The sequence below is a fragment of the Lycium barbarum genome, chromosome 4, assembly GCF_019175385.1.
Source record: "Lycium barbarum isolate Lr01 chromosome 4, ASM1917538v2, whole genome shotgun sequence".
In the NCBI taxonomy this organism is placed as follows: domain Eukaryota; kingdom Viridiplantae; phylum Streptophyta; class Magnoliopsida; order Solanales; family Solanaceae; genus Lycium; species Lycium barbarum.
In genome coordinates, this window is record NC_083340.1 from 14,264,056 (window position 1) to 14,325,003 (window position 60,948).

Below are 60,948 nucleotides of genomic sequence, written 5' to 3' on the forward strand. Positions count from 1 at the left end.
TGGAGAGATGCAATGCAGAAGGAAATTCAGGCCTTAGAAGAGAATGGAACATGGGTGGTGACTGAATTTCCTGTTGGGAAAAAGGCCATAGGTTCAAAATGGGTCTATAAAATCAAGTACAAAGCATCAGGTGAGGTGGAGAGATATAAGGCAAGGTTGGTAGTAAAGGGATACAATCAGAAGGAGGGGTTGGACTACCATGAAACTTTCTCACCAGTGGCCAAAATGGTGACTGTGAGAACAGTTATCAGTGTAGCAGCCTCTCAAGGTTGGAATTTAGTACAAATGGATGTAAATAATGCTGCTTGCAGGGTAATTGTTTTTTAGGATGTGTTCATGGAACTGCCTCTGGGATTTCATAGGCAGGGGAAAAATAAAGTGTTTAAATTATTAAAGTCACTGTATGGGCTTAAACAAGCATCAAGGAAGTGGAATATTAAACTCACTGATGCCTTAATTGTTGCTGGATACAAACAAAGTGTATATGACTCTTCTTTGTTCACTAAAAGACAGAATGGAAGTCTGGTGGTCATTTTTGTATATGTTGATGATTTACTAATAATAGGAGACAACTTGCAAATGATTGAAGCAGCCAAAGGGACATTGAATCAACACTTTAAAATGAAGGACCTGGGAAACCTTAAATACTTCCTTGGAATTGAGGTGCTGAAGTCTAGACATGGCATGTTTCTTAACCAGAGGAAATATGCCTTGCAATTAATCTCAGATGTAGGACTGAGTGGTGCCAAAACTGTCAGCATACCAATGGATCCTAATCTCAGACTTACAAGCCTTGAATATGATCAACATTTAGCTGCAGAAACTGCCAGGAATGATGGAAAAGAAGGAAATACAAGTCACACAAAGGAGAATGTAGAAGATCCTAAACTGACAGACATCACTTGTTATCAAAAGTTAGTTGGTAAGTTGCTTTATTTAACCATCACTAGACCTGATATTTGTTTTGGTGTTCAAGTCCTGAGCCAATTCATGCAACACCCCAAGTTGTCACATTGGGAAGCAACACTGAGAATTGTTAGATACATTAAGAGGGCACTAGGAATGGGACTCTCATTTCCAAGAGGCACACTAATCAGTTAACAACCTTTTGTGATTCAGACTGGGCTGCTTGCCCCAACACAAGAAGGTCTGTTACTGGCAATGTGATCAAGCTAGGGGATGTTCTCATCTCTTGGAAATTAAAGAAACAGGCCACTATTGGCAGAAGTTCAGCTGAGGCTGAATATAGAAGCATGGCCTCAGCTGTGTCAGAGGTCATTTGGCTTACAGGATTGTTGGGAGAACTTGGAATTGAACTACAGAAGCCTATTGCGTTGTTTTGTGATAGCAAGTCAGCAATTCAGATTGCAGGGAATCCCATGTTCCATGAAAGAGCTAAACATATTGAAATAGACTGTCACTTCATAAGGGAGAAGGTCAAATCTGGGCTGATCAAACCTCAGTATTTGAACACCAGATTGCAGCTGGCAGACATATTGACAAAGGGACTTGGAGTTGGGCAACATCAGCAGTTATTGAGCAAGCTTGGAGTGTTAGATATTTTTATCCCTCCAGCTTGAGGGGGAGTGATGAATTACAGTATATGGATCATTAATAATAATGAGAGAGTATAAATATCACATTGTAAGCCATCTGTGGCATTCAACAAAAGTCAATGAAATTAGTAAGTCTACTATTTCTCTCTCTACTCACAAAATATCTTCTGATCTTAATTCCTTGATTACATTCAATGTTTCACTAAATTTCCGCTGCAAATCACTACAAATTCATCAGTTAACAAAATAAAATTTTAAGGAGTGATAAATAATAGCTTGAAGAAAATTAAATTCTTTATATTTTTAAGATTATTAGGTATTCCCAAGCACTTTCTACCAAAATTTCTTCACTTCAAGACTCAAACCTCAGACCTCAAATCTCTAAGTAATATTATTATTTTCACTCAAAAGAACTATGTTTAATATTTTTCAGAAATCCCCCACACTGTCCCAAGCCATTCCCAATTGAACACGAGATGATTTTTGTCACAAGGCAGGTGGGACGCACATCAATATCATTCTGGCATCTCTCACTCAGGCTGGGCATGATATGGTAGATATCGATTATCATATCAAAATTGAAAATTTTTATATCATGGTTTCGATACTATGATATTTAGTATGCATTTAAAAAAAAATCGTATTCGATCGGTATGGTATTTGGTATTCATAAAGAAAATACCGACGTATACAATTCATATATCTTAGGATTATAATACTAACAAATATATAAACTAATATTATTACAAAAACTACTATTGTTTAAATGTTGGAACTGTGACTACTTTACCTTGATTTAAATGTCTTTTTTGTGTAATTTATTTACAAAGGGGATTGAATTTACTTTCTTTTGAATAATTTTACATGTGTAAGGTGTTAGTACAATATAATTGAGACATTTCTTGAATAGCTGAAGCTACAATTCTCTATGATATGAGTATATATAGGTCGAAGTAGAACAAACTATGGTATCGATTTATCCTACCGCAAAATACCTAACCATACCGAATTAGTTGGGTATGGTAATGGTATAGTATTTTTAGAAACTAAAAATCGAAATTAATGTACCGCAGTTTCAAATACCGTACCATGCTCACCCCTACCTCTCATAAGTAATTGCGCTTAACCGAACGTGAAGAAAAAAATCTTAACGGCCCGCAGCAGTCAATGAACTCCTTAAATATTAGTAAACTTTATTTAAACACTTTACCACTAACATATGATAAAATATTCCTTCTAGACACTTTTAGCTCAAGATTTTGAAAAACACTTTTACGCATGTTTTGAAGGGCTCGTTGCGTAGATAAGTTAGTCATTTAAAATATGTCACCTTCTTTAATTATAGACATTAACATCGAATCAAATGATGAAGTTGGAAATGAAATGTCAGATTGAATCGCCAAAGCAAGGCTAAGACGAATAGATATGAATGACAAAGCCGTTAAACCTATTGCATGTTCCAATTGATGTTGATGTGTATAGTTAAAGGAGGAGAATGGGTGCTTTGTGAACACGAGTAGAAACTTTTTTCAAAATATGAGTCGAAAGTGTTTAATAGAAACACTTATCTCAATTAGAACAGGTCAAAATTTAAGTGTCTAAATGCAATTTAGTAACAAGTTTAAGGGATTGATGTTGTATTCGACTTTTTAATTTCGTATCCCATCAAGCTAATGAAACGGAGGGAGTACTACTACAATTTATCTTGTTGCCTCCTCTTGTCACCTTTCAATGTAGTGTATTGACTAGCACATAACATTAATTATCAATTAGTGGGAAAAATCTATTTCCTAACACAATAGAGTAGAAAGAAAGGTGGACGGGGTTCTTCTAGTGACTAAAACCACTCGTACAAAGATGAAAAGTAAAGGATGAACAAAAGAAGAAGAAAATTAAGATGAGTACTCTTTGTGACGTTTTTTTTTTTCTCCTTTCACTTTCACTACTAATAAAAATGAGGCTGACTTTAGCACGTGAATGTAGGGACATTTATCGGAATTGTATTCACTCCAAGTCTTACATACAAAAACGTGCAATTTTTTATTTTTTTTTAATTTTGTCATGCACATGTCCTTATTGTAAGTGATCTTTGCATATATTTTGAGGAGCCTTTTTGGACGGTGCTTTTCACTACAACCTTACATCCCCTATCCAAACCAACATATTTCCTTTCAAATTAATTTCTTTTTATTGTTAGATTTTAATTTTCGAGATTTTTTGATACATGTAAGTGCGCACACAAAAATTTTGAAGGTGAAAACTCTTACAACATTAACTTAATTTGATCATGAAAAATCGAAAATTAACTATCAAAAAACTTTATTTTAAATGTAAGCACATTCCCGTGCACTAAGTTCCCGCTACGCGCGAGGTCTGCAAAAGGGCTGGACCACAAGATAAATGTAAACAGATTTATATGATATATGAACAAGATATTTTTATATTGACCCTAAAAACCCACCATGTCTAGCTGATATCATAGGGTATTTTTTGTGGCTTAAATTGTCATGTGAGCTCTATTGCTGGAATATTCTTCTTTTTTTTTTTTTTTTTTTTTTTTGGTGTTAATTTTGCAAAATTGTGAAACAGAACAATTAAACTACAGCTGCTAGAGAACATCTTTCAAAAATTCCAAGAATAGTGAAAACTGTCTCAACAATTGGGAGTATACGTACTAGGGGTGTACAAAGCAAACCGACAAACCGCACCAAACCGATAATCCGAATCAAACCGAGAAAAAAATCCGACTAGTGGTTTGGTTTAACTTGGTTTGGTTTTAAAAAGAAAAACCCGAACACTATTGGTTTGGTTTGGTTTTAGCTAAAAAAAGTCAAATCGAATCAAACCAACCCGACATTACATTTATAAAATCATAGAAATATTTATTTATAATGTAATTTATAAATGTTTCTTTAACTTTTTCATAGTTTTTTGTCTTTTAACATATTATTTCAAGCTTAGAATTAGTTTTTGAATGGTTTAATAAGTTTTATCGCTCAATGATATTAGTAACTCAAATTAAACTCAACAAAAATCAAATCAATACTAATGCTAACAGAAGAAATTCATATCTAACACTGAAATGACAATAATTTTGATATCTATTCTTTAGTTTTATATTAGTTTAGAAAGTGAAAATACATAACTTAATTTTATTTTTTCTTTAATATCAAGTCATGTAATAATACTTATTAGCCGTACTTATTTTAGCATGACTTAGTACTTTAAGGGGTCGTTTGTATGAAGGATAAACATAAATAGTCCTGGGATAAGAATTTAGCAATTTCTTATCCCTCGTTTGGTTAGTAATCATGGGATAAGTTATCCCAGAAGTAAAAATACTGCTGGGATAACTATACCTGTCACAGGGTGGAATAAGTTATCCCAGGATAAGTTATCCCGGGATACGGAAGAAACCTCTTCTTTTTAGAAATTATCCAATGTATAATACTTTTAGTCCAACATACCAAACAGTCAATAAAAAATAACACCAAAATAACTAATTAATCCCAGCATAACTTATCCCAACGTAATTAATCCCAGCATAACTTATCCCAGCGTAATTTGTTTTTGAACCAAACGACCCCTAAGATTATGATCATTTTCTACATGCCTTATAAATTAGTTGTATTTATTGTAGCATGACTTAGTACTTTTAGATTATGAAAATTTTATTTTATGCAATTTCATTAATTTTTTTCGTTGAATATTTTAGTACAATGTCATCTCTCATCACGTTTTGTGTTATTTTCTTAATAAATATCTTAATTAGATAGTCGTATCTTACTAGGACTAAAGAAATATTTGAAATACAAGTTATATGTTTTGTATGAAGACTTTACCGGAAAAAACACGAAAAACCCGAGCAACCCGAAAATACAGAGAAAACCCGAGGTTGAAAAACCCGACTTTTGTTGGTTTGGTTTGGTGTATAGATTTAAAAACCCGATGCAATTGGTTTGGTTTGGTCTTTAAAAAATCCGAACCAACCCGGTCCATGTACACCCCTAATACGTACGATGATAAGTGACAAAAAACTCTAAGATGCAATGTGTGGCCAAAAAAGCAACCACCTGCATGATTCTTTTTTTTTTGTTTTTGGAATAAAAGGCGTACTAGGGTATTGGTTGTCTCATTGGCCCCTCCTTCCCAATCCCCCATAGCCACTGACCCAACAAGGTTAGGCCTCTCAGCTAATTTTTATACTTATACTAGATGACGTATGCTCGTACGCCCAATACTTTGGATTATTAGTGTATCTATGTGTATATATATAGTTGTGTATGTAACACCCCGGATCTTGCAACTGAGTTTAAGCTCATATCATTATAGTTTTAGTGGAAACACTGAAGGTTTGAACATTTTGCGAAAATGGTTGATAGGCCTATTTCGGGCAGCGATAACTCCTTGATCAGTTTGGAATTTCGGAAAGTACCCTCAATGAAGTTGTAGTATGTAGAAATACCTTTCTAACGATATAAGGACCAAGCCAATCAGAGATCGGAGCAAGGAGATATGATCGTCTCAATATGGCTAATAGTAAGGCACTTGAAGTCCTATAGAATCGGTTAAGTTTTTGATACGTCTGCTTTCCAGTCAAATTTCGTGAAAATCCGTTGGGAATTTGAGAAAACTTCCTTGATGAAAGTTGTATCCCTTTGAAATAGCTTTCCAACGGTATATTATGGAGGTCAAACGGACATCTGTGCAAAGAGTTATGCCTATTTTACTGAATCCTGTTCGCTGGAACAGTGAGCCGTAACACACCAAAAATTTCCAGAACCTCACTGGAATTTTTTACCAAGGTACGGTCCCAAGTTACGGTCCGTACTTTGTGTTACGGGACCGTAACATGGGGCATATTTTGGTCTGTAAGTACGTTTCGGGTCACCTGACTTCGAGAGGCCATAACCCTATCATAAATTGGGAATTTGGGAAAACTCAAAGAACGAACGTTGTAGATAATTGAAATACCTTTCCAACCATAGGTGGTGGTCCCATAGGTGACATCGGGATAGGGAGATATGGACGTTTTAAGACAGAAAGGTCGCAACCCGATTTCAAGTTGGGTCAAACCCATTTCCCCTTGGTATTTAAGGGAAATGTTAACCCTAGCAGCCACATTTCATCACATTTTCAGATTTTAGAGAGAGAGAGAGAGAGAGAGAGAGAGAGAGAGGGGAGAGTTAGAGAGAGAAAGTAGAGAATCAACCAAGTTGAAGGCCCCGAACCCCGAGGCTCGTGAAGGATAAAGTGTAGTACAAGTTGTTGCCGTCATTCTAAGCTAAAAATCGAACTTTGGGATGTTTATTTGTGGTGACTACTTATAAAAGGTAATGTTTCTACTCCCTAATCATTTATAGTTGTGAATTGATGAATTCTTGGGAGAATAATAATTGGGTTTGATGAAGAGAATTATATGAACTATGCTAGAGTTGTTGGATTGTTGACTTGGGATTGTTGTATTCATATGGGTGATGAAGAATGATGTTAATTACATATAATTGAGATTGTAGAATTAGCTAGAAGTAATAGCATGGGGATTTGGTGAAGAAAACACCATTACTGAGGGTTGTGGAGCTTCATGCCCACCAAGTGTTTGATAAAATGCTTAGATGAACAAAGCATGGATATTGTTGCTAATATAGAATCTCTATGACCTGTATTGCTATAGATTAAAGTTGAAGGGGTTTGAGTACATTGTGATACGCTCAAAAGCAGGAAGTTAAGGTATGTAGAACTTCCATCCACATGTGGGAATCTCTACGTTCTTCCCCATGATCCGTTTCGTAAAATCTATGAAGTTCAAATCCTAGGGCATTAAACCCAACATATTGGTAGCCCGTAATTATGTATGTATGTACATGAATTTTGTATCTATGTTCGTTATTGTACTCCTAATCTTCCATTACGGATATTAGGAATCCTAGCTTAATCCATGAATCGTGAATTCTTCCTCATGTGTTCTCATTATGTTCATATGAAACTGTATGATTTTATTTTGCAAGTTACAAGCATGGTTTCAATTCAATTACAAATATATGATTATGAACTATTGTATTACTCATAAATCAAGAACATGTTTACAAGTTATTTCGTGAAATCATGCTTACAAGACAAGTACAAGTTAATTCACGAAAGTCATGGGCTTCTTAGCCAACTATATTATGTTCATGTTTTGGGAGTTGCACGAATTACCGAGAAGGCTCAGATAGCCTGAAACTATGTAGCCACCATAGGACAAGGATCGCTCCGCCCAGTTAGGACGATACCTTAATTTTACACTGAATGGATCCATCAGGCACGTTACCACCTTATACCCTGACAAGGTATAGGGGCTCTGCTGGTCCGGCGAGGTACCAGACTCCACGTATCCACGTGATGATATCATGTGTCGGTTTATGAAATGCTCTCCTTACTTATCATGTTTTTACTTATGTTATATATATATGTATGTACACATGCTCATGTTCATGTCCAGGTTTTCAGTTTCAGTTCTTATCATGTTATTTCATGTCCCGTGTTGTTTCTTTCGGTTACTTTACATACCAGTACATTCAATGTGCTGACGTCCCCTTTTATTGCCCGGGGGCCTGCATTTCACGATGCAGGTACGGATTTACAGGACGACGCTTCTGCTCTTTAGGATTTGCACATACCAGCTTATTGGTGAGCCCCATCTCATTCGGGGTTTAGACATTGTATTTCTTTATTTAGTTTTGCATCTAAAGGTATGCTGGGGGCCTTGTCCCAGTAAGTATGTTTTCCAGTCAGACTCATGATAGAGGTTTCATAGACTAGACAAGTCAGTTATGTCATGTCAGACATTTGGAGTCGTATAGCCATTTTGGCTCACTCATGTTTAAACAAGTACTTTATTAAGTATTATGACTTACTACGTTTTATAAAGGCTCATCATGCATTCACGTTATATTCCGCTTATGTTATGTATCATGATGATTCAGCAGGCCATGTGGTTCGCTCGGTCACATGCAGTCAGGCACCGAGTGCCGTGTTACGTCCAGGCCATGGTTCTGGCGTGACAGTGTACAATTGTAAAAATGTATGCATTGGGTAGTGATAGTATATATATTTTATATTGCTAATAAACATACATAAGTTTACACTGTTTTTATGCATATATATATATATATATATATATATATATATACATATTTGTCTATTACATTGATGATTGCACTGTCTATGCATATATATATATGCATATCATTTTAATTTAGTACAGTAAGCAAAGAGAGAGTCCAAAGAGATTTGCATTCACGATGAGACAATGTGCTACCTCAAAAGAGAACCAAAAGACGCTAACAACAGTCAATGTAATATAAATTGTAGTAATTAAATGAGTTATTAAAATTATACAACCATTTAAAGTGGCATTAATAATAAATATTTGAGTATTATTCTACATAAATTATATGTATAATAAAGCTTTTTTCAATAAAAATGCATAATCTTATTTGCCAAATATAGTGTATAGGTAAAAGTAAATAAAATAATGTATTTTAAGGAGATAAGATAATTATTTTTATTTATATAGATGTACCATATGTTAATTTTCATAATAAAATTATAGAAATGACAAAGAAATTTTTTAAGACATTTTATTAATAGGTGAAAATTATTCATGGAAGAATGGAACAAACAATATATGCATTGTTAGTGTAAAGAAGTTTTTCACTATCAAATTTCTTTTATTTATTATGTGTAATCTGCCTTATTTTAATATATAAATATTATTTTATATTTTTTTAATACCTTTTAAAAAATTATTAGTATCTTTTTTATTATTCTATTACAATAACTCTTTTGTATGGTAATTACATGTTCAAATAACAGTTAATTCTAACTTTTCTATGTACATTTCGTTTCAATAAGACAAAATTGAAAATATCACCTCATTAAAAAATGGAACAGAAATGAGTATAATCAACAATGACACAAAACATTTAAGAGGAGCACATGTAGTGGGGTAACGTGGGGCCACGTGAGATGTCACATCAATTGAGACACACTTGGCATTTAGAAAAAGAGGCTTGGGTTTTTTGTCATAAGGAATTTAATTATTAACTTATATGCCAAGAAATACTCTTCTTCCACTTTAGTTTACTATGAAAAAACCTTCGATTCACTTGATATTGTAAGGATTTGCTATTGTAGTTAAAACTATATGAGAAGATAGAGATGCATCTTATATGTACATATGGACAAACATATGCAGCAACGATGGTTTAAAGGGGAAAAAAAAGAAATATGAGAAGTACACTTTGTTGTTCCCATACGGACTAAACCTCTATCACTTAACTTATAATATCAACTCCTTAATTATGAAGGAATATTAAGAATTTATGTAGACTTTTCCATAGCAACGTATTAACAGCATGTAATACATATCCAAGTATTGCCACCTAATCAATTTTCAAGAAAAGATATCAAAACCAAATTGGAAAACAAAGAAAGTAAAATAGGCACCCTTCCATTAGCTTACACGTAACTAATTGTACATGTGGACTTGGCCCACTTCATTTATCACCTTTATATATAGCTAAGTCTATTCACTTAAAAACAAATCACAAAGAGGCTTGGGTTTTTTGTCGTAAGGAATTTATGTCCAAGCTTTGAGGCTTATAAGCACAAGTGTACAATGCATGAATTTTTGTGAAATGACTGTGATGCCCCTCAAAATTGCCAACACGGGCCCAAGTCCAACTGTAGGTTTATGTGATTTTTATTTACTTGTCGATTTTATATAGCTTGGAGTTGTGTTTGAGCAATTTATATGGGGAAGAATTTGTTAAGTTTGTGATTAAGAAGAGAATTGTAAATCAGTTGAAACCTAGATAGGTGACACATTTACCTTACTTTAAGTTCATTGAGAATCAAGGATTAAGCTTAGTTTCCGGTTAGTTATTTTAGAGGTATAATTTTTTTGTTTGGTCAGAACCTTAATGTTGACATCTTTGATACTTCTTATTCTACCTTAAAGTTATTTCTTCTTCGGTCCACAATATATTACTTCATGTGAAAAGGCTTTGGGAAATTATTTCAAGGAGTAAACTTAACAAATGACCATATTTCTTTATTTTAGTGGTTCTACTTTTACATATCTTTTTATCTTAATGAGTGTGTATAGAAGAGTTTTTATCCGATGAATGTCATTTTGTTGTTGAAGCAAGAATATTGCTTGTAAATGCGATTATATTAAATATGAGGAATATTCATTTACAATTGTGAAAATCTCCCTTTTCCAAGTTCAAACTAAATCTAATTTCAACAAATTTCATGAAGGCAATCCGTTTTTTACATTTCAATTATGGTATGAATTGTATATAAATAACCAAAAAAAAAAAAAACTGACAACTCCTTAACCAAAAAGGTGTTGTATCTACCAGATTTCTCAAAAGTTTGTTAAAGGCTTCAAATAGTTTTATTTTTCTTAAAATTAATATATATAATTTCATGAAATAACAATATGCAACTAAGTTATAACATTACTTCAGTTAAATAATAATTCCAAATAATTCTCTACAATGAGAAAGCAATTACTCGTAGTTCATCACTCAAATTACATTTTATTGTCATATTGTTTTGCTTATTTTAAGCAATTGTACACGAAAGTTTTTTCAATAGTACATGCCTTTCTAAAGTTGGAAATTCCAATATTTAATTTTGAATATCATGAACAATTCATATTAAAATACATGAACAGTTCATCCCATGTCAATAAACAAACCTAAGAATTAAATGGGACCCATGTTTCACAAAGTCTGTGGGAGAAAGTCAAGTGGCCTCCACAAACTCAGGCAAACTATATGTTTCTTTAAGGGGACGCATGGGGAATTAAGGAAATGTTAGTTGTGTGTTGTGTCTAACAAATGAAATATACGTGAACAACACCATTTGGTACAACAACCTTAAAGCTGATAATTAACTGAAATTCCGAAAGAGCCCCTGAAGCAGGCATGGCGACTATCCACCTCCAAAACCCATGCTTCTATATAGTTATAATAATATATGAATAGATACAGAGTAAATACTTAATTACTCGTATCGGACATTTACAGTCAACTAATCATTTTATTTAACTAAAGTGTATTCTATCTATATGGAATAGGAGAGGCAAAACACTCTCATGATGCCAATTGTAAGCACCCGAAATTTTCAATTTAAAAATACAAAATATAAAAAAAAAAAAAAAAAAAAAAAAGCAAAACCAGGAGTAGTTGAATTTAAATTTAAAACCATGTGAAAACAAACAAAGTAACCAACAAAATCAGAATTATTTAATTTAAATAAATAAATATTGAGAGCAGCCTATATTTTCTTAGAAACCAACAAATTTAAGTTTTTGCGAAAACTTGAAAATTATTTCATAAAGAAATTCAAAAAAAAAAAAAATGCCACTAATAACAAAACTGCCAAGTTTGGTTCACGGATAACAATTTTATCTTCAAAATAATGTTTTTGAATTTAGATTGTTACATGTACTCATCTTTTTAATTATGTTAGTTATTTTTTATTTTATATATTACTTTTTTAACACTACAAATCGTTAATTTGATATTAGTTTTCAAAATTTCTGTTCAATAATATATATAAATTATAAAGTATATACATAACGAATACTCCTATATATGGAACAGGGATAACGTGGAAAACTCAATTGATAATAATTTATATTAATTCTGATTAAAAAATAAGGATTTTCACAAAATAAGGAATCAGTTTCCCACTTCAACAGAATCTTAGCTTATGCAAATGTATAGGAGCAGTTTCTAATGCAATTTTTACGTTGAGGGAAAAGAATCTTTCATGGGTGGACATCTTTGAAGAGATACCAATATGCTTCCTTACCTGTGCAACTGTTGTCTTTGTATGAGTAAATTTTTTAACAGCGCCACATTATTTGATCCTTAATTGCCAATTTGCAGATTAGTTCGAAGGTCAATTGCTTGAGATGTATTTTTTATTATTTGCCCAGCGAAGGCATTCTTTACCTTTTTTAGTGGAGTACTTATTTAAGGTTAAACTCAACATCTGACGTGTACTTCTTCTCACACTATCTGACAAGTTAAGTTCAAGATTATTTGATTAATACCATGAACTGGTATGAAAATTATGAAGGGAAACGTCATGAACTGACATGTCACCATTGGTTAGTTTCAGTAAGATTCTGATTGCATTCATGATTCGGCTATATTTATGCAAGAAGAAGGGAGAAAAACAAAGATGATGAGGCTGGCAATATAGGTACATGGGCAACCATTTTCAAGTCTACTATTAATGCATACGGTGTAAGCCCCTTACCATTTTTTCCTCCATTTTACACTCTTATTCCACTCTTAATTTAATCCTTGTGATATTTGACTAAGCATATTTAACCTTCAAAATAAAATTTGTGTTTTAATTTGGTCTCTTCGTATAGAAAATATGTTATGCATGTGTAGATGAGTTTGTTATTGTGCAAGTAAAACTCAAGCACTGTATGTTGGAAACTATGAAAGTGAAACTCAAGGACCGTGAACTAAAAATTCGAAACTATGCAAGTGAAGCTCAGAACAGCGTCACATAAAAAAGAAGCGTAATAAGAACGCAAGTTGCGAAGCATTTAAAACATGTCGTAGGCCGAACCACATCTTAACTTTATGGGTTCAAGATTCCTACCAAAACTTATTTAATTTATTGAGGTTGAAATCAATTACTTTTACTTATTTGATAATTTTAAAATAATTATACAGAATTCCAAAGTTTTAGTAACTTCTTCAATTTTAATTTTTTCATTTCCAATAAGCAGATGGGTGATGGTCGTCTTACAAAAAGGAAGTTACAAAATTATTTCATTTATCTATTATATCCAGGTCGTTTGAACTCAAGCAAATAATATTCTTCAATGTAATTATTTTGATTTTGTTCATTTGTTTGTTTATTCGATTAAGTAAGTAAGACAAATATTCACTTTCTTTTTAAAAAATTTATTAGTCGAGTTAGCGACTTTTAACTACTAACTTTTGTTATGATGTTTTGATATTATTAATTAAACTAATGCTCATGTTATTTTGATCTATTGGTTTATCAACATTGATGTCGTGTTGCCAATTGCAATCAAATTGATGAAAGGTTCCATTATATGCTTCTTTGTTTATCATATTTTTAGTTTCCTTTCACAAACACAGATTCTGCATTTGGGGAACACAAGAGACTAGTTATTTTTATATTCAAGCATGTTATATTTTAGGAACATTAGTTTCATAAAAGAATGGAAGACGATATTTTATTTCATCCAAAAACTATACAGTAACAACAACAATAATAACAACATTAATAGTCTAATCATAAAAGTGGAATCTAACAACATTAATAGTCTAATCATAAAAGTGGAATCTAAGGAAGGTTGTGTGTACGCAAATCTTACCCCCTGCTTGTGAAAACAGAGACGTTGTTTCCAAGTGATCACATAATTAGTTTTTTTTTATTCATATCATGAACTTTTTATTGAGTTTTATTTAATCTGCTCGAGAAAATAATATTACAATTCGCTAAAATTAATTTTTGTTTAATAATGACCGCGCATCGCGCGAGTACGAATGCTAGTAGGTAAGAATACCGTAGACAGGGGCGGATCACGCTCTTTAGATACGGGTTCTGGGGAATCAATAGCTTTTGCTCATACACTGTATATGTATTAAAAATTCCATTGCCCCCTCCCCCTTCCGGACAATAATTCTCTTTAGATTTAAAACCCCTTACTTGTGATAACTTGTTGAGAGACGCGTGAGAGATGAAATAGTCCACGTGTATGCCACTTCAAACTCCTTGTTTTTTGAGCTTGATGTTTATGTAACACGTTATGTTCTTTCAGGGGATATTTTAATATGATTAGTTCATGGTAATTAAGGGGGTTCCGTGAACAACACTTAATATTTAGTTTAGATATAAATTCGCAAAGCGATGATAGTTTAGAGGGTTTTAACCTAAACACACTATTATAATAGGTTAAAATACATTAATAGCATAGGAAAAATCACATTGTGGTTATATCAAGTCAAATCCAAAGATAATATAGATGTGTATATTCTTTTCCTTTGGTATTTAAATAGGAAAGAATGGTGGGTAAAATCTTTATACGGAGACTTAGGAGTCGTTTGGTTCAAAGATAAGTTATGCATGAATTAGTAATGCAAAGATTGGTAATGTAAAGATTAGTAATGCAGGGATTATTTTTTATTGGGTGTTTGGTTTATTGCACTGAAATTGAACACAAAAGATATCATTTGATATTTATTTATTTATTTTTAAAGTCAAAAACATTTGTGACAGCTATATCCTTGAATGCTTGACCATTATAGGTTTCTTGGAACAAAACAAGGCTAGTTTTGTCATTTTAACTTTTTATCCTTGTATTATCCATGGGTTAGTTATCCCATGGTGTTGGTGGTATAAGATAATACACCCTTTGGTGTATTAAATAATTCATGTATTAGTTATACACGCCCCAAAATGTCAACCAACTATGGTACAAAATAATATCACATATAATATCATGATTATTCTATTTAAGACCTGCTACCAAACGAGCTCTAGTAGAAATTATATGACCCCATCCATGGATGGGTTATTTAACCATTGCAATTATTAGATGCATGCACTTTGTTTGAAAAAAAAATGATTAGATGATTATTAGTTGAATGATTATAATGGTTGGTTAAGATCCAATTGTTTGCAAAACTAACAACAACTACTACTACAAGGCAAGGCAGGGATGAAGAATCTTTGTTGAAATCTTCGAGATGGGCCACTTTACAAAGGAATAATGGAAAATGGTGATGAAGTCAAATGAGAACCAGAGTGTTGTAGTAAGAAGGAACAAGAAATATAATAAAATTTAAATAATCAAGCTTTTTGCCCCTGGAAATATTCCAGCTTTAGTAGTTCAAAATACTGGGTCTTGCGGTAGCTTCCGAATCATTTTTTTGTGCGGATTGCCGTCAAAGGGACTGGTCTTTAATTTTTGTCCCTCGATTGGGAGTCTTAATTTTTGCCTTTCGCTAAAAATTTCTTAATTCCGGATTTGAATCTCTGCTTAGTTAAAAAAATCTAAAAAAAATTGCAAGATAGAGTTTGGATTTTCAAGACAGAGTTTTGCCTCACTCTATCTGATCAGGCAGAGTTTTGCAACCTTCAGGCAGAGTTTGAGGCAAACTCTGCCTTAAGACATGGCAAAACTCTACCTTGAGGTTGAGGTTTGCATTAAGACAATTTGTTTTTTAATTCAGCTGAAATTTTGATAAACTCTACCTTAAGGCCTAACTTTTGCCCGATTTTTTTTTTTGATTGACCCATGGTTTGAACCCAAGACCTCGAGGTATTAGGTGAAGGATAAAAATTAAAGACCACCAAGTTGAGGGATAAAAATTAAAGACTAGTGCAAGGATAATCATGCAAATGACCTTAGAGTTTAGACAAACAATCTGGGCCATCCCTTTAGAAATGCGACTTTAGATTATGTTTGAAGCCCGTAAACCTTCAACCGTGAGGGGGTGTTTATGGTTTGGTTGAAAATCGATCCAAATCGAACCAAATCAAACTGCTTTTATTTGCTAAACCAAATTCTTGGCTACAAATATCTCAATAGTTTATGGGGAATGTATATAACTGTCAATTGGCCTTAAATAAATTGATATTTATTTGGGTTGAGTTTGGTTTGATTTAGTTTTAAATTTTTGAAACTCGATAGTATTTGGTTTGATTATGGTTTTACTAAAATCACACCAAAGAAAAAACTCAACCGAACCGACAAAATTTATAAATACTTTTTATAATTATACATATGCAAGATATTAATTTTTATAAATACTTTTAAATAATTTATATATGTTTTAGCAAATTATTTAAGGAATTTTTACTCATTGTAGCTTCTTTTAAGACTTAATTATTAATATTAACTATCCTTTTATTTAATTATATTTAGTAGCTAATTAATTTTTCTAAATTACAAATGTTAGCTATATCAAAAAATACATACCCAAACACACATATCTTTCTTTTTTCTCAATCACTACCCATTTCAGATTTTTCATTTCTCAAAACCCTAAAAAATATCTCTCCCCTTCTCTCAACCACCACCACCATGGCCGCACCACCCCCTCTCTCTCTCTGTGCTCACCCCTCTCTCTCTCCGCCGCCCCTCTCTCTCTTCTCCGTCTCCCTCTGTGCTCACCCCTCTCTCTCTCTTTTCACTCTGCAGATCTGGCCGTGTGCATTGTTGGTGGCGGCGGTGATGGACTGATTTTGAAATGGCGGCAGAGAAGATGACGTAGACGTGGAGAGATTAGGGTTTTGTTGGTGATGGAAAGATTAGGGTTTTTTGGTGGTGGTGGTGTCTCAAATTTGGGTTTTTGGTGGTGGTGGTATGTCAAATTAGGATTTTGGTGGTGTTGGAGAGATTAGGGTTTTTTGGTGGTGGTAGTGTCTCAGATCTGACCATGTGTATTTGTTAAAAGCCAAATACAAATACATTCAAAAATCTACATCTCACAAATACACTGTTTTTTAATGTATTTGTCTTTGTATTTTTTAGTGCATTTTTTAGTGTATTTTGTTAATAGCCAAACACATTATTTTTTTGAATGTATTTGTCATGTATTTGAATTTTTTGGTCTTGTATCTGAATGTATATGTTGAAATCCATTCAAATACACAAAAATTTGAATATATTTGGCTTCATAGTAGTTGGAATGTACACAATGTATTTGAAATACATCAAAAAAAGTCACTGAAATACATCAAAAAAAAATAATCAGTAAAATACATAAAAAAAATCACTAAAATACATAAAAAAAAAAGACATGGAAATACATTATGGCAAAAAAAAAAAACTCACTGAAATACATAAAAAAAAAATCACTAAAATACATCAAAAAAAATATATATTAATATCTAATTTAATAGCTCCACAATTAAAGGCTAAAATCAAGGATCATGTTTTTTTTGTTTTTTTTACCTTGTTCTCATGTATTTGCTGACAACAAATACACGCGAAAACATACACTATTTTGCCAAAATGTAGCTACAAATGATAATATTTAAAAGGGTAGCTACAAATGGTAAGAAACTACATTAAGGTAGTCATTTAAGTAAGTTTGCCATTTTTGTTTATCTCTAATAGGCTAATGAACTTTATACCTTAAGTCCATTTTAAAAAGAAATTCATGAAGTCAAACTCATTTATTCAAAGAAACAACTATGAGATTTACCCAGATTTATTCTTTGTATTTCTTATAAACTTTTTTTCACTTAATTAAATCATAAATCCTAAGACATTTTTTTCATAATGCAAGAAAACTATAGCTACCACAATAAAAGGGTAATAACGAATTATAAGTTGGAAAATGATAGAAAATTCTCTCCTCATTGTAGAAAAAAAACATGACAGAGAGAAATACCATTAGTTTTCTTAAAAACCGAAAAACCAACCCAAACCGAACCAAACCGATGAATATATATTATATTTGGTTTGGTTTGATTTTCATAATTTTAAAAACCGACTATATTGATTTGATTTTGATTTTAACCCAAAACTGATCCAAACCGACCCATGAACACCCTTAACCGTGACAATTCTTTTGAGTTTGTAACTCTTTTTGGAGATTTTTAAATACAGGATTTCAAAAAAATAAAACTAGTTTGAAAATGGGGTCAAGAAAGCGATAATCTGGAATAGTACAAAACAGGATATCCTATTTCTACGGAATTACAACTTAAAATTTATTTTCTTTGTAACCTAAGTCCTTAGTTCTATATTTATTTTGAATTATTGTTTCCAAAGTTGAAAATGCTCTTTAAAATTTTAGGACTCCTACCAGATAGCTAACATAAGTTCTAAACTAGAAAATTCAATTGGCTAAAAGTAAAGTGTAAGGAACAATACCAAAGAAAAAAAAAAGAAATTTAACAATTATTACATGCCTGTTGTAAAATTAAGTTAACAATATTAAAGGATGAAAACAATAAAAAAAGATAGACACATGATGAGAGATTTCTTATTCATCTAAGTGTATTCAGGTATATCTATATCACATTCCATACATCTATTTATACTATTACATAGAGATAGTTAAAGATGACATTAACCAATTGGCATCACGGGAAAGTCACAGGAGAGATCATGGTAAGTAGTAGTGGGGAATTATTTACATTTACATTATGAAGAAAAATAGTGGGAATTAATTTGTGTAATGGACATTCATGCATTGTGTTTCATAACAATGCCCAAATAAAATAAAAAAGCAACAATCTAATCTAAAGGGACGGCCTTACATTGTTTACCCCACAAAATGGGCCTTCATCTAAAGCATATCCACTCTTTCCATGAACACACACATAATTCAAAACAGCAAAGGGCCTTATATTTGCCAATCCAAACCTAATCAGTTAAACAGGAAATAGGGTATCTTTATATGGATGGCCAGCCAAATTCAGTATTAATTTTCCTAGTTAGTATAAATAGATTATCTACTGATTATACACAGTTACACTTATATTATATATGAATTATACTCAATTATACATATATGATATCTCCGCCGGCTATTTTTAGTCCAAGCGATTGAATAAACAGGCTATTTAGGTTAATTCTTCAATTTTGCCTAGCGAACCAAATGAACTTGACTCTATAAATCCCAAAATAGACCCACTTGTTGTTCATTTTATTAAGCCCAATAAGAACCCAAGACTTAAGCTCATGAGCATAGATAGGCAATTAGGCAAAAAACCTCACGCATCAATCACGATATTCAACTCATATACAGTGATAGACTCCTATTTTATTGAAATTAGGTATCATTATTAATGAATCTTTTTCATGTTCGATTCTACTCTAATTTTTTTCAGGTTCGATTCTACTCTATGCTTATTTCTAGCTTCGTTTGCTTTAATATGTTGTAAGGAAGTAATTAAGATTTCTTGAGTTTGTTGTTTGATCCTTTTTCTTTTAAGGGGAAATTCAATATGATTACAATAGAAATCAAACGTCACATAAAAACAAATGAAAACCTGCAAAGCAAATAAAGTTGTGCTCTTTGCTTCATGAGGGAATCGCTAACCTCTTGACTTTGAGATAAAGATTACAAAGTCTTTACTTGAAAGGTGATTTTGTCAACGGCTAATTATACTGATTATCAAGCTTGTTTTTGTTTCTCATGTTAAACTACTGTTTTTATCTCTTAGTTTGATTAAATCTAATCCATTCCATTTATTATCAAATTTAGAGTAAAAAGTTCCCTTAGCCTTTGTGCTTAGTAAAATTTTCGCTAATTGTCCCGTTTTGTATAAGTTTTTTTAGTAAATGATCCTCTTTTTATTCTTCACGATCTAAAAATTATTTTTGAGCAGATTGAGAATCTCATGAGAAAATAATGGAAGTCTAAATTTTTTAAAGTTATTACAAATGTTGAACAACAATCTAATATTTTGAGAGCAAATAAAAAATTATATGAGTATCCATTACACGAGCTTACCGTTATTCGAACAAAGTAATTGTCAAGAATTATATTTGCACTAACCTTTTAAGATAAGGATAAGTTCTAAACAATAACTTAAAGAAGAGATATTTGCACAAATCAGCTTTTGGTTTATGCCAATATTTCTTTGGCCCCGTGAATGAGATAGAGATATCCCCTCAATTTCAAAATCAGTCCAAATATAAAACCAAAAGAGAGAAAAGAAAACAAATCATAAGGAGTTGGATTTTCACCAAATGTATTAAAAGTTCCTCCTATGATTAGCGTAAAGCTTGATTCTAGTAAGCTGTCTACGTCCAAGAACTACCAGGTTGTTAGAAAAAGAAACCACCTGGTTCCCACAAGTCAAGCATGCCAGATTTTTATGTCAGTTTCCCTAACAAAGAAAATAACATCGCACCTTAATCAAGTTCTTAATATTCCACAGATCTACAGAGCATTCCCGTCACTTCAAATCTTACATCCTATATGGAGTGGAAATTAACAATACAGAGTACTACCGTAAGTACAAAATATGATAAAAAGAGAAAATGTTCAATGAATATAGTTGTGTGCTTTTAATCCTTCCCATTACAGGTTTAATGCATTTCACACTTAGTAGGCGTTTGGCCACGATAATCAAATATTTTTCATTTTGTTTTTGATTTTTTTTGGAGTTAGAGTTGAAGATGGAGTTGTGTTTGGTCATAATTTTTGTAAATAATATTTAATTTTAAGAATGTACAGAAAGTTAAAAAAAAAGTGAAAAACGGGTTTTAGGTGTTTTTCAAATTCCAAATACAACTTAAAGTTGTATTTTAATTTTTTCATGACTAAACACTGATTTTTAAATAAAGTGAGAATTTTCCGGAAAAAAAAAATGAAAAATTCTCACGGCCAAAACGGGTAAATAAGAAGAGCTAGTACTAACATTACTTTCTTTTTTTATTTAAACATAAAAGAAAGAATTTATTTAATTTTATATTAGATGAAAATTTACATAGATTTGTTAGTGGAAGGATGAGAAGTCCAACGCAATGAGCATTTATCCGGTGATTAATAATTAGAGATATACATTTATACAAAATTTATTACTTTAAGAACATCTTTATTTTTTTAAATAGTCTAACTCAGCATGACTAGTGCACATATTCTTATTCCACTCTATTTAGCATAAATAATAATACAATCTCGTATAGTGTAATGCAAATATTATTTAAAAATAGCAAACCAAACATTATGTTAAGTAATGTGACAATTAGTTTTCCTTGCACAACCAACCAAATTCAATATTTTATACGAGTTATACAGAATTAGTTATCATATAATTAAAACACGGGGAACCAACCTACCCCCAAGGTTAAGAGCCCATTTGGATTAGTTGAAAAAAAGTGACTTTTAAGTACTGAAAGTTATTTTTATAAATAAGCAGTTACGTATTTAGATAAAAGTGTTTAAAAGATTTTTAGAAATAAGGATAATATTGGAATTAAAATAAAATATAAGGAATAAAAGAGTAAAGTTGTTGGTCAAACTAAAATGACTTTAAGTCAAAAAAGAAGAAGTTGAGATTGAACAACTTCTTGATTTTAGCTTATTTTAAGCACTTTTTAACTTAATTTAAGTTATTTTCTATTTTTATCAAACACTTAAATAAGTTAAAAATGACTTATAATCTGATTTGATTAATTTATAAGCCAATCCAAACGGGCTCTAAATTAGTTTAGCCAGGATTAAGGGACTAAACCAAATTTTGCTACTAGTAATTACAAATCACAAAGATTGGTACCGAAAAAGAAAAATACCCATTTAATTAGTATTTTATATTTAGAGATTAGCGGTTTCTACATATATTCCTCTTCACTCAATATTTTGTGTATCATCATCATCTCTGTAAGAGGCAATTCCCGTCGTTTTTCTATCTATCATATCAACAATCTGTCCGATTTAAGAAGGAAGTTCTAGAATCTTCTATTTCTACAGCCATGGCTTCCGAGAATTTCAGCGACAAAAACGCTGTTTTTCGGAAGCTCAAATCCAAGCCTGATAACAAGGTTCCTCTTTTATATTTTATTTCTTGTTTTTTTTTGATTGATTAGATTGAGATCTGTTATGAGTAACTTTGATTTTTCGACATGATTTAATTTGAATTTTTATTTTGTTGTTATTTAGATGTGTTTTGATTGCAATGCTAAGAATCCAACTTGGGCATCTGTGACGTATGGGATCTTTTTGTGTATTGATTGTTCCGCTGTTCATCGTAGCCTTGGCGTTCACATCAGTTTTGTTAGGTAATCTTTTTATTTTTATTTTTTAGTACTATTATTTTGGCTTAATGAGCTGATTTAATTGCCTTTTAGGTTTAATATGGTTGAGTTGTTAGTGATAATATGTTAAAAGCTGTGACTTTGTGTAACTTAGATGCTAGTGAAATGTTCTTAAATAACATGGTAGCATTCACTTATATTATGATATATTTGTGGTTTTGATCTATGTTGCTCGGACTCTTAAAAAGGGTGCGTGTCGGATTCTCCAAAAATAGTGCATTTTTGGAGGATACGAACGGCAACATTTTTGGAGAGTCTGAGCAACTTAGGTTTTGGTAGATATGAATTACTTGTGTTGTTCAATGTTTCGATTTAAATATTGGAAGATGACAGTTTTTTATGAGTAGTTGTGAGAGAATCTAAGTTATACATTAAATTGTGGGCAGTATTCTTATGGACTTAATTAGTTTTCCGATTGAAGCAAGGCCTTGCCTGTAATAAAATAAATTGGTCAAAATCATATATGCTACTACCACAGTATGATAACCATATGAGTTTATTATTCTATTTCACTACCATGTTTTTTGGTACATTTCCATTTTGGTTGGAAAAGAATAAAAGAAAAAAAAAAGAGAACAAGGAAAATGACTGGCTAATATTATTGGTTTGGAACACTAAGACGATTTTTAGGAGCAAATTACAGGATATTCCATGGATTGTCACACGGCTTATTGATAGATCAATAGAACGAATGATAATTGTAAAAAAAGTTTAACAGAAGTCAGGTTTATAGTTATTAAGGGGGAAGGTTGTTGGAGATGGGGAATTATGACTTAGATCAGGATGTGTGGAAGAAGAAAGGGAAGCAGCGAGACCATTACTCTATGATTTAGTGGAACCCAACGCCTAAAACTTCTCAATATGTACAATTAAGAATGAATAATATATTGATACTAATGAGGCGATGTCTTGAGTAATTTGAAGAACATGGGGGGGGGGGGGGGTGTCCTTTCTTACTTGCTGATAGAGATGGTCTCCCCAAAATATCCCTCAAAATCTGGAATACTATACCCCAAGCTATCTGGTGGACAGTCTGGAAAGGAAGGAACAACAAAATCTTCCAAGGTAACTAGCGAAGCATACTTGGCCATAAGTTAGAGCTTTTTCTTTGCTAGTTTTTTTTTAGGTGCAAACTGGTACTTTTACAGGATTCAGAATTGTTGTTAGACATGAGAGAGAAATTGCACAACTCGTAAGTTGCAACTACATTTTGACGCACTAGCTTACTGCTTATTCAATTTTAATACAATACCTTATCTTTTATCAAAATGTTAAAAACTGCTAGAGCATAAGGCTGGATGAAAAGAAAAGATATTAAGAGACAAATGGAGTAAAATGTAGTGTCTTCCGGAGACTACATCCAATTAGTCAGGGAAACTTGGAATGTTTTCATAAAGTCTTGCTTGTTTTTGCATTGTTCCATAAATAACTGTACAAAGTTGGTGCCACTTCTTATTTTCCCACTATTTCAGAAATTACCCCTTTCACATGTTAACTTCTGTTGTGCCAACTCTGCCGGTCCAGATTATGATGGCCATGAGGAGTAAGATATTGAATATCTTTGCCATCTTGTTGGGATTGCTTGAAAAAGCAAGCAGGGAGTGATGTGGAAGGGAGATGTCAGTTCATGTCTTTTTTTTTTTTTTTGGATAACCGTGGTGTCCGTACCAGCTATCGCCAGTCAGTTCATGTCTTTGGTCACCCTTGGTTAAAGAAAGGGAGAAGAGTAGACTAACTGTCGGGAGAAGAGTAGACTAACTGTCAGTTGTTCGGGTTTGTTGGTTAAGATGTTGGTGGCTGGATGATAGGATTTTTTTTTCTTTACTCTATTAGGGTTGGGGAATAGGGGTTGATGTAGTCAAGCAAGAATAAGAGTAAATCTTCTGCTTTTGCTCTGTCATATTATTATTTTTATTTCCATGTACTAAGAAGCTGAGTTTTGCAGATCGACAAATTTAGATTCGTGGACCCCAGAGCAGTTAAAAATGATGTACTTTGGTGGAAATAACCGTGCTCAAGTTTTTTTCAAGCAGCATGGATGGAACGATGGAGGCAAGACTGACTCCAAGTATACCTCAAGGGCTGCTGACTTGTATAGGCAGTTACTCTCAAAAGAAATTGCTAAAAGTAATGCAGAGGATGCACAGGTTCAAAAAAGTACTGCAGAGGATGCAGGTTTGCCAGCATCACCTGTTGCTTCTCAGGCTGCCAATGGATTTCCTGATATTAAGACTAGTGAACCTTCAAAAGAAACATCTTCATTGAAGGACGAAAAACCCGAGGTTTCTGCTTCACCCAAAGCCTCTCAAGCTGTTACAGCCTTTCTTAAGAAACCTACAGTTGCGAAGAAAGTTGGGAAGTCTGGTGGACTTGGAGCTCGGAAACTTACTAAAAAGGTGCATATTAGACTTACAACTTATGCTTTGAAATTATGTGAAATTCCTGCATCATGCTTATTTGAACACTCCCCCGAAACAAAAAAAAATATCCCTGCTGTTTTAATAAGTTTGTCCTAGTGATTTTTGGTTTCCAATCTATTGACCCTTTGCCATGTACAGCCAAGTGAAAGTCTCTATGAGCAGAAGCCTGAAGAACCGCCTGTTCAAGTTTCCTCCTCCAATGCTGCAAATAATGCACCAACTGTTGGTTCATCATTTGCGTCTCGTTTTGAGTACACAGACAATGTCCAACCTGCTGAGACGAGTTCTGGAGGCCGTCGCGTTCTTAACCATGTGGCCCCTCCAAAGTCCACTAGCTTTTTTTCAGATTATGGGATGGATAGTGGTTTCACAAAGAAGACAGGTTCCAATTCTTCAAAAGTTCAAGTGAGTTCTTATCCTAGCTTTTATTTTCCCTGATCATCCAGGATTTTGTTAAAGCTGATTCAGTGAAATCTTTATCATGTATGTTATTTATATGCCAAGTTTAATGGAAGGAGAAAGGTGAACATTATTGTGTTGTGTCTGACTGTCTTTGGTTTCTATCATATTGAGCCTTACAAATATTGAGATCTTGGTCTGATGTTCCTTGTTACGGATCTCATTGCACCAGTTATGCTTTTGGTCTATCTGGATCCGATTCGATGCCATTCAAGCCTGTTTTGCGCAGTACATATATGACCCCCCCGCCCCCCCAACCCACACACAAAGGGAATTATTTGGATCTCCAAACTGATAGGCCTTTGTGACTCTTGGTGGTCTTGAGTTTTTGGATTTACCAACTATTTAGAAATTGGTGAAGCCGTTTGAAATTTGTTTTCATCCTATTTGGAGCGACCTGGATCATTAACTAGTAACGCCCTGTTCTTTTGGAGCTTTGGACACTTCCTAAGCTATTATTTTTATTTATGAAATTCCCCAAGTGCTCCAGAGTATATACTTATTCCACGACCTTCCCTCCAGCAAATTTCGGCATCTCAAGGGTTGTCAGTGTATATCTAGCTTTCTGGAATATCAATACAGATTTAATTTTCATCCTAAACTTTTGGTACCTCAAGTTTCTAGTGCTTGGTTACTTGTTAAAACATTTCAGGTATTATTTTGGATGTTTCTATCTGTGATTAAGGTTCTTGCTTTTATTTTTGCATAATTACTTTTGGATGTTCTATCTGTGATTATGTTCCTTTTCTCTCTCAGTTCTTTTTCTCCTGATCTGTCTGTCAGTTGTTTAGTTGTGATGTTTGTGTAACATTAAGTTTTTCCTTCTTTCTGCCTCCTGATCTTCATCCAGTTCTATTAAGATGTTTTGCCTTATTTGTTTGCATTATACTCTAATCAGATCGAGGAAACTGATGAAGCAAGGAAGAAGTTTTCTAATGCCAAATCCATTTCATCTGCTCAATTCTTTGGTGATCAGAGTAAAGCTGAAATGGAAGCCTCAGTTTCTCTACAGAAATTCTCGGTATGCTTGCTTATTACACACCTCCCAGTTTACGTGGCTTATTTTGACAATCTTTTAGAGTGACATTTGACGTCATTATCGCAGTTTAACTAACAATAGAGTAGACATTTATAAACTAGGATAGAATTGATATCCAACTAATTAAATTTAATGTTCCAAAATACTAAAGAAGTCGCGTTTATATTTTAATCATAAATACAAATATAGGTTAATAAATTTGGTACAAGGGAAGTATATAGTATACCCTTATACAGGTATGCCTACTGCTTTAGTAAGCATTGAATCCTTGAATTGCCTCTAACGCTGCCCTATATAAACATTTCATGATTGTTTTCAGATTCTTCTCCATTCCTAACTACTACAGATATCCCTCCTTTGCGGCAGCATATGTGCGTCAACTTGCGTCAACTTGAATGGTATCTCTGAGTAAATTTTGCTGTGAGAGCTTCCTAAGTTTAACTTATTAGAAACCAGGATTTGATTTCTGAACATGGTGAATACTTATATAGTTATATGGTGGCAGTAACTCTTCCCCAAGTCCCCGATGATCTCTCCGGACTTACTAAAGTTTCCGTGAGCCGCCAAATCCCTGCTTAGGAATTTAACCCGATTCCCTTTCGTAATAAACACACAAGATATTGATCTGTTTTGTGGGAACGGGCCTCTTTTCGGTGGAGCATGTGCTTCTTTTAAGCTGCTTCTCTTTTTTTCTTCTGATCATTTGTGTGGTCACTTTTCTAGTAGCTTTTCAGTCTCTATCTGTACCTTTTTTGAGTACTTTTTGGCTGCCAGTTTCTTTGGTGATTAAGAATGAAATCCTTTCAGCGTGTGGTTATTTCTTTCTGCCCGTTTTTGCTTTGCAATACTCGTGCAGAGAACTTTTAGGCTTTTCTCTCTTTTTCTTTTATAATAATATTGGACAAAGATGCATATAGCTGATTAACTTGCTTGGGATTGAGGCAAGAGAGTAGGTAGTGTTGTATGTATTATTTTGACTTGTTAGGCAGAGAATTCCAGTTCCGGTTTTCTTTCTGGTGATTGTTCACTGTTCCAGCAATCCTGTTCAGACAACTATTTGCTATTGCCGTGACTCTTTGTTATTTCTTGTTTTCCAAACAAGCAAACGCAAGTTGCTTCACCACCTAAATTTTGAGGTTTAATGCACTGAAGTTCAAGAGAATCATTCAAATTACTTTTGTTGAATATTCTTAATAATTATGTCACAATAATATGGAACCGAAGATTAGAAACAAATTATTTCACATACTCAAACTCCTGCATAAGGAGCTTTCTTATATGTCGTTAACTACCTTACATCTTCTTGATGCTTTTCTAATGATATTTGATTACTTTACCGGGAAAAAAAAAAGGCCTAGACATGATTTAACTGATCCTCTTCCTATTGGAACTCATTTCAGAGACCTCCTTTTAAAAAAATAAAAATAAATTCACACAGATCATATTACAGACATGTTGTCAATCATGCATCTGTAATGACTCAAAAATAGTGGATCTCTCTAACGTACTGCTAAAATAATCAACCCCTAGATTCTTCTAATAACTGCTCCATGGCTGAGTTTATTTTAGCAGATTCAACTTATTATAATCTATAAATCCAATTGTTTGATGCAGCTAACAACAGTATGCTATAATTAGGTTACTAACTTATTACCGTAGCTTGTGTGATGGTTTGAAATGTGTTTATGATGCATAATGGACTAATTGATGAAGTTTTGCTTGGGTTTCTATCTTTTAAAACAAGATGAAGATGATATCACTATAATTAAGCTTATGTTTCACTACTACATGAAGTTTACCTGAAAACTGAAGTAGCAAACACAGGCTCTAAAACATACTTTCTGCTCACTCTTTGTATTCATAGGGTTCAAGTGCCATTTCCAGCGCTGACCTCTTTGGTCAAGATGATGCAGCTTTAGACATCACCGCCGGGGAACTTATTAATAGGCTCTCTTTCCAGGTATACTGGCAATTTTAATACGCAACGCATTGCTTTTCACCAGTTTTCCATGAAGGTGTTGACTGGATTTCTTTTCCAATTTCTCCTTTTTATTCTTCCAGGCACAGCAGGATATGTCCTCTATCAAAAATATTGCTGGGGAAACTGGGAAGAGGCTTACCTCCTTAGCATCCAATTTGATGTCTGATCTTCAAGACAGAATTCTGTGAGGAGACTGTGTGTTAAAAAATGAAACGGAGTTGACAACACCTTAATATTACTTGTAGAAGTGAAAAGAGTTCGACATTCTTTCAGAAGACCTAGAACACTAGGCTCTTGAGAAGCTGGTATCTTATTTTATAGTAGCTTATAGATGTCTCTTTAAATTTCCTGATGTATGTGTTTTTTTTTTGGGAGGGTCTGGTTTTACTCTTTTACTTGCCTAAGGCTCACAGAGGTTTGTGAGTTATATTTTGCTCTGTATTATGTGCTGTTAGAGCTGAAATAGAAATCACCGACTTGTAATCTTAGCAAAAATTATGTCTCTGTTGTGTGCACAACGTAGAGTAAGGTTCTCTTACTTTTCTTTCAGCCTAGCATATCCGGGAGTGGGGCAAGTTTATGGATTCCGAACTTGTCAAGGAAATCATAGTTCGTTTTAGTTGCTAGATTGCTGTTAAATATTTACATACATTTAATGAATTTCTGAAAACAAATATAGGGTCTATTAAAAGTATTAGGTGCATTCTAACCCGTACATGATATTGTAGCTCCACATCTGAGCATATTAGCTGAGTTAATACCATGTTTTTTTGTCTGCATGTATATCAAGTAACAATCCCACTACGCACATTTCGTCTTAAAATTTTGGTCGTGAAAGGATTGGGAGATAACCCTCAGGGGTTGGCCTGGTGGCAATTGACTTGAGCCTTGGGGTGCTCCCTTTCAAGGTCTCAAGTTCGAAACTCACTGGGTGCAAACAATTTCTGAGGGCCATCGGATTGGGTAAAACCTGAATTAACCGTGGTGCACTTGCAGGAAACTCCATGCCGAGGGCTTGTGCACTCCCGGGATTAGTCGGGGCTCTAAGAGACCCGGACACCCGGTGTTTAATAAAAAAAAAAGAAAGGATTGGGAGATGACCAAAGAAATTACGCAGAAGTGCTCATTTTAAGCTACTCTGAAATGAAAACACGCAAGAAGAGAAACCATGAAATTCGAATTCTCAAAAAGAAAAGAATGAAGTTGAAGAAATTTCACTAATTGAATTCAATATTTCATTCTTTCGTAAAATAACTTGTATATCCTTGATGAATAGCATAACTGGGGAACCAAATTTTAAACCAAACACTTTCTGTGTACTGTGTACTAAAGTGTTAATCCCATTTCTCATTACAACTATACACAATGGATATTGACTAAGTTTTTTTTAATTAATAATATAAACATATAATTTGTTCATAAATGATTTTGGAGAAACAAGGGAAAATAGAATAAGGTTTAGTTATGAGTATGTTTTGCGTTGTGCAATCACTGTTCTAAGAAACTCTTTTAGCAGTAGGAAAGTTACTTAGAGCCCGTTTGGATCGCTGTCAGTTTTTTTGAGGGTTTGACTGACCAGCTTATAAGTCATTTTGTGCTTAAATTAAACCCAAAAAAATAATTGGGCCTGTTTGGCTTAGCTTATCTAAAGCAGCTTATAAGCTAAAAAAAATAAGTTGGGCTACCCCAACTTATTTTTTTTTAGCTTATAGCCTGCTTTTTTTAAGCCCAACCAAACAGACTCTTAGGAGTAAACAAAGCTTCCTTGAGGATAGAAATAACAACCAATAAACCGTGAAGGAGAGTAGGTATGATGAAATGATGGTTAAGCTAATGTTTGTGGGTAGTTTGATTGGTGCGATAAGAATAATAATTATCTCAGAGTAAAATGTAGAATTATTTTATTTCACATTTGGTTATGAATATTAATTAGTCACGGAATTATTTTATCTCACGTTTATAAAAATGATGAAATTTCTATCCCACATGAAAGATGGGATAAATAATCCAATGAAATATCCTTATTTTATTCCATCCCCGCACCAAAGAACCCTTTGTTCAAATGATGAAGTCTACGTGACACTTGTCCTAACCTTTATTTTGGCCAATCCAAATCATGTAACATATTTCGATTTTGCCAACAAATGATATACTATTAAAATTACAGTAGTAGTTAAATTGACGTCGCACAAGCTAAAAGTTCCAGATATTCGAACGGTACAAGGACGCACCTTTACTTTACCAATACCAATTACTATTTGGACATGACTGATATCCGTAAACATTGGATTTTTTTTTTTCAAAATATTTATTTGTCTTTGCAAAAGTTTTTTTTATTATAGTGAGAGATCAGGAAAAAGATATAAATAAAAAAAAATTAAACTCACACATATTTTGTGAGATTCCATCGATATGTTAGTGCTAAAATAAACACTTTGGCGCAGTCTAATACATTTGGGCTCGTTCCTAAAATTTCAGTATTCTTGAAAAATCCAAAATGGCCGCTCAATTTTCCCTCCCATTTCAAATCTCTCCATTTTAATCTGAACAAATTCCTCAAATATTCACTTTCCAATTTTCCGCAATTTTTTTTTGTTCATATATTATTCAATCTTTTCCCTCCAATCCATTCTTGAAATCCTTAATAAACTCAAAGCTCTAGAAAACCCTAACAACACCTTTCATTTCTGCTACAAATTCATCTCTTTTAATGAAAAATCATTGCTCAGAAACCCTAGGAAGTGACACTAAACCAGTTAATTTAGTAGATTCTGATGAAACCCTAGATAAATCGAACAAATCGGGAGAGTTATATATGGAGGAAGAAGAATTGGATGCATCACCTGTTCGTGCATACACTCGGTATTTCCAAAGCCGTTGGGCTCAACCTTGGGGTAAAGTCACTCATCCCAAGCCTCTCTATACGCAACAAACTGCACCCAAGCCGCCATCGCCACAACAAGCTGCTGCCAAGCCTAACGATGACGAGCCATCGCCACAAGCTGATGCCAAGCCTAAGGATGACGAGCCATCGCCTTCCGATTGGACACAACAAGCTGCTAACGAGCCATCGCCTTTTGATTGGACGGATGGATCTCCGGAAAATAAAGAATTGGCACCACTTGAGCCTAAGTGGAATTTTTCTCATATAGATGAGGAACCTAAGTCTATGCTGGTATTGGTCCAATTTTTTTTTTATTTTTTTTTCGCGTATGTGTAAATGATTACATGTTATGTTGGTACTTAAGTTTTCTGTTGATATTTTGTTTTGTATATGCAATAGTGTTTTAGTATTACTAATTAATTACGTAAAAACTGAAAATAGTGCTTGATCGTTGGAGCTAAGTTATATCAAATTCGAGAAATGAATGATTACGTGCTAATTTGGTACTTAAGTCTCAGTGGTATTGATCTTTCAAGCTTTGTGATTTGCTACAATTTTTATTTTTATTTTTCGTGAATGTGTGTACATGTATAAGTGATGACATGTTATTTTGGTAATTTTGTTTTTTTGCGTTGATTATTTTTGGATTATGATTTAATTCTGGATTTTTGAAATTCTAGATAGTGACTTTAGGTATTAGTAACTGCGTTCTAGATTTATTTTTTGTACAATATTTAATGAATTTCTTAATACAAATGCAAGGTTTAAATGAATTTTGTATTAGGTATATGTTAGATGAGATTTTGGTACTTTTGTTTTGTGTTGATTTTTTTTTTTTTTTTTTTTGGGATTGTTATTCAGGGTGCAGGGCTTTCTAATTTGGGAAATACATGCTTTCTAAATGCGGTTCTGCAATCTTTCATGCACACAGTGTCTCTGATTCAGGGCCTTAAGTCGAGTGATCATGCTACACCATGTGATGGTAAGAAATTAATCCCTTTTGTTCCATTTTATATGTCTCTATTAGTACTATTTATAGAGTGAAGTAGTTTTTGTTTTCATACATCTTTTTAATTGTAGAAGATTTGACTTGTATTCTTGTAAATTTTTGTGAAAAAACTGAAGGAATTGATGTTCAAAAGAAGAATGTAAAATTGAGTAGTTCAATCCTCGTATTCCAAGCGCTTTAATTTTGTTTTGAAACAAAGGTTAATAACTAACTCCCCCTTACCATTGTTTTCAACCATTTGAGTTATGTTGGTGTATTGGTCTAATGAATCTTCTTTGGTGGAGAAATTTAATCTCTCTCTCTATTCTTGAGGTTGATTATTAATTTGTCTGTATAATGATTGCAGGTTACCTGAAGGGTTTTTGTGTAATTTGTGCGTTGAGGAAGCTTATTGATGCTTCACTGTTTTCCGAGGCTGGTGTAGTCTCTCCATGGAAATTTGTTAACAATTTGAACTGTATCCTTTTGAGTTTCTTGTTTGTGATTTCTGGGATAATATTTGCATTTCATACACACATAGATGCATATTTTGTTTTTTCTGCTTATATATTTGTTACCCTAGATTCATCCTCTTATTGTTTATTGAGAACTTGTTCATATCATCAAATTTATCTGAAGTCCTAAGATGCACCAGTTCTTACCAAAATAGTATGAAGATGACTGGTTTTGGAACAACACACACTATTGGTACATTCATTTCATTCCCTTTCTACTATACATGAAAGTAAGAATCTATACCCCATTTATGACCTGTTGTTAGCTGATCTGATCGGGTACTTCTATTAAATAGATCCATTTATCACAATCAATGTTTAGTTCTGTACAAAAATAATTTACTGCTAATAAGTGAATATTACGTCAAATAATTAATTTTTAGTCAATTCTCTAATAAATTTCGTTTTTCAAATAGGGTTAATATTACTCTCCCTTGATTATTAGTAAATTGTGATTTTGGTCCTTATGATATCTGATTAAGCACATTTAACCTTCAGTTAATTGAGATGTGTACTCTTGGTCTCTTTGCTAGTAAATATTCACACTTTACCATAATTGCTAACTGTTCCACTGCTTAATTACCCATATATTATGATAAGCTTGTGATTTTACTTCATATTTGATGGTAATAGAGTTCTAAAAATAGTTCAAATATAACATACATTCTACATAAGGGGACTAAAAATACATACTTCAATTAATTAAAGATTAAACGTGGTTAGTCAAATATCACAAATTCACAAGGATCAAAATTAAAAATTTACCAATAACTGAGGGACTAAAAGTGTTATTATCGCTTTTAAACAAATGTAACTAATTTGAACATTCAATCAAGACAGGCCAGCTAGGTATGAAGGTTGTACAAATTCATTGCTTTGTTTGCAAATCTGTAGCTGTTGTTTCACTGCCATCCTTAACTTTGTGAAAAAACAGATTTTTCTTCCACTTTCCGTCGGTTCCAACAGGAAGATGCTCATGAGTTTCTACAGTGTTTTCTGGATAAACTTGAAAGATGTTGTGATGATTCAAGACCAAAAGACTGCCCAATTTTGGAGGCTGACAACATTGTGAAGCAGGCTTTTGGAGGTCGTTTAGTTAGCAAAGTAAGAATCAAACATTAGTCAATTCTTTATGCCTTGTAAAAATTGCATTCACATATGTGCTATGCTCTTAATTCTTAAATGCAAATGTGGAACTGATATTTTTACCCACACCTTTTTGAAATTGCAGTTGTGGTGTTGTAATTGTGGCCACTCTTCTGACACTTTCGAGCCTCTAATAGATCTGAGTTTGGAGATTGAGGATGTTGACAGCCTAGACACAGCTCTGGAGTCTTTCACAAAGGTTGAGAAAATTGAGGATTCAGAAATAAAGTTTACATGTGAAAAATGTAAGGAGCAAGTCTCCATCGAGAAGCAGCTTGTGCTGGATAAGGCCCCTTCTGTCGCTGCCCTTCATTTAAAGAGATTCAAAACAGATGGTTCTCTTGTTGAGAAGATTGACAAATATGTCTCATTTCCTCTGGAATTGGACTTGCATACTTATGCTGATAACAACCAAATCGATAATGTGAGTTCCTGTTTCTCCTTTGAGTCTATGCTAGAACTAGTTTTGCAGGGGTTCTTTTGGTTTTAGGAGATGAAGAGTAATTTCTAGTGCTTAAAAGCACAGTTTTAGAGGTAAATGTTTCCTGCATACTTAAGTTTTAGTAGCTGCAAGTTCTGGGATTCTTATACTGTATTTTTCTCAAAGAATTAGCTGATAGCCCTGGAGAAGTATTTTCGTGGGATGAGTTTAAAATTTTCTCCTTATGTTATATAGGGTATGGGGTCTAAGCAGGGTAAATGTTGTACACAGAATTTCACTAATTTTCTTTTAAGATCTTTCTTTTGTTTGCTTAATCTATTAAACAGGAAATGATTTTGAATTTTTCTTCTTGTGCACAGGAAGAACTGAAGTATGATCTTTATGCAGTTATAGTGCATATAGGATTTTCATACAGTTCTGGGCATTATTACAGCTTCATTCGCTCTGCTCCAAATGAGTGGTACAAATTTGATGACTCAAAGGTATATTGTATACTGCAAATGAATCTTTATTCTTTTTTTTTTTTTAATAGTTTTGGGTGGTATTAATCTGTTTTCTTAAGTTTCCTAATATTATGGGGATTTCCAACTTTAGAACTATCTTGTTTTTGTGCTGCGTTCAATATCTGTTCATCTTTGCTTATTTTTTTTATAGAGTGACAGAACCGTTCCCTTACCATTATTATTACTATTATGTTAGCATTATCTTACGGCCGTTTTCTTGGTCATGATTGTGAATGAAAATACTTTTACTTGAGCAACAAAAAAAATTACGTTAGCATTGTCTTATTCTTCGATTTTATTACAACTGATGCTTCTTTTACTTTGGTTATCTTTAATATTTGTAGTCTCAGTACTTCTCTTCAATATTTTCATCATAGCTTTTTACTCTCGCATTTCTTTCAAATCATGTTCCAAAAGAACGATTTTACCCCTACCTTTCAAACTGTGCATTTCTTTCAAATCATGTCTCCGATAGACCCCACTTGTATACAGAGTAATAGAACCCTGCAGTTCCCCCGGCATAAAGGGGCAAAACAAGCATGCATGATGAACTGATTTGATATCCATTTGAACTTGATAGGTTGTTCGGGTTCGAGAAGATTATGTTTTGTCACAGGAAGCATACGTTCTATTTTACGCAAAGAGGGGCACTCCCTGGTTTTCAGATTTTATTGACGGGCTAAAGCCCTTTATAGATCCGTCAATATGGAATACTTCTCCCAAGTCTGTCTTAGAGAATACAGATGCTGTCTCCGAAACTTCTCCGCGTCTACCGAGTGCCCAGGCTTTCTGTGTGAAAGAATCCAATGATGCTGCAAATGAGTCATCTCCCAATTCTCTCAAGAAGGTTCAGGATAGTAAAGGAAAGGAAAATATGCAGATGATGTCTGCTTCTAGACCACCATTACGTGCAAGTAATATTCTGGATTCCAAGTCACCTGAATTGGATAAAGTGTCTTTACCTTCAGTACTCAAAGAAAACCGCAGTGCTCTGGACCCTGTTTCAACTAGCAGAACTCTATATATCACACCCGAAACACCACCTAGATCCCCAAGCCCAGAGATATACAGAGAAGATCCCCCAGGTAACCACATCTTCCACTTCTATTTTATCATCAACTTTGTTGCCTATAGTGTTAATAGAGAAGCTTGTGCTAAACCATTGGTTCTTATTTGCAGATAATGATTACCATATTCCTCGTGGCCATCTAAGAACGGCAGGCCAGGTATCTTGCAAAAAGCAACTGCAGAAGGAGCTTGAACAGGACATGGAAAGAAAGCAGGCGTGTTCTCTGATAAAGAAAAACATGCGTGGGTCTAGAGCCCAGCAACTACTATCTGCAATGAGAGGCTCACAAAGTGAAGGTTCCGCTACCAAGAGGAGGAGAAGGATGGAAGTATCTCCAACTAGAGACGACAGTAATTCCACCAGTCGCCGAAGGTCTAGCTTTGGCTCTACGTTGCGTACTGTAATGGCTGGCAGCATGAGATAAGCTATGGGCAAATACTAATAATTTCTAACTGGAAACTCTGAACTAAGGGGGTTACGGAAAAGGGTCCTCCTACCAAGCACTAGTCATCTTGTATCCTCAAAACAAACACGGCTCTAGGTTGCTTTATAGATATTGGCTGTTTTTTGTTCATATTCAGAGTTCCATTGTATAGTGCTGAGTAAGAGTTTTATGTTTTATTCTCTTGGGAATTTATGTTTTATTCTCGTGGGAATAATTATTACTCCCATATATCTAAGAACTTCGCGAGCTTTTGCAGTATGAACTTATTATCTACAGTGAACTTTAGTACATAGTAAATGCCAATGCTTTCATTCATTTGTAATTTCTTGATTCATTGAGTTGAGGGGGTGTAATACAAATATGTGCTTAGTTGAGAGTTATTTTTGAGGTTCTCGGAATAAAACGTTTAGATCCAAGCATCTTCAATGAACAAAGAGAATGGAGATCAGCATAATTCAGGCAACTTTTTTGGCTTCATTGTATGTTGTTCTTCTACATCATAGGTCACATAAAGCATTCTAGGTCATTTCTTGTTAATATCGAACAAATTATATTCCTGTTTCATTTGTCCACTTCTTTAGCTCCAGAATTCTATATAAGGATCTGAAGGGCCTTGAGCAAATCCCTTCCCTTCTCCTTCAAAAAATAAATAATTTCCCCCATTTCACTTCAAAAATGGATGTTATGGCTGGTGATTTAGAAGAGAACAATTTGTGGAAGAAAACACCAGATCAAGTTTTTAACTTTCAGCATTCACTCATAGGGTCATCAGATGTTCCTAAACATGTGCTTATAGTCATGGATGCATTGAAAGAATTCTCCATTGAGCCTCTTGAATGGGCTCTAAAAAATGTTGCCTTGAAATCATGTTGCAGAGTTACAATTCTTGGCATGATGCCCTGGCTCAATATTCCTCGTATATATATACTTCCATGTTAAATCATTTATGTACTTCTGATATGCAAGATTTTGTGTATCAAATAGGCAGATTGAACTGAATTTGGACGAGTCAAAATGTTGCATTATTAATGGGCGGGTCGATGACTTGTTTAAAAGTTACTTGTGCTGAAATGAACTAAACAATGGATCATAACCCAACCTGTTTAATTTTTAACTACATTTTTTTAATATTCTTAATATTTCTTTAAGTATCTAATAATTTTGTTCTCCTTATGATGACTATATATAACATATTAAACAAAAACAAATATCGTTTTAAAAATATTTTGACAAGATTTCTTATGGGTCAGTTTGAGCTACGTATCAGACCAACTTTTAAATGGGTTAGATTTGATGGGTTAAAATGGGTTGAGTTAATAAATAGACGTGTCATCAACCCGCTCAAACTTGACAGATTAAGTGGATCATGTGTTCATGAACTAATTTTGCCACTCTATGCAAGATGATCATTATATATTTATGTGTTTTGCTTATTTTATAGTCTCCGCGAAGACATGGTCAGACATCTGGAGTGTGGATTTTGAAGAACTTTCAATCATTAGAGAGAAAAGGGATCAGTGGAGAAGTGAATATGCCAAGTATCACAAAGTTCAATATTTAATTGACCTTTGTGAAAAATACGGGGTACGTATTATCATCATTCCTCTGAGCTGTCTTAATATTACTACTATATAAGATCTTGTCTAAACGAGTTCTTCCGGCGAGCTTAATTATTTTCTCATCAATTCATTTAGGTAGAGCCAAAAATCAGAACTGAGATGGGTCATCCACAGAAATTGCTCGTGGTTGATCTAATCACTAGCCTTCAAGCAACTCTAGTAGTATTCGACAGGTATTAGCAATATGATATTACTTGCCTTAATTTTTAAAAGACGAATTTCACTTATTGTTATGGATACTTACATGTAATTACATGTGATAATAGTATAATAATATTTTACGTACGTTGCCAATGTTTTATAAAATTGCAGGCACCACGACAAGAAGAATATAGAATACTATGCAGAGAAAGTACCATATGATATGGTGGTAATAAACGAAGATGGAGAAGTGGATATGATCAAAGGAAGGTCTCAGAAAAGTAAGAAAGCAGAAGAATCCCCAGCTTCAACGGAAACTGCAGCCACAAAACCGATGATATCTGGACAAATAATAAATTTTTTCAAGCCAAAGTGCGTGAAAACCTGAAATTAGAATTTATCATATATGGCTGCATTAGAAATTAGAATAATGTATCACTTGTATGGAAGGGGTATATGTACAAGAATAAATAAATAAATACTTACTATAAATAGTTTTATATGAGCTATAAAAAAGAAAAGAGAAAGTGATACGTGTTACACCATCCATTGTAAACCCCAATCAAGAGAATGCAGCATCTTCAAGAGTCAATATCAGCATATTTTGCTATTATAATAAGGTGCAATTTCTCCCTTTTCTTTCTTTTATCATTTTATTACTTGAGTTGTTAACTGGTAATTCAGATCTTCAGAATTAAAACCAATAGATATTGAACAACTTTACTGCGACGGGGATTAAGAAATAACTTGACCAAGAATCTATTTTATGTTAAAGAAAAAATTATCTTTAATTGGGGTTTTAATATTTATCATTATTTAATTCAATTTTTATCAAGATATCTTGATAGATGAATAGTTTTTTTAATAGTAATTTGGTTGGTACTGATATGCTAGAACAGTAGTTCGAATATATGTTGAGAGTATGTCATATATTTTTTTGAAAAATGGAAAACCCCCGACAAATCGGCAAAATTAGGATCGATGAAAAATGGACTTAATTTATCTAATCTAGTTCTAATATTTAGAAACCCGATTTAATTTAATTTTATGAAAAAGCCGACTCAAACCAATCTGATCATGCATTATGACTCAAATCAAACCATGGACACACCCTCATCTGCGCATGCATTATTGTCTGGATCATATGGTCATATCTAGTGAGGATATCTTGAAGACCAGTTCTTTCAGTTGAAGAAGCATTCGTGTTGGAAAAAGTTGACTGCACTTTCTGACGATGATAAGAAAGTAAAAAGGAAAGTTGCAAAAAGAGGCAGTTTGAAGTTTTGCTTCACTCTATTGCGTTTACAATTATCTCATTTATGTGCTCACATGGGGATCACTCAGCCACCTACTAGGGGACCAAATATTTGCCGATAACAATATGATCATTGGAAATTCATTTACATTTTTTTGGTATACGGGTTTGATGTACCCTATTCCCAGGGGTGGTACAAGTATCTTTTTTTTTTCTTCTTAATCTTCAGTAAGAGTCTCAAAGAACTCCTGTAATTAATACACCATTTGTACAAGTAGTTGATATGTATTCAATGAAAATTTAAGAAATACGGATGATGAATAGTTTGATTCTTATTCTGAATATCAATATGAAAGTACATTAAGGATAATAATATTTGAAGTACAAGTAATCGATGCTACTTCAGTACTTAAGCATTTTATATATGCTAATGAAAATACATGCTGCATTAACTAGAGAACGGGAAGCAAGGAAACAAGAAAAGATAGTCCTATTTGTTATTGATTCTTTAAGGTTCAGTAGAAGAAATTATGAAATTCAAGGAATGTAGCCACCATGACCACCACCTCCACCACTTCCACCACCCCCTCCATACCCACCTCCATGTTCACCTCCACCACCATATCCCCCTCCTCCTCCTGAACCACCGCCACTGCCACCAGCGTGTCCACCACCGTAAGCTCCTCCTTCGCCACCATATCCCCCTCCTCCTCCTGAACCACCACCACCGCCACCGGCATGTCCACCTCCATATGCTCCTCCTGCCCCACCACCTGCACCTCCACCACTTCCATATCCACCACCTGCAGCTCCTCCTGCACCATAGCCTCCTCCACCACCTCCTCCATGACCGCCTCCCCCTCCATATCCACTACCAGGTAAACCTCCTGCTCCTCCATAGCCACCACCACTTCCTCCCCCTTCTCCGCCTCCATAACCGCCTCCAGGAACACCTCCCGCACCATAACCACCACCACTACCACTACCACCTCCTCCACCACCACCATATGCGCCTCCATGTTCTGCACCTCCGCCATATCCACCGCCACTTCCTGCTCCTCCTCCACCTCCATATCCTATACCATGTTCACCACCTGCACCATAACCACCTCCTCCACCATGGCCACCACCACCACCTCCTCCATATCCTCCCCCATGCTCTCCACCAGGTACATAGCCAGCACTACCCCCACCATTACCACCACCTTCACCACCACCTCCATATCCACCATGATCAACCACACCTCCATAACCACCACCACCTCCAGAACCTCCACCTCCACCACCTCCATATCCCCCAGCTCCACCAACTCCATAACCTCCTCCTGAACCACCACCATGGCCGCCTGCACCATAGCCAAGACCTCCCTCTAGAGTAAGGAGGGCTCTAGAAGAAGCATAACATATGGTTGCACTAAGTAACACAAGAAAAAGAACACTAGAAATCTTATGATAAGCCATGGAAGAATGTTTGTCAATTCCACGACTTTGGTGTTAATATGCAAACGATTATACCTATTTATAGACATACGCTCCCCCCCCCCAGCCGCCCCCCCCCCCCCCCCCAAAAAAAAAAAAAAAAAACACACACACACACAAAAAAAAGCATGTTGTTGTAGGGGGATGGTCCAAAACCGTGTCAAAGAGTGGTTGAAGCACATGCAAGAAGAAATTTTTGCTACCCCCACTATGTGCAATCTGCACAAAAATACACACCGAATTAAGTGGAATAAAGGCAAAGGAAGACAATACTATAAATGATCACTTCTTGCACTAGTAGACTACAGTAGTGTGCTTTTGCTGGCATCCACAACTTTGATTATTACTGGCATTCACAGCCCAATTCGTCCCTGTTTGATGATGAAGTTCAATCTATCCAATTCAAACCATTTTCAGACTATTAACTAAATACTAGTTCGTTCATATTTCATTTTAGTTATATATTGATTGGGTACAAGTTTGATTTTTTTTCCCTTTAAATTTGTGCTTTTAGACATTAGACATACCATGATATTTGTGTGTGGCTAGCTATTTTAGACATTAGACACACCATGATATTTGTGTGTGGCTAGCTATAAAATGAAAAGTAAAATGAGAAGTTTAAAGCAGGAAGGAATTAGAGATTTAGAGTTTATATGGATTCATTCAGTAGCCTCAGCTTAAGACAATAATAGCTGGGTAAAAAATTAGAATACAACAAATTTCCTATAGTTTCATCCCTATGTAAAGAATCGAATACCGATTTCTTTCACCCTTTATATAAATTAAATCCCGATTTGTATTATACGCTTACAAGTTTAACGTGTTAGGACATCCTCATTAATTTACTACAAAATATGAGACACACACTCAAGATTGTTAATACATATATATTTTTAATTTTCCTTTAATTAGACAATACTTCATTTTTTTTTATCTACAGGCCATCGATTTATGTCATGTTCTTATCTTTTGAAGCTCTCATTGAAGGGATAAAAAGAAGTGTTGGGAGAGATGAAGAGTAACAAGTAGTTTACACCAATTTCATTTCAGTGGTGCCAAAACAAAAATCCACAACCCCCCCCCCCCCCCCTCCATCCCTCACCCCCCAAACTATACAGTTTTTGATAAAATCTGGTGTATCGCGCATAGCATGTACTATCTCCGTTTTAATTTAAATGTGTTTCAAAAAAAGATATTCATCTTGAATAGATTAATATGGAAAGTAGGACAATTAAATTGAAATCGAGAGACTATATATTCCCCTGTCTTCATCGCTACTCCTTTCAGCTCAATTTATGTGAAGGTGTTTGACTGAGCATGAAATTTAAGAAAAAAATAAATAGTTTTGAAACTTGTAGTCTAAAACAAGTCATAGAAGTTGTTGTGGCTTAATGAATTAAGGTAAAATGAGAAACTTGAAGATAATTATTACTAAATATAGATATATAGGTGTCATTCTTTTTGAACTGAACGACTAATAAAAGAGTGTATTGTAAATTGGGACAGAAGGAGTAATATTTTTGTACAAGTTTGAATATTTAAATCCTAATTATAAAAAATAAATTAATCTAGTTATATTTTTACTATATTAGAAGAGCCAGTCGATCAGTGGATGGACATGGCTGCTTCTTGCCAATTACTTTCAAATTGAGGGCATGGTTGACTTTTGAGAGCATCACATTTTCTTTCTACTTACTTCTAATCTCTTCAAGATCATATTTTCTTCAATAAATAATAATGTGTTAATAAAATTAGAATATTTTATGTGTATTAATAAAAACACAAATAAATTACATGTTGAAAGTGTAGGAAATTATTATCATAGTCCGTATATTTTATTAGGTTAATTCCGTTCATTTCTTATTACTCCCTCCCCCATCTTTACTTGTCATGTATTGATTTGACACACCTATTAAGGAGCCAAAACTAGAATGATAATTTTACTATATAACCCTAATTATTGTTAAGTAACCTAATGATTGAAATCAATAAAACATATTTTAAAAGTTGTGCAGCCACTAAGAATTTCTTGAACTTTCCAACCCAGTAATTAATGATAAGGGTAAATAGGTATGAAATAGTAAATTATCTCTTGATTTTTCAAGCTGGACAAATAAAAATGGACAACTCTTGTTAATATACAGGACAAGTAAAAATGGACAGAGGGAGTAATAAGTTTTGAAATATACATGTTTTAAAAATGTTTATCCTCTATTTTAATCAAATGCGTGAAAAAGATATTTTCAAAAAACATCTTCTTCATTAAATTTCGTAAAAATGAATACATAAAATCTTATTATTCATAATTTTTTTAATTTACTTTTTAATAATTATATTTTAATATACTTAGTTACAGATATGCCTTCCATGAGGTGCAAGCGTAGAATTTTCATAATATAGGAGATACAAGTGTTTGATTTTAAAATATAAAGAGCGTATCTGATACTTAGTCATAATAAGTTCATAAGTTGATAAAGTTAAGCTTAGAGAAAATTAATAGAAGAAATTTAAACAATAGGGAGGATTTAGATTGAACCCAAAAAACACTAAGATGTGTGTACACATATTTCTTTTAAAAGGATTAAGATATAGTTGGTCCGTATCTTTTTTAAAATGATTTTGTTACATCCGTAGAGGGGGAAAATAAGAATCTACTGATGGGATCGTGGAAGGCAGGGAGTTCCCCAAAACTAGCGCTCAGACCATTCGCTTGTACCTAAAAATATAGGACTATAACAAATACTATTTGAACTAATTGAACTTTAATTGTATTTATTTAATAATACTTTCATAATTTTATTATTAAACTAACTCATTTTTCCGGGTTGGGCCCGTGCTTGCATAGGCTTACCATTATGTAGTAGTATATATGATTGTAAGAATATGTTAAATTGAACGTTAATAACAACAAATTGGTCTAGGTAATTTAACCTTTTAGTGACATATACTAGGGCAGCCCGGTGCACAAAGCATATCGCATTAGCAGAGTCCGGGAAGGGCTTCACCCCAAGTGATGCGTAGACAACCTATCCTAATGCAAACATTAGTGTCTGTTTCCACAACTCAAATCCGTACTATAGGAATAAATGCACAAAGATATTTTCTTAAAAAAATTGTTTTATTACGATGAACATTCACAATTGCACGGTTTTAACCACCATTTCGTCACTTTTTCATTTTAAATTTTATGTGCGATTATAAGGGAAAAGAGAAGGCAAGTTTGCCCGCCACTACTTATATGTCTGCTACTTGGAGTAGCTGACAGAGGATACGAAATCTTGATTGTACGTACATAGTATGTCTTTCTGTAAAATTGATTCTGAAATCTTGGATTAAGAGGCCAGGTATTCCCTTCCAAATACAATTGTAGTCAGGGCGGAGCCAGAGATCAAGGTACAGGTTCAATCGAATTCATTAATTGTACGTGGTCCAAACTTTAATATTTGTCTTAAGATATTTATTTAATATGTACAAATTATTAATTTAGAGCTCACTAACTTTTAAAGGGACTTTTACACTCTATGATTGTAATTCTATACTCCTTGTTACCGCTGGACAATAATGTCACCCTCAATTAGTTTCTTTGGAACAGATATTCGACTACTGTGAGAAGACAAATTTTCAAATTCGACATTACAAGCTTGATAAATAACCTTGAAATTAAAGAGCCAACATGGCAACATGTGCTCCCTCTGTTCCATTTAGAAGTGTGCATATTTTGACTTAACAGAGAAACTGAACTCAAAAAAATTAATTATCATTAGTTAATCGTTTTAATGGTTTGAAAACGGCTTTTTGTTTTATGCTATTAATCTATTGGTTTGGTTAACCATTTTTTGAGTGACCTTAATGGTTTAACCAACACTACAAAAAAAAATTACTATTTTCTCACTAAAATGTTCAGTGACTATTCCCACTGAATGCCAGTGGAAAAATCTAAATATTACGGAGTAGTATTTTCACATGAAAAAATTAGAAAGTTTCTAGCGTTTCAATGAGAACCTGTTTCCCACTGTGCATTTTCCGAATGAGCTGGTTCGGTAGGAATGAGGTGAAAAATGATGTTTTATAATATAAATTTTTCACTGAATGTCAGTGAGAAAAACCTTTATTTCTAGTCAGACCGATAACCCAATAGGTGTATTAAAGTTGCCTTAAACTCGTCCAATCAAATACTTAACAATTTCTAGCAGTCCGATAACCCAATAGGTGTATTAAAGTTGCCTTGAACTCGTCCAATCAGATACTTTGAATCTTTCTTCCTAAGTGCAACTCCCCGTGGTTGAAGGAGCTTAATGAATTTTGCTAGGAATTGTCGGGATAAAAGTAAATGAAGTTTAATTCCCTCTTATAATATACTACAACATTTCAGACATGAGTTTGGTCCCTGCTCCTTAAAAGGAAGAGGAATGCGTAACTAGAATCGCTGTATCCCTTGTTCTTTATGTAGACTTTAAGGGCAACATTCATTCTTTAGTTATTAGATAGAAGTTTAATTAACATTTTATGCTCCTTTCAACTATTATCTCGAGATCGTCCAATGTAATGTTGCTAACTATGGCATTCATGCAACATATAGAGAATATACAGGAATTTGACAAAACATTTTTCTGATAATTAAATGCACCAAGTATCACAAGACATCTTTCTATAGACATCATTCTGATAATCAAATCAAGAGAAACAAGAATGCCCATATATTAAGAGCAAATTTAAATTTTGCTTTTAGAAAGTAACCTCTTCTTGCAACAATTTGATCATGTTATTTTCAATAAGTATAGATAATTAAGAAGAGGAAATCCTTTAGTGTGTGCAAATTGTGAAGAGAATAAATAAGATTTCAAGGGGCATAGCCGCCACCACCACCATGGCCGGATCCACCCCCTTCACCACCACCATATCCACCAGCATGTCCACCCCCTTCACCACCGGCATAGGCTCCTCCTCCGCCTGAACCACCGCCACCGTATCCTCCTCTATGAGCTCCACCGGCACAGACCACTTCCGTAGCCGCCACCTGATGCTCCACCAGCTCCCCCTGCTGAGCAATCTCCACCACCACCTCCGTGGCCGCCTCCACCACCACCACTTCCTGCTCCTTCACCTGCACCGGATGCACCGCTATGTGCTCCACCAGCAGCCCCTCCTCCGCCACCACCACCACCACTTCCACCGCCACCTCCACTGCTGTATCCACCTCCCGCTGTCCCACCAGCACCATATCCGCTGCCACCACCTTCACCGCTACCACTTCCACCGGCATAACCACCAATGGTCGCCAGCTACAACTCCACTTCCACCACCTCCACCGGCATAGGCGCCAACCTTGGCCCCAATACCAACATCAAGATTGATGAGGGTTCTTGCAGCTGAACATATTCCTATACTCAATAAAATAAAGAAAACAATGTTAAAAACTCTAGTACTCTTCGCCATTGGAATACAGTTGAATATATCCCTCAACCACGACTTAATATGAATATTGCATGGATTGTAGGCTATCTATAGATGTTTCGAAAGATAAGGAAAGCGCGTCTATGCAAAAAGCAGGTATAAAGAGCTAGGGAAATAATCACACCAAACTCCAAAGTGGAAAAAGAGAAGGAAGAAATACACTAAAATGACTTTATATTTGCACTGATCGACCACAGTAGTGTGCTTTTGCTCATTTGCTGGCATCCACAACTTTATCATCACACCATAATGCGTCTATTGTAAGTCCTAATCTTGATGATCATGAACTTCATGTCTATCAAATTCAAACCATTTTCACACTTGCGCGGGGAATGTAGGTGGTTACATAATCCTCCACGAGTTAGATACTATGCCATACTCAGGTGCGGAGCTAGGTGGTGGCGAGGGGTTCATCCGAACACCCTTCACCGAAAAATTACATTATATATGTAGGGCCAAATTTGACTTTTACGTTTATATATCTTATAATGAACCCCTTGATACAATTAAGAGGCTTGGTTTGATGGTTGAGGGGTTCAAAAGTTCGTCAACGTCACAGGTTTGAATCACTGATGCACTCGCTTAAGCATTTTTTCGATTTTTACTTTGTAAACTTTTAGCTATAGTTTGAAAGATCCAAAATGGTCCTTTATGTTAGGACTTCCATTCGAAAGAGTGCCTATTATTTGAGGTGGGGCTAATAATCATTCATCTTTCAAATAACGGAGCACATGTAGCCCTAACTACCTAATTCTATCAATATAAATTTTATTGCTCTGCTAGCTCTAAGGGGTTGGTTTTCTCCTCAACACTTTTTTAATTACTTTTTAAGTTTTACCTTTTTTAAGCTCTTGCAAATAAATGCTTCATCAACTTCTAAACATCATCATTACAAAATAATAAAGGCTTTATCAACTTAACTTAAATAACCTGGGCAAATCACCTTTTGCAAATTGGTTTTAATAGTGGCTACTTATACTCTATTGGTAAAATGAAATTTCTGTTCCAATTATATTAAGTAGTTAATCTTATTAACTATGACAGCATCATTTGTTGAGCACATTTTTTAATTTTTAATTTTTTAATTGGATGTTGAATATGTATTATAATATTAGTAATTTAATTCTTACAACTTTTTCAAGAATCTTTACAATTTTCAAAATAATATAGGGTTGAAGGGACAGTTATTACTAAAACACACAGGGTCCCCTCTTCGTTTTTCATCCTTAATTTTCTCGTGTTACTTCTTCATCTTTTAAACCCCCTTGAAGAAAATCCTGCCTCCGTCACTGAGCCTATACTAGTACATTATTTGTTTAATGATTGTATATATTGGTGATAATCTGGAGCGTTTAAGGTATTCGAAGTGGAGAATTATTAATGTAAGATTTATGGTTAGGAAAGAAGATTTTCTTTTTTGGAGTTCTTAGCATGTTCAGTGAATTTGCTGATTTTGTTATATTGTTAAAAGACTTAAATTCAACGACAAAGGCCGCGCGGTAAATGATCATATTATTCGTGATATGTTCAGAGACAAATTCATAATATAAGCTCTACTGGTTTTCCATATATATATTTTTTCAATATTTGAATCTTAAATAGAAAAATATTGATCTAGTTTTATTATATGTGTGAGAGAGAAACGGCAACGAGGCATCTCTAGGTTGTCCTCCCAAACAATAATTCTATGCTTCTTGTTACAACCGGCCGATGGTATTGTCACCGATACTTCTATTTGACTACTATGAGAATTGAGAAGAAAGATTAATTGTCCAAATTCGACATTTTTTATAAGCTTGAATCACAACTTTAGTAGACCCTAACAAATACTCCATTCGTTTCTCTTTATGTTACACTACTTTCTTATCCGTACTTCGTTTAAAAAAGAACTATGCATTTTTATATTTGAACAAAATTTAACTTTAAATTTTATAATTTATCTTAAGGACAAGTTTTTATAACATCACAAATGTTATGTCATGTTTACCATCATAAGTTCAAAAGTCTTATAGCCAACATATATGATGACATATTCAAAACTATAATTGTTAAAATCTTTCTCTCTCTTAAATTTATATCACACTTCTTTTTTCCATACACAACTTCCCGTACTTGAAGGAGTTAAAATTAAAGGCTTCCCCTAGCTAAGCGTTCTGGCCAAAAGTAAATGAAGTTAATTTCCCCTTTTTTTTTCTTTGTTTTTTCATCTTTTTTCTTTTTGTACCAGCCTTGAACTCATGACCTAGTGGTGTGGAGAGAACTCCCTCAACCACTTTGAACAAGAGTGACCGATGGTTAATTTCCCTCTTACCCAAGATCTATATCAAAAATATTGGTCCTTCAAAAGAGGAATTTGTAACTGGAATTGCCATGCCACGTTGAACCCTGATGAGTCAAGTTTATAAATTATCTAGGAAAACTAAACCATCATATATACTCAGTGCTTGTTTGGTATGAAGAGAAAAATGTTCTCCACAAAAATTATTTTCTAATTTTCGCACTTATTTTCTGATGTAATTTGGCAAGTAAACTGAAAATATTGTTTGAAGAATATTTATATTTAATCTAGGCAAATACTATAAGGGTGGGACGAGGGGTGGTGGTCGGGGGAGGGGTAGGTAATTTTGATGGGGGTATTGGGGGATGAGGAAGAAACAATTAATTGGAGTACAATTTATGAAACTTGTTTTTCCTTACTTCCAACCAGAGCCATCATTTTTCTGAACATTAATGAATTTATTTTCTAAAAAAAATTATTTTTCAAAACATTGTGACCAATTAAATATTGCAAAATTTGAAAAATATTTTTACTTTCCATACCAAACACACCCGTAGTATATTAATTATTATAGCATAATTTTACCGGAACTTTATTCCATTGTTCTTTGCACGTATAGTATGGTACTTCAAGGGCAACATCTTCCTGTTGCTCTTTTCTTTCTAAGATGTTGCTCTTTTCTCTTTCTTTAGTTATTACTCCTAAAATAGCACTCGTTTGGTTCTTTTCACCTGTAATTGTGAGATCGTCCAACGTAATAGAAGTACTATATAGATATAGTATGCATGCAACGTACGGAGAACATACACAGGAATTTGCCAAACCATTTTCTTACATTAATTAAATGCACCAATTTGCAGTAGATATCTTTGTTTAGACATCTTTCTTACATTAAAACCAAAAGTAAAAACAAGCGTGCACATATATTAAGAGCACTTTTCTAGCTGCAACAATATTAATTTGCTTTCATCAATTAGACCTCCTGTTACCATAATTTGATCATGTTATTTTTAATAGTATAGATAAGAGGAAATCCTATATTGTTCACAAATTGTGAAGAGAATAAGCTTTCAAGGGGCATAGCCGCCACCACCACCATGTCCGGATCCACCCCCTTCACCACCACCATATCCACCTGCATGTCCACCCCCTTCACCACCGGCATAGGCTCCTCCTCCGCCGGCCCCACCTCCACCGCCTCCACCGTATCCTCCTGCTCCATGACCTCCGCCTGCACCGCCACCGGCTCCTTCACCACCTCCGTAGCCGCCACCTGATGCTCCACCAGCTCCCCCTGCTGAACCACCTCCGCCACCACCTCCGTGGCCTCCTCCACCACCACCACCACCGCCTGCTGCCCCACCAGCACCATTTCCGCCACCACTTCCTCCTCCTTCACCTGCACCAGATCCACCTCCATGTGCTCCACCTGCAGCAGCACCACCACCGCCACCACCACCTCCGTGGCCACCTCCACCACCATATCCACCGCCTGGCGCCCCACCAGCTCCATATCCGCCACCGCTTCCTCCTCCTTCACCTGTACCGGATCCACCACCATGTGCTCCACCAGCAGCCGCTCCTCCGCCACCACCACCACTGCCACCGCCACCTCCACCGCCGTATCCACCTCCCGGTGCCCCACCAGCACCATATCCGCTGCCACCTCCTTCACCGAGACCACTCCCACCGGCATAACCACCATGGTCACCAGCTACAGCTCCACCTCCACTACCTCCACCCGAACCTCCTCCACCGCCACCGGCATAGGCGCCAACCTTGGCCCCAATACCAACATCAAGATTGATGAGGGTTCTTGCAGCTGAACATATTCCTATACTCAACAAAATAAAGAAAACAATGTTAAAAACTCTAGTACTCTTCGCCATTGGAATACACTTGAATATATCCCTCAACCGCTACTTAATATGAATATTGCATGGATTGTAGGCTATTTATAGATGTTTCGAAAGATAAGGAAAGCGCGTCTATGCCAAAAGCACATATAAAGAGCTAGGGAAATAATCACACCAAACTCCAAAGTATAAAAAGGGAAGAAAGAAATACACTAAAATGACTTTATATTTGCACTGATCGACCACAGTAGTGTGCTTTTGCTCATTTGCTGGCATCCACAACTTTATCATCACACCCTAATGCGTCTATGGTAAGTCCTAATCTTGATGATCATGAACTTCAGTCTATCAAATTCAAACCATTTCCACACTTGCGAGGGGAATGTAGGTGGTTACATAATCCTCCAACTAGCTAGCTAGATCCTATGCTATACTAGCTAGTACATTATTTGTTTACTGACTGTATATACTGACGATAATCTGGAGTGTTCAAGGTATTAGAAGTGGAGAATTATTAATGTAAGATTTATGGTTAGGAAAGAAAGATTTTCGTTTTTGGAGTTCTTAGCATCTTCATGGAATTCGCTGATTTTGTTACATATTGTTAAAAGACTTAAAAATGATCAAATTATTCGTGATATATTCAGAGCAGATCCATAATTTAAGCTCTACTGGTTTTTCATATATTTTTTCAATATTTGTCTCTTAATTAGAAAAAAATTGATCTAGTTTCAATATATGTGAGAGAGAGAAACGGCAACGAGGCATCTCTAGGCTGTCCTCCCAAACAATAATTCTATGCTTCTTGTTACAACCGGATAGTGTTGTCACCTTTAGTTTCTTAGAACGGATACTTCTATTTGACTACTATGAGAATTGAGAAGAAAGATTAATTATCCAAATTCGACATTATTTATAAGCTTGAATCATACTTTAAAAGAGCCTGACAAATACTCCATCGATTTCTGTTAATGTTACACTACTTCCTTATTCGTACTTCATTTGAAAAAGAACAATGCATTTTTATATTTCAACACAATTTAACTTTAATTTTTTTAATTTATCTTAATGAAAAGCTTTTATAACATCATAAATGTCGAGTCAATTCTACAAATGGTCATTGAACTTGTAGAAAAGTCCTCCTAAAGTAACTTTTGAATTTTTTTGGACAATAAGGTCATCAAATTATGTCCATGTTTCCAAAAAAGTAAAACCATCCATTTTTTGACATAAAAACCCCTTAACTCATTTTTAAATTATAAAACCCATTTGAATATTCCTATTTTACTTTCAAAATGTGAAATCTTAATTCTAATAAAAATTTCAGAATATTGCAAAATTATATCTCAGTGGACAATAAGAGGATACAGTTGAATGGTAATAGAACTGAGCACAAAGCTTAACTATAGGTTTTTTACACTACAAGAAAACTGGCTTTTAACGACGGGAAAAATGGTCCCTAAAAGCATAAATATGGTCTCTATTAGTTAATAGCGACCAGAAAAATCTGGTCACCACCCGTCGCAATAGGCTCCGCCGCTAAAGATCAATAACGACGAGATAAAAATATTGGTCCTAAAAGTGTTTTAACGACGGGATAAATACTGGTCCCTAATACACTTTTAGGGACCACACTTCTGCTCCCTAAAACTTTGAGTGGCAAACTTTTATTAGTCGTAGAATGTCTTTTGAGACGAGATATCTGGTCCTTAAGAGTTTCAGTACGTGAGAGTTGCCGGTCCCAAAAGGTCTATGTTCAATTCCAAGGTACGCATTTTTATGGACCTTAAAATGTGATACATAAATAAATAGATGTTCTATCCTGTCATATTTGTGGATGCATATAAACAAAAATAAGCAATAATATCCTGCTGTCATAAATATAGTCTTTAATTAGTTACAAATAATGGATTAACATCCGACTAGTGGCACTGTATAACCATGATATATAAGTCACACAACTGTATACCCACCTCTTGGGGGAAAATAAACATCCGAATATAATTTCTGATCTAATAATCCTAGTAACATGATAAACAAATCATCAGCTTGTTTGAAGTCTTCAAACCTAGCACATATTGTCTTGTAAACGGTAGTCTCCAAATCCTGTAAAAAGCATAAAATAATTTTTGTTCAGGAAAACTATAAAAATCGATATTTTGCTATTTATTCAAGTCTGATAGCAGTAACCTAACATTCCAACATAATCAACACCAGACAAATTCTAATAGATTTTGACAAGAGAGGCACTTGTGATGAACATATATACTGGCCAATATCCTCACTCCACATTACTTCACATCAGTTAAGCTTGTATCAATTATAATGTGCTCTCAAACAAGAGTGTGTAGGCTTATGAGATGGAGGAGGCAAAATCTCAACGAGTATCCGAAAAGATAGCTACAACTGAAGAAAATTCTATTTTCTTAGTAAGCGCCTAATATACTTGGTTTGAATTTGATCGACAATGGAAAACTATACAGCAGTGAAACGATACAACAGACCTCAAGAAGTTACACAAGCATCGGATTTGTACAAGTATGCTCCCTGTAGTTTAGCTTTCAAATAACTAAGTCAAAAGTTGATATAGGTAATAACAAGAACATATTTTAAAAGTCAAGTTGAATAGAACATTATTTGAGATAAATCGCACTAGAAAGTACTACACCAGATATAAGAACTCACCATTGGACCTTGCAGTAACAGGATTTAAATGGAAACAATACAAAATCAGATAGAAATATTATTTTCAACTCAAGCTCTTTCTTATAGTAGATTATAACAGATGTATGTTTAACTCAAATATGTCGGAACACCGCCAATATTTTTTAAATTGATTGGCTACAAGATAATCCTGATTTCTAAATTTACTAAATCGAAAATATTGTAACATTAAAAAACGTATATATCCAATTCACATTCAGTAGAGAATGGCTGTTTTTCTCTTTAAATCAAAGAAACTCCATGTTTAACCTTTAGTTCATTGACTCATTTTTTAAATAAGGTAGAGTTTCTTTAGTTCTTTAACTCATTCTTGACTATTGTATAATTATTAATATAATTCAACATTTGATGTCATCTCTGACGCAAGAAAACTAAGAATCTTCAAAAGAGAAGAAGTGTTTCATGAGAAAATTCATATACCTGGAATATGAAGGAGAGTGTTTTGCCACAAGGAGCTGAGAGTGTTTAGCCGCAAGGAGCTGAGAAACTGATAGTAATGAATTAGAGTTAATAATTGGGGTTATGACTATCTAATCAAATACAAGAAACTGAAACCAATGAGATATTCGGGCATTAAGGTGTAATCATTTGGATTGTTAAATACTATCCATGCAAAACACTAAACAAGTAAACATTTATCTTAGAATTGAATATTGTTTTGAAAAGAACTAGAAAGAATATAAATTGTTGTAGTGGAGCACCAAAACTATGATCAATTAAATGTATATACAGAGATAGCAACTAGTCTGGTGTTAAATATTTTTACTAAAATAAATGGTGTTACCACTTTATTTGACTATCAACTCCTTAATATGCATGGCATAAAGTTAAGTACCATAAAGATCTACTGAAAAATATCAATCTCTACTAATATAGGAGGATTAACTTCACGTGAACAATAACTTCTTGAATTCTCAAGACCTGTAAAAACACCAGTCCATAAAGAAGAACAGAAGTACCAGAAAAGAGGCTAAAAAAGAGCAACTCAAGCAAATAGAGGCGAGTTTCGATTCAAAGATGAGAATTTAGTGTTCCTTACCAATCCTCAAAACCTACAGAAACACATGTCTATAATGCATTAAACCACTAAAGTATATAATCACTGCCCCCATCATCTCAAATATGCATTTAGAACAAATTCAATGTTGAGTTTGTAAATTGATACTCAAATGTCTAATTCCCGGAAGGAGTTAAATAAGTCTATTTAAAGCAAATAGGTTGCTGAGTGAATGTGAAGACATTAGCATATATCATCCTCCTTTTCTATTTTTATGGAGCAAAGACGTAACAAGGTGTACAACATTCAACACTAGATTTTGAGATCCATAATCAGTGTCACTTCATATTAAACTAAACTGTTTGATATCCAAAAAGTCAGCCATGAGCAATTTTTTGTGATGGCTAGCACATGGCAGAGTTGTAAAAAATATATTTTTTGTGTTTCAAAATTACAAAATAAATGGCATTTCAAAATAATGTTAAAAACCAATAATTTTCTTGCAGGCTCTACTGTCATTCAGTCATGTACAGTCAACAATTAAGATCAATGAAACAGCAATCCATCACATTCTACTTATCCAAACAAATAAACAAAAACCATCACACTCTAGAGAATGGAGAATGGAGAGTTTGTGCTATCCTCTGTAAACTGAATTTCAATAAAATTCTTTACTAGCAGCAATAGAGAATGGAGAGTTTGTTTGTGTACGAATAGTCCACCTGAGTGGGAAGCCCTGAGTGCTCACATTGAAGCAAGATTTGCACTACTGGCCAACATGGGAACTCAGGTTTGATCCTAAAATTGCAATATGATGACACAAAGTAATCAAATCATTGGATTCTGGTGTTATGTGAACTGTTTCAGGTGATTGTTCAAAGCATTTACCAAATCTGTAGTCAGTACATTGTGGGTATTTGAAGTTGTCATGTATCACTGTACGAGAATCATAATGAACTGAAGGTACATCGATTTGATGCCTATATATTGTTACAAATTATCTGATCATTTTATCAACAAAAGCAAAATTGTAGAAACTTTTCAGTAACATAAAAGTCATAGGCTCGGTATCTTTAATATATGCTCTAGACAGCCTGATTTAATAAAGGTCAAATCAAGAAAATGAAGTAGACTAAATCTGACGGGATTTCTCCAAAAAAAAAAAAAAACTTCTGGTAAGAGATTTTATTTTATAATATAAGATCTGATTCTACTCTAAAAGTTTCACAAATAGATACTAGTAGATTTTAGATTTCAATCATCAATGCATATGTTGTATTAACGAACTTGCTATGAAACTAGAATTTTTTTCCCTACAAATGTGTATATCCCCGTATGGTATTCGGGATTTACCATTCAAGAAAAGTTGCGACCCCATAATCCTACCATAGTCTAGCAATGGGAGTTCCTACCTGTAATCCTCATTTTCAATTGTCATCTTAATAACAGGAGTGGAGAAATGACTGCAATGGTAAGTTCGCAGCAGGGGAATCTAATTATGGAAATAACGACAGTTTGATCTATATATATATACGATTAATCGGAGAAAGCATACGAGGTACATTAATTATACCTTGAGTAAACCAGAAGAGATTAGTGAATCAACATCAGTAAATAAGCATATTTTTAGGATTCACTTTTTTCTTTGGGAAAAGCTCTAAGACAGAGGACACACGTGCACCTCCAACACTGTGACCTCCCAAAATTTTAATCACTAGATGCCAGTTCGCTAGAGATATTAGTTCGCTATTTGGACTGTTTGGTCTTAACTATCTTTGGGCTTTCTTAGAATAAACCTGATTTCTCTTTATGCTTTGCTAGTGATAATAAGTGATGTTCTTTAATAAATAATTCGGTATTCGGGATATTCCGAATACCAAACGGGACTAATGTCTCCTATCGAATTCGAACCCGAATATCATAATTCTGAAATTTTACTCCCAGATACCGAATTACCGAAATGCGCTATTCAGTACGGTAATTCTGTTATCGGTAATTTGTGCCTAGTCCTATGCATAAGCTAGCAGGCAATAAAAAGATACACAAAGACAGGGAAGATTCTTAAGAAGGGCAGTGAGATGAACTAGATTTTGGGAGGATACATAAGATGATAGAAGAGGATAAAGTTGCAGTTCTCTCCTCCACTATGAACTCGTCTCTTTCTCTAAATTTTCAGTCTTTCTTTGAAATAGGAAATTATAATTAGAGGAAAGGGGCAAGGCAAAACAACCATCCAAACTAAAGTTATTTAGTTTAGAGAACTCTAAAGAAAATTGATATAGACCAATAAGATTTTTCAACATTTTCACAAAAGAGCATAGATTGGTAATGTCATGAACTGAAGTACACACTACATAATTTTCTCTCTTTCAACACTACAATGAATTTCTTGCTAAGATAGGTACTACATATCATTTAATTTAATTAATAGCTAATGACTCATATCCGACTTTCCAAATCATCAAACCCATACAAAAAGAAACAATACTTGCTACAGGATAAGAGTAACAGAGATCAAAGAAGCACCCTCTACTCATGCATGATGGACAAAAGAAATAAGAGTAGAGAAATACCTGACAAAATAAAAAATCACCAAGGTAGAAGCTAGAGCTTAGCACACAGAGCATCAAAGTTCATGGCTTGTTGCTATAAATCGAATTGGTCTATCAATCGATATCCCATCCATAATATTGTAGCTAAATTCCTCAGCTAGTAGCCTAGTATACAAAATCAACTGTCAGATAATTCAAAATTATCACTTGGTTCGTTACCTTTGACATTACAGAAGAAATAAATCAGTTTTCCATCATAAAATATAAATGCACAAATGTTTGAGGCTTGACGAAGAGCATCACTTAAGTTTGATAAAGTCTCAACTCAAAGTAACTTCCAAAAAAATCATGACTTCCAAAGTTAATCCAAAGGTAAAGGAAAATTTACATCTGTAAGAGAATTTCCTAACTAAATTTTTACCTGAAATACATTGAAGGAACAATTTGTTCTTCTCCAGTTTGTTCACAAAGTAAGATCATAGCTAGTGTATTATTGAAGTTGCAGCAGTACTAACAAATAACTAAGTAAACGAACATCGGTTCCTACAAAACATATGATGGAGTAGCTAGACAAATCATATGATTTACACAAAGCCTAAATCTATCACCTGAAAACCTCAGAATAACTCACTAATTAGGTACCAACAGTAACCGAAACATCAATTACAAAGCTAAAAATCATAATTAAAGCCATCCAATTGAGCATGATCAAAGAAGAGATATAATTAACCTAATAATAATAGGGTAGGAAAAGAACGACATTTTTCAGACCGTATAGGTATATTTTTTGGGACTAGATTTTTGACCTGCCGCTAAAGGTTGGTCATTGATAAGGATTTTTCTTGTAGTGTAAGGTTTTGAACACCCCTAACCTTAGTTGTTCACTGTTTGGATGAATAGAAATGAAGTGAATTATAAATATAGCAGCTACTAGTTCCCAAAAAACGTCAAATATAATTCAGCCATGGAAGCACAATGCTCACAAAATGGATCCCAACCTTGAAGTTGCGTAAAATTTAATTTCCAAATGCAAATCGATAGAGCATCTGTAAGTATAGAGACCTCTCTAGATAAGGAAATATTTACTTTTATTCCGACTCTGGACACATTTCAGAAAAGAAAAGAAAAGTACTCCAAAACTAAAATCGCAGTTAAAAGTTCTATACACATTCATCAAGAAAGACATCTATGCACATTTTATTTTTGAAAAATTTAACAATAGTACATAAATTCATATCAAGTTCATGTATAATCTTTAAATCACTGATCTGCCTCTGTTAGGAGCACATAATCCAGAAAAAAAAGGGCATTTCAGAAACAAAAACTCTCATAAATAACGAAACTCAAGATAAATGATATGCTTAACTTGAAAGTTGAAACAAATCCTAGAAAAGGACATTTCTTTTCCCACATGTTGATTTTGCTTCAACTACTAAAACACAAGAAAATTTGCAGCACCATATTATTGAAATGCACTGGAACAGAAACCAAAAGGACAACTACAGGTGAATAAGAATTTTGCATAGACCAACCTGATCTTTTTTGAGAATGGTAACAGAGACCAACTTGATATTGGGCGCATTTACTTCTTATTTCTGGACAGCTATAACGACAGAATACATATGTCTTAGAGTTTATTTACTTCTAACAAGGGCATAACCAGAGAAACATGAAGGGAAAAAATAACAATGAAAGTGTATTTTTTTTTTTCAATCTCTACTAAGATATAGCTTATAATTTAAATGTAGATGAGTTGCGCAATCACAGAAGTCATCTTCTTTTATGTATAAATTATGGTGGGATATTACCAAGAACATGAATAAAGTACTTTGCGCTCCCATTAGAATAAGGTAGTATTAAAGAAAGCCCCACTTTTATGGCTGTATGTATAACACTATATTTGATCAGATGGTTTTCCACGTTCTTTACTTCATCTTGCATTGGTAAATACAATATCTTACTAGTCTGTATTTAAATTCCGAAAAGGCTAGAACATGTTCACCCCTTTTTCAGCTGCACATTGAATTATTTATTTGTTCATATTGTCATTATAAGGGGGAAAAAATTCTTGCAAAATACATAGAGGTTATAACAATATATAGGTTCGTGTGTTGGCGTCTCGTCTGTCTTTTATAAATATGTACTTCAGCAATTTTAACAAGGAGTTGTTTATTATTAGCTAATTACTCAATTGCATTTAGGTATTGGTAGAGTTAATGTAATTAGGTATTTCTTTTGCATCAGAAGCTTGTTTATACACATAGTAAATATAACGTTTGGTTGCAACATCTATGCTCATCCTCAATACCTCTCTTTCAAAAGTGCTCAAGAGGATAAACCCAAAATTGGTTTGGATTCTCTTGCATCAACTGGATTGGTGACTATAACTACAACTGATGTTGTTAATACTTAACAACAAACTCTAGGATTCTTAGCCTACCAAACAAATACATCAAACTCCAAATGGGTACGTGATAATATACTGATAAAACATGACCAAAATTGGAAAAAAGAATAACAATAAGTAAAAAAACGCACCTTTTCAATAGTGGCAGTTTGAAGATTAGCAGGGAACTATTGTTGTTGGGCTTGAAGACAAGAAAAAAAATGGGTAAGTTTTTATTGAAGCATGGAATTCTGGGAAGCCGACAATGGCACATTGGGTTCACTGTTTGCCCGTTTCAGGATTGATTATCTCAGCTTATCCATGGCTTTTTCTTGATTCCGCTTTTTCATCACATTATTATGGGTAGAAAAGTTAGGTTTTGGGAAGTATTTTGAAGGCATTTGAAAGATAACTGATGTGTTCAGAGATCTTCCAATCTCTCTAACAGGTGCAGTTAAACTTCGTACCCACCAACTAGAAATCTTGAACCTATCACTTATTACTATTTACAATGAAAAATACTAACTTTAATCCCAGAACCCATTTTTCCAGCAGATCCACATGATCAATTTTGTCCAATTATTTACCAAACACAACAAATACAGACACAAAAACCTTAGGGAAGGGTTTCAATTTGAATCATCTAAGAGGTAACCCCTCCCCAAATTAACTCTCCAATTTCATATTCAAACAACAACAACAACATATGCAATGTAATCCCACAGGTGGGGTCCAATTTTATACTCATTTTTCAAAAAAAAAAAAAATAATGAGTGCAGTAAAACTAAAATTTACACCCAAAAATACCAGATTTACATGAAAAAATCACTTACCCAAGTATGAGGAGGATGATCTGGAACAGTATGACAGCAAGAAAGAAAATGGGTAAGTTTTTGTTGAAGAATTGAATTCTGGGTAGCCGTCAATGACACATTTGGTCACTGCTTGCAAGTTTCAAGATTGCTCAAGAAGCTTGCCCTAGCGCACCTTCACGATCCTTCTTGAGAAGGCTCTCTTCTACTATGATTGGCAGCACTAGGGCAGAGTCCGATGAGTAGAGACCAGGGAAGAGATGCGATTTTTGTTTTGAAATAGAGAGCTTTTTTTAATTTGTAGAATTTTTTATTTCAGTGTACTAGGTTTGGCACCTGTTTTTTGGTAAAAATAAAAGTTTTAATTACAGTACAATTCTTTTGGTGCCTGGTTTTTGATAAAGTAATATTTTAGTATTGGATTTGGCAGCCCTTTCTCCCGCTCAAGGCCCTCAATTGATATTTGGGACCAGTTACTAATTTCTTCAGGGACTAGATTTAGTATCTTCACAAAAAAATATAGAATTAGTGATCGGAATAAAATCTCGTCCCAATACATGTACTTTTAGAGACGGGATTATTAACTCGTCCCTAAATGTTGGTCTTAGATAAGACTTTTTCTTGTAGTGTTAACTGATTGTAAATTATTCTCCCTGATAATTTAAATTTTCAATAATAAAAGAAAATATTTAGTATTTTTATTTTCTTGGAGGTGAACTTGTAATGTTTTGATTGTATTTAAGTTTTACAAATAAGTGGATTACAATTAATGTAAACATTTTATATTTTAGAAAGCATATATACAACTAATTGTAAAAGTGTTTTCATTTTTGCGACGTCGTTATCCAACATGATTTTTTTTCTTGAGAAAATTTATCCAAATATTCTACCAATAAACCAATCTCGTTCTAAACCGAAAATAATAATTACATGCATCATGGATTTATATAACATCTCATGTGTTTCAATTATGTCCAAACACTTCTATTCAGTAAAATATTTAACTTCCGACTTTGAACAATAGAAAAATATCAAAATAGTTCAAAAGATGTTGATATAACAAAGAAAATTAGCTTATAGCATACTTAAAGTTTGAACGATTA

At 34.1% G+C, this 60,948-nt stretch overlaps 5 protein-coding genes and 1 long non-coding RNA gene across 11 annotated transcripts; 2 read left to right on the plus strand and 4 right to left on the minus strand.

The window, feature by feature from the left end:
- The first annotated feature begins 21,849 nt into the window (after positions 1-21,849).
- Positions 21,850-28,801, plus strand: LOC132635287 (probable ADP-ribosylation factor GTPase-activating protein AGD9). Of its 2 annotated transcripts, XR_009580481.1 has the most exons (8): positions 21,850-22,125; positions 22,244-22,362; positions 24,344-24,794; positions 24,957-25,223; positions 26,176-26,298; positions 26,636-26,714; positions 28,181-28,276; positions 28,378-28,490. XR_009580481.1 is itself a non-coding variant. In XM_060351616.1 (7 exons), exons 1-7 carry the CDS (start codon positions 22,057-22,059, stop codon positions 28,483-28,485), a joined length of 1,233 nt encoding a protein of 410 aa, XP_060207599.1. In that variant the 5' UTR covers positions 21,856-22,056; the 3' UTR covers positions 28,486-28,801. The 2 variants fall into 2 exon arrangements, 1 of the variants encoding a protein (XP_060207599.1); XM_060351616.1 differs by lacking the exon at positions 26,636-26,714 and having other exon boundaries at positions 21,856-22,125; positions 28,378-28,801.
- A 1,884-nt stretch (positions 28,802-30,685) lies between these two features.
- LOC132635288 (ubiquitin carboxyl-terminal hydrolase 20-like) lies at positions 30,686-36,611 on the plus strand. The gene is made up of 8 exons (XM_060351617.1): positions 30,686-31,472; positions 32,043-32,163; positions 32,537-32,647; positions 33,619-33,788; positions 33,916-34,254; positions 34,632-34,754; positions 35,356-35,860; positions 35,955-36,611. Exons 1-8 carry the CDS (start codon positions 31,008-31,010, stop codon positions 36,266-36,268), a joined length of 2,148 nt encoding a protein of 715 aa, XP_060207600.1. The 5' UTR covers positions 30,686-31,007; the 3' UTR covers positions 36,269-36,611.
- Positions 36,612-39,618: 3,007 nt separating this feature from the next.
- LOC132635289 (glycine-rich cell wall structural protein 1.8-like) lies at positions 39,619-40,816 on the minus strand. The gene has a single exon (XM_060351618.1). The coding sequence runs from the start codon at positions 40,763-40,765 to the stop codon at positions 39,842-39,844; it is 924 nt and encodes a 307-aa protein (XP_060207601.1). The 5' UTR covers positions 40,766-40,816; the 3' UTR covers positions 39,619-39,841.
- Positions 40,817-45,406: 4,590 nt separating this feature from the next.
- Positions 45,407-46,222, minus strand: LOC132637181 (glycine-rich cell wall structural protein 1.8-like). The gene is made up of 2 exons (XM_060354313.1): positions 46,112-46,222; positions 45,407-46,068 (listed from the first exon to the last, which is right to left on the minus strand). Exons 1-2 carry the CDS (start codon positions 46,220-46,222, stop codon positions 45,763-45,765), a joined length of 417 nt encoding a protein of 138 aa, XP_060210296.1. The 3' UTR covers positions 45,407-45,762.
- A 3,110-nt stretch (positions 46,223-49,332) lies between these two features.
- LOC132635290 (glycine-rich cell wall structural protein 1.8-like) lies at positions 49,333-50,538 on the minus strand. The gene has a single exon (XM_060351619.1). It carries the CDS (start codon positions 50,405-50,407, stop codon positions 49,589-49,591), a length of 819 nt encoding a protein of 272 aa, XP_060207602.1. The 5' UTR covers positions 50,408-50,538; the 3' UTR covers positions 49,333-49,588.
- Positions 50,539-52,230: 1,692 nt separating this feature from the next.
- LOC132635291 (uncharacterized) lies at positions 52,231-60,301 on the minus strand. Of its 5 annotated transcripts, XR_009580486.1 has the most exons (7): positions 59,867-60,301; positions 59,186-59,235; positions 58,180-58,250; positions 57,069-57,190; positions 56,669-56,812; positions 53,519-53,585; positions 52,231-52,480 (listed from the first exon to the last, which is right to left on the minus strand). It is a non-coding gene; the product is annotated as an uncharacterized LOC132635291 (long non-coding RNA). The 5 variants fall into 5 exon arrangements; XR_009580485.1 differs by lacking the exon at positions 59,186-59,235 and having other exon boundaries at positions 59,867-60,300; XR_009580484.1 differs by lacking the exon at positions 57,069-57,190 and having other exon boundaries at positions 59,867-60,298.
- Positions 60,302-60,948: the final 647 nt, after the last annotated feature.

Excerpts from the sequence above, each read along its gene's own strand:
- LOC132635290 (XM_060351619.1), bottom strand. The coding sequence starts at position 50,407 with ATGGCGAAGAGTACTAGAGTTTTTAACATTGTTTTCTTTATTTTGTTG.
- LOC132637181 (XM_060354313.1), bottom strand. The coding sequence starts at position 46,222 with ATGGCGAAGAGTACTAGAGTTTTTAACATTGTTTTCTTTATTTTATTG. Across the intron at positions 46,069-46,111 it reads ATGTTGGTATTGGGGCCAAG|CTGGCGACCATTGGTGGTTA; the intron begins GTTGGCGCCTAT and ends GTGGAGTTGTAG.
- LOC132635287 (XM_060351616.1), top strand. The coding sequence starts at position 22,057 with ATGGCTTCCGAGAATTTCAGCGACAAAAACGCTGTTTTTCGGAAGCTC. Across the intron at positions 22,363-24,343 it reads GTTCACATCAGTTTTGTTAG|ATCGACAAATTTAGATTCGT; the intron begins GTAATCTTTTTA and ends TGAGTTTTGCAG. Across the intron at positions 28,277-28,377 it reads TTAATAGGCTCTCTTTCCAG|GCACAGCAGGATATGTCCTC; the intron begins GTATACTGGCAA and ends TTATTCTTCCAG.
- LOC132635289 (XM_060351618.1), bottom strand. The coding sequence starts at position 40,765 with ATGGCTTATCATAAGATTTCTAGTGTTCTTTTTCTTGTGTTACTTAGT.
- LOC132635288 (XM_060351617.1), top strand. The coding sequence starts at position 31,008 with ATGAAAAATCATTGCTCAGAAACCCTAGGAAGTGACACTAAACCAGTT. Across the intron at positions 31,473-32,042 it reads AGGAACCTAAGTCTATGCTG|GGTGCAGGGCTTTCTAATTT; the intron begins GTATTGGTCCAA and ends ATTGTTATTCAG. Across the intron at positions 32,648-33,618 it reads ATTTGTTAACAATTTGAACT|ATTTTTCTTCCACTTTCCGT; the intron begins GTATCCTTTTGA and ends GTGAAAAAACAG.